The 72089-nt window shown below is 41.0% G+C and overlaps 2 protein-coding genes and 2 long non-coding RNA genes across 9 annotated transcripts in view; 2 read left to right on the top strand and 2 right to left on the bottom strand.

The window, feature by feature from the left end:
* Positions 1-741: 741 nt before the first annotated feature.
* LOC102115229 (glutathione S-transferase A1) lies at positions 742-12162 on the top strand. Of its 2 annotated transcripts, XM_045391027.3 has the most exons (8): positions 742-773; positions 4531-4664; positions 4761-4877; positions 6429-6480; positions 7687-7819; positions 9661-9802; positions 10950-11081; positions 11965-12162. In XM_045391027.3, the coding sequence occupies exons 3-8, from the start codon at positions 4791-4793 to the stop codon at positions 12085-12087; spliced, it is 669 nt and encodes a 222-aa protein (XP_045246962.2). In that variant the 5' UTR covers positions 742-773; positions 4531-4664; positions 4761-4790; the 3' UTR covers positions 12088-12162. The 2 variants fall into 2 exon arrangements, with proteins under 2 accessions (XP_045246962.2, XP_045246961.2); XM_045391026.3 differs by lacking the exon at positions 4531-4664.
* Positions 12163-52829: 40667 nt separating this feature from the next.
* Positions 52830-68556, bottom strand: TMEM14A (transmembrane protein 14A). Of its 3 annotated transcripts, XM_005552748.4 has the most exons (6): positions 68499-68556; positions 68254-68376; positions 62374-62459; positions 57533-57634; positions 55303-55390; positions 52830-53407 (listed from the first exon to the last, which is right to left on the bottom strand). In XM_005552748.4, exons 2-6 carry the CDS (start codon positions 68304-68306, stop codon positions 53368-53370), a joined length of 369 nt encoding a protein of 122 aa, XP_005552805.3. In that variant the 5' UTR covers positions 68307-68376; positions 68499-68556; the 3' UTR covers positions 52830-53367. The 3 variants fall into 3 exon arrangements, with proteins under 3 accessions (XP_005552805.3, XP_005552804.2, XP_005552806.1); XM_005552747.4 differs by lacking the exon at positions 68254-68376; XM_005552749.4 differs by lacking the exon at positions 68254-68376 and having other exon boundaries at positions 68429-68556.
* Positions 68557-68649: 93 nt separating this feature from the next.
* LOC135970610 (uncharacterized) lies at positions 68650-69738 on the top strand. The gene is made up of 3 exons (XR_010586382.1): positions 68650-69011; positions 69264-69388; positions 69601-69738. It is a non-coding gene; the product is annotated as an uncharacterized lncRNA (long non-coding RNA).
* Positions 69739-71540: 1802 nt separating this feature from the next.
* LOC141410223 (uncharacterized) overlaps positions 71541-72089 on the bottom strand; it is a 4841-nt gene continuing 4292 nt past the window's right edge. For all 3 annotated transcript variants that reach the window (XR_012434462.1, XR_012434463.1, XR_012434464.1), the window contains one exon: positions 71541-72089. This exon is cut by the window's right edge. This is a non-coding gene — a long non-coding RNA (uncharacterized lncRNA).

Here is a 72089-nt window from a genome sequence, read left to right on the forward strand (position 1 = left end):
GGGATTTCTATATGGGCCTATCTTTCTTGGGGGCCAACATAACGCCCTGCGTGTTACAGATGAAGAAAGATTATTTGCAATTGATGAATCCAGGTGATGGATACTTTCAGATTTGTTACGTTATGGGCAATTCGAGTGGCGTAAAGAGAAAAGCACATGCAAATAAGGTTCCCGGATTTGGCAGACAAAATACAGGACACTCACCTAAATGTGAATTTCAGATAAGCAAAAAAGAATATTTCAGTATAATCAGGTTTCATACCATGTTTGGAAATAGCTATAACTAAAAAATTATTGATTGTTTGCCTGAAATTCACATTGACATGGATGTCCTATATTTTATTTGTCAACCCAGTAAGTAAAGGGTGGCATCAGCTTGCCATTCACAGACAAACCCCCCAGCTATGCTCACAATAGAGGTTTTTCAGTTGCCATAGTCTTTCCATCCAACTCATGAAAACAAGTGTCTTTAAAAGCCAGTTTCTGCTGACTTGCAAAAAGAGCAAAATCTAGGTGGAATGTATTGTTTAAATTTTAATTGCCAACCTTGAAATGGAACATATTAACCAGTTTCTTCTGATAAGCAGATCACTTGCCTCACATCTTAGAATCCAGTAGGTGGCCCCTTGGCCATGAAATGTGTGGGAGTTGCTTTTCCATAACTTGACCCTTCTTTCAGTGGGAGGGAACTATTGAAAGGAACAACAAGCTTATAAATACATTAGGACCTGGAATTCAGTTGTTGAGCCACGACAGTAACAGCATTTAACAAAGTAAGTACTGATCTTATAAATCTCTCTACATTGCCTCAGACCCTCCTCTCTAGCCTCCTAGAAAAATATGCTCATGTGAGTCCTTAGCACAAGGAAAAGTCTGTTTTTACTCATATCGTGCCATCTTGGTGTGTTTGGGTGACAGTTCAAGAATTGTTTATTTCTTTTCTGTTGGATACATCTTTACAGAAGTATAAAAATGAAGAATTTAGAAAACCAGGGCCTCAGAATTTGATGGTATGGGAAACAATGACATGAGGAGAAAAAAAGAAATGGTAGCATTTTAAACAATCTGAGAATAATCAGTGCTGGAAGAAGTGGCAATGTATGCAAAAATTTCTTTCTCTGTATAAATAATCAACACACAATTGTAAATTGTGACACTGTAATACTATATTGGCTGTGAAAATTTAAAACTAAGGTTTATTATAATTAGAGGAAATTAGTTTGAATGTCAGGGGAACTAGATTCTAGTTGAGTCTTTGCCACTAATTAGCTCGACGACAAGTCATATTCTGTTTCTGGAGTCCTACCAACTTCTGGCCAATCTAGAGGATAGTTAAGAAAGAGGCTCTGACTGTTGCTGCCCTTTGAACGGTGTAATTCTTTGTATGGAGCTCTGACCTGCCCACTTTAGGATGTTTCTAGGTATCCCTGCCCTCTACCTATCTGATCTGTAGCCCTCTCTCCCTCCCTGCAGATGTGACAACCCAAAATGTCCCTAGACTTTGCTCAATGTCCTCTGGAGCAGAGGAGCAAAATCCCCCTGGTTGAGAACCATGGGACTACATGACCTCATGGGACTAAGCAAGGCTGTGTTACTGATGCGCCCCACTGCTTGGACGTTCACTGAAAACTTCCTGTTAATCCACATGGACTGATTAATGAATATCATTAACCTCTGTACAGGAGCTAAAAAGCAAAGAAAGAGACAGAGAAACAGAGAGCCATCATACGACAGATTTCATATAAGTCTGGATTCATATGAAATCTTATTCCTACTAGAGTTCTATGGACAAAATATAGAGAACCAGAGAAATGGATACAAGATAGATAATAGATGATGAAGGGACAGATTACAGATAGATAGATACATAGAACAAAACAATACATACAAGGATGGGTAGACAGAGATTATAAATAGATACATATACATAGATTGTTGATAGGTAAAATAATTGATGGATAGATAGATCAAAGAAAGAGGATCCATGGGCTACTCAATGTGTCCAGAGACTCACCCATCTTCCAAGCACTGGGACCAGAGCAAACACCCATTGCTGAGTTCCTACTATGAATTTTTGTACATTATCTCATTTAACTTTCTCAACAAGCCGCAAAAGTAGAAATAACTAACTCGATTCTAAGGAGAGAAAATTGAGGCTCAGAGATTAAACAACCTACTGCGTTTATGAATCTCATAATGGGAGGAGTGGTGATTTATCTCATTCTCCCTTCTATTTGATAAGAAACAGTATCATTGGGACCAACTCAGAGATGGAACTCCTTTAATTTACTCCTGGAATTATGAGATCTTATATTCCTTTCAAAACAAGCCCATTTTTAATTGATGTAAATACAGTTATACTAGTCCTCAACTCACTCTGGTTTTTAGGTTGTCAAAATAAGAGAAAGGCACACTTTTATTAATTTTTTCTTCCAAGCAAGCCCCTGAAAAGTTGCTCACAGGAGGAACTCAGGAATTAGATGTTCTCCTCTCGCCCTCTCCTTCCAACATTTAGTTGGCTAATATACATTGAATAGGAAAATATAAAACAACTTTTCAGAGAGGAGCTGAGAGCCAGGTTACAGGGTGGAGTGGAAAAGCTCTGGACCTGCAATCAGAAGTTCAGGCTGACCCAGCACTCACCAAGTGTGTAGCATGGGACAGGTGCTTTAGCTCTGAGACTCAGTGTGCCCATCTTTAATTCGGACAATAGGAGCCATTTCCCAGGGTTGTTGCAGAAGGTAGACACACTCCCTAAATAGTGACCGTGAATGAGCAGCATTGTGTGTGTGACCCGTGGCAAATCCTTGAGTTCTCTGGTTCTCATTTTCTGTTGACCCAACATAGCTCAATGGTAACCTATGTCCCAGTCTTAGCCTGACCCTTGGAAACCTCACATTGAGAAAGTGGTATGTTAGTTATCAGCAGGAGTGTTGTGATAAAATATTACGTAAGATAAAATTTCATTTCCTTTTGAAACATGATCCTCAATCAATGGCTAAGAGAGTTTAGTGTGGGGATTGAAATTACGACACTGTGAACTCTAGTCCATAACAGTTAAACAAGCACACCTCATGCTTTCCTGTGAACTTCACTCTCCCTTTCATTCTGCTGAATTATGCTATTTCCATTTCCCAAGTTACCTGAATTTACTCCTGGAGTTATCATAGAAAGTACAATGTCAAAATATCTAATTACAAAACAGGTGAGTTGATTCAGTATGATTTCAAAGAATTCATACAGGCATGAGCCACTGCCACCAGACTCAACTAATGTATTTCTAAAAAAGTAGGTATGACTAAAATTAGGCATCAAAATCTTTTAAATGTCTACATTTTAAAATATGGGAGTCAATAGTTTAACCTTTGCAAAGTAAGGAATTTGATGGATCCATCAAATATCGATTGAATATTTGATGACATGGAAGAATTATTGTTAATATTTCATGTGTGATAATATACTCTGGCAAGTCACTTTAAAAACCTTAGTATCCTCAAATGTAAAATGAGAGTAACAACAGCATTCACCTTAGGTGATTTTTGTAGGATAAAATGAAGAGAAGTTTGGAAGAATGACCAGTGTGTGACTGACATTGAACAAATGCTAGCTCCTTCCATATCCTAGAAAGTTAATGCAGCAACATCTCTTCTTCCAGGTTATAAAACAAAATGCCCCCCACAGAATTAGAATACAGAATTCCAAAAGAAACATGGGATTAGCATTCTTTGTCTGTTGAAATAATTTGGATCTTCTAGCTACAGTCAAACAAGTCTGAGGCCTAATTTCTGGTTTTGATCAAATGCAGTCTCATAGCCAAAGAGCTGAACAGTGACTTAGCTCCCTGACAGTCCTCTCTATCAGTGACATCCTCTGGTTTCACAGCCAGTTCATGGATTCCCAGAGCCTTCACCCAGCTGGCCTCCAGGCGTGCCTTCATTTTAGTCCTTGGTGTAGATATTCATGTCTATCACCAACTGGAGTGTGACTGTGAACATTGTATTTCTCATTGTGTTCCATTTCATTAACTAAAAAATGGAGATAACAACCATTTCATGGGACTATAAGGAGGGTTAAAGATTTAAAATATTGAAAGGGGCCGGGCGTGATAGCTCAAGTCTGTAATCCCAGCACTTTGGGAGGCTGAGGCAGGTGGATCACAAGGTCAGGAGTTCAAGACCAGCCTGACCAAAATGGTGAAATGCCATCTCTACTAAAAATACAAAAAAAAAAAAAATCAGCTGGGCATGGTGGCAGCTGCCTGTAATCCCAGTTCCTTGGGAGGCTGAGGCAGAGAATTGCTTGAACCCAGGAGGCAGAGGTTGCAGTGAGCTGAGATCACGCCACTGCACTCCAGGCTGGGTGACAGAGAGAGAATGTCTCAAAAAAAAAAAAAAAAAAAAAAAAAAATTGAAAGGTACTAGCATTGAGGAAGGATCATTAGGAAATTTTCAATAAATATTAGTCCTTTAATTCTTCTTCTTCCCATTAACTCCTATACATGTATTATTACCACATACTCTCACCTCTTAGGCTGCCAAGAAAAGTCACAGTTAGCCAATGAAGACTTGAGACTGGTTTGCTGGAATCTGAGGGTGGTCACTGCTGGGTAACCATCTGAACCAAGAAAACATTCCAGGAACTCCTCCAACCCAGTCTTGAAGAAGGCAGGTTCTACCTCAGTATTTTTGGTAGTTTTCAACCATATATGCTAAAGTACATTTTTTTATTCTATGGCTTCAATTATTCATTCATTCATTCAGACTTAGAGAAACCTCCAGAAGACTGCTATCATGGCAGAGAAACCCAAGCTCTACTACTACAATGCACGGGGCAGAATGGAGTCCACCCGGTGGCTCCTGGCTGCAGCTGGAGTAGAGGTAGGTTCTGAGTTAGGTCATCGTAAGTTGGATTTAAAATTGTGTTATCACATACTTTTCCCACAGAAACTATGAGATGATTACTAACTGAAGCATTGTGCCTTAAATAAAAATGGACTGTAATTAAGAAAAAGATGAACAGATTTGACCTAGTAATTCTTAAAATTTCTTCTCATCTAAAAGCATACATATTAAAATACATTTAAGAAACTAATCACAAAGTGTAGAACTTAAGTGGATTAGAATTTAAACAAAGTGTAAAAAATAATTTATGGCATTTACACAACAATTAGAAACATGAATATTGATTGAATATTTGATGACATGGAAGAATTATTGTTAATATTTCATGTGTGATGATGTACTATGGCTATCCTTAGAATACTTAATGTATTTTAGGAAAACACATTGAAGTATTTAAGGATTAATCATACGGATCTGGGATTTCTTTGGAATTATTACAAGAGGAGAAGTAGGTGGGCTTACAGATGAAACCATATTGGTTTTGATTGCTAATTATTGATTCTAGGTGATAAGTATAAGGAGAATCATTATGCTTTCCTGTTTATATTTATTCATGTTCATAATTTTGACAATAAAAAATAAAAATGTATAATATTTTTAAATGGTTGTAATTAGAGGTAAAACGCAAACTACAAATGAAGACGGAAGGGAGTGGATTGTAACAGACTACGTATTGAAGATTGACTAAATTCACAGCAATTATTTGGTTGAGCACTTACTAATTCCAGGTTCTGTACTAGGTCATGGAGACAGTGAAGAAGACAGACACAGTCCCTGCCCTGGGGCGGCCTACATGTCTGTGAGGATGCAGAGAAATAAACACGTGGTTAAAATCGGGGGCAGGCTTCTAGAATACACAAGCATTCCCCAGTGCCACAAAACCACATCAGAAACTAGAAGTTTTCATTAAAAATAATGTTAGTGTGGGACTCTCATTCCTTTGTTAAATTGAGAATTTTACCCTATTGTGTCTCACAAACTTCAGAAGAGAAAATTATAGTTGCAAGTGTTAAAGCTGTGTAACAGCGGTGACTTATTTCACCCTTAGCAGGGTTCCTGAGAAGTGGGGCGATACAAATTACAGCAGAGGCTCCTTGGTGGCAGAATATTTGATGGCCATTATCCCATGGCACGCCCCATGCTGGGGACACACAAGGTTGTGGTCTGATCTCGCTTGGAGACACAGGCTTTCCTAAGATATGACAACACCATAACTCGGAGAACTGCTCAGTGCCTTTTCTCCAGTGACATGCCCTCTCAAAACATGACCTAATCATAGACATCCATGAGATCACGGTGCAGGTGAAGTGACCTAGAAGATTGAGCAGCTACGTGCTGTGACCCATGCACTACTCTCAGCGAATTAGGTCTAAATTTCCAAATGGCCATGACCAGTCCCCTCTGGGTACCCTGCCAAACTCAGAAGTCTTATATTCTCCAAATTATGCACCAGATAGGGGCCATTCAAGGTCACAAGTCTATAATAGAATGAACTAACAAGAACCCATTTACTGTGTCTGCTTCCAGTTTGAAGAGAAATTTCTAGAATCTGCAGAAGATTTGGACAAGTTAAGAAATGGTAAGATCAATCTCTAAGTGCCTCTGATGAGTGTATCTAGTAGGAAGTACAGAGGGAGGCTTGAGCAGCCAGTAATGCCTATGTGTGTGAGGGGTGGTATTTGGACATGGTGCAGAGGGAGAAAGTGGTTAAGATGGAAGGGATGTGGCTCCTTGATCAAGTCTGGCAACTCTCTCCAGGCTAAAAGGACCAGACCTCTCAGAGTATTTGTTAGAGGAATGATCTCCTGCACCCTGAGAAAGCCCTTTTTTGTTTTCATACTTAGGGAACCGTGAATGAGCTGTGGTCATCAGCACAGGATCCCATACAGCCCGCCCCATCCAAGCACATGCAAGAACATGCATTAGACGAAAGGAAGAGAAATAGATGTGGCCAATGTCTTGAGTTTTTTCTCTCATGGGAGGGCATGACAAGATAACACTGCAGCACTATTGCAGACTTTGAAGACCAGAGAAAGGGACCGTTACATAAAAACCTCTCAGAACCTGCCTTAAATGTCACAAACACCATGAGACTTACTCTGGGAACTTCCTGTTTTAAATGACATCTTGTTGCCAGTCCTATTGTAACTTGTCCCAATCTCTTCCTAAAATATCCATGAAGGTAAATCAACACAAAAAATACAAGAGTCCCACTATGTATCTGGAGGGGCAATAAAAATACACAGGAAACAAATGGGTAAAAAGTAAAAGGAAGCTTCTTAAGAAAAAGAACTACACAAAGCTTTTTAAAAATGTTGTTTGGGCTGGGTGCAGTGGCTCACGCCTGTAATCCCCCATTTTGGGAGGCTGAGGCAGGTGGATCATTTCAGTTCAGGAATTTGAGACCAGTATGGCCAACATGGTGAGATCCCATCTCTTCTGAAAATACAAAAATTAGCCATGTGCAGTGGTGAATGCCTGTAATCCCAGCTATCAGGAGGCTGAGGTAGGAAAATCACTTGAACCTGGGAGGCAGAGGTTACAGTGAGCCAAGATCATGCCACTCCACTCCAGCCTGGGTGACAGAATGATACTCTGCCAAAAAATAAAAATAAAAATAAAAATAATAATAATAATAATAATAAGTTGTTTCAAGTGAAATCTTACCAGGCAATAATTTCTTCTTCATTTTACAAATTTAGTCACTTCCACAGCCGTTATTTTTCATCCGGAAAGGGTGGAGTTCATAGACATTTCACTTTCCTTTTTTTTCTTCCTTCTAAAGATGGATATTTGATGTTCCAGCAAGTGCCAATGGTTGAGATTGACGGGATGAAGCTGGTGCAGACCAGAGCCATTCTCAACTACATTGCCAGCAAATACAACCTCTACGGGAAAGACATAAAGGAGAGAGCCCTGTACGGTATATTTTCTGTTCTTCCATCCACAGAGAACACAGAGTGATTTAGGTCCTTCCTTGAGTGGGTGGGACCGTGGCAGGGCATCGAGACCAGCAGCAGGCTGGGCCTTGGATGTGTACACTGAGGTCCAGTATTGCAGAGTCCCATGGAGATGAGGGAACAGTGAACATGGGGAGGGTTCAGGCAAGTGTGATTGTAAAAGACAATGCAGCCTATGGATCCAGCACCCTGACAGAGGTTTCCAAACACTGATGAACCATGAACTCAGGAGGATGGGGAAGCATGATTCCAGGTGCTCAGGCCTTCAGAGTCTGGACTCTGGCCAATAGCTTTGGACAGGCATAGAATATTTGAGAGTCTGTAGATGAAGGACTGGGGAGGGAAAGCTGCAAAGAAGCCAAATCTTAGGTCCCAGTAATTCCGAGAATGATGACCAGGAACCTAAATTACCAACCAATTATAGCAACTGGAATACTTGAGCAGGGCTAGTAGAGGCTGGCACCAAGGATGCTGGGGTTACCTTGACACATGGATAGAAGGAAAAAACAGCCAGACTGATTCAATACCAGCAAAGCCAAGGGGTCTCCTTACTGCTGTGATCAGACTGCATGATTCCAAATAAATCCTGAATGAAACTGCTGGCAGCTCCTCAAAAACTCCAATGACCCTCTAACAGGTATACCCCCAAACAATCAAAAATACATCCACACTATATCTTTCACATAAATGAATAATGCAAATAACAATGTTCATAGTATTCAAAAAGTGAAAATAACCCAAATATCAACAATCAATAAATGGAGGAGAAAAATGAGCCTTAGCCATGCAATGGAAAGATATTTGGTCATGAAAAGGAATGAAGTACCAATGCATGCTACGAGATGATTAAACCATAAGACATGTTACATAAAAGAAACAAGACACAGAAGGCCACATATTATAGGATTCTTTTCATACTAAATGTCCAGATACTCAAATCCAAAGAGGTAGAAAGTAGATTAGTGGTTGCCTGGGGCTAAAGGAGTGGGACTTGGGGAAAAATGAAGAATACTGCTAATGGTACAGATGTCCTTATCAGTGTGATAAAAATACTTCTGGAATTAGACTGTGATTATTTTTGCAGAATTCTGTGAATGCACTAGAAGCCACTCAATAGTATAATATAACATGTGACAATTATAGTATGTGAATATGCATGAATAAAGCTCTTGTTTTAAAAAGTATAGAGAATTTCACCAAGGAAAGGGATTCTTAGGTGGGGTCTCAGGAAAGGCACACATGGCTAAAGTTGGGCAACAGCACATGGAGAGGGCTGTGGAAACATGTTTCATGAGTGTAATTGGAAGAACTGCAAATATGGGACATAGAATTAGCCCTGGGAGGTGTAAAATGATGAGAGAGAACGAGGAAATAAGGATTAGAGGGCTGTACCAGGGACTCTCTTAAGATTACTTACGAAGCAGATCTTTGACCATTTGCCACACACTAAGTCCGTGCACAGAACAAACTACAATTCAGATGACCAATCCTAGCACAGCACCAGTGGGTACTGGCAGTGATTCCACCAATTTCTCTCATGACTGTGACCGCCAATGATTTTTTTCCTGTATTAGGTCATGTGTGTAACAAAATTTAGAGATCTATCTACCTCGATAGGTTGTTTTAATAAATAAATGTTAATATACCTGTAAAATCAGAGCATAATGACTAGACTATAAAAGGCACTCACTGGAGGTGAATTATTTTGCCATCACCTGTTACTCTACTCTCTTAGATTTTTATAAACCTATAAAATCTAAGGAAAGGTATTTGACCATTTGGTTGTTTTTGTCTTTCAGGATTGATATGTATACAGAAGGTATAGCAGATTTGGGTGAAATGATCCTTCTTCTGCCCTTTTGTCAACCTGAGGATAAAGATGCCAACACTGCTTTGATCAAAGAGAAGACAAAAAATCGCTATTTCCCTGCCTTTGAAAAAGTAAGTGAAAGTGTTCAGTGTTTGGGGAACTGAGTTTAGAGGCCAGTAGAAAAATAGTGGCTGGGCATTCCTGGGACACTGACCTTCACTTTCAGTGCGACTTCCTGAACACCAATGCAGCGCTCTGACTCTCAAGGCATTTTATGAAAATAGGCTTGGAGAAACAATTGTATCACTTATACCCAAGCTATAATTTTCCAGTAAAATTTTAATTTACTGAACCGCAACATGGAATTATCTGTTCAACAAAATTTCGTGTTCATAAGTAGAATGTGGGCTGTGGAAGGCTCTTGACCACACTAGAGGTTGCTGTTGAGTCTATGGAACCCCATGGACTTTGATTGAAGACGAACATGATGAAAGTGATCCATCAGAAAACATTCTGGTACCATGTGCAGGAAAACAGGAGACCAATTGCCCAACCAGAGAATATTGTAGTGTTTCAGAGATGGGTATTTTTAAAGGAGAGTGATTGCGGGATGCAGAGGAAGATTTTGCGAAATGCATTTTATAGTAAGTTGTAGACATCAGTGCAGTTCACTTGTAAACGCTTCAGCTTGCAGATTATAACATAGTGCCAGTCAGGAGTGAGAGTCAATGCTGTAAGAAAGATGATGAATTCAGGTTCACCCAGGTTTACTACAGATCCCAGGGAGATATAGCGGGGAATGAGGAGAGCAGACAAGGAGAAATGAGGACTCTGAAATAGTCTCCTTCTGGGGGAAGAGTGTTGTCATGAAGGTGGAGTCTCTGCCCAAGGGAGATTGAAGAGGGAGAGAGCAGAATGTAGAGCCATGTCCTGAATGTGAGGGCTCCACATTGTAGGGCCTGGGGCAGACAGAACATGTGGTGGCGGGTGCTATGCCCCCAGCCCATGTGGAAGAAGCAAGCTGGGTGGGTGGTGTAGATGCCACAGCGATGTGGATGAGAAGAGAAAATGGGAGTCTGGGCTTCAACCAAGGAGTGAGCAGAGTTACACTTCTTACTCTCTCATTCATTCAGATAATGTGGAGAAAGCTCTGGATTTCTGCACCCATGCAGTAAGGCAACAGAGGTGGGGAAAGTCAGGCTGGAGAGGCTCTGAAAGAAGCAGAGGTCCCAGCCTGGGTGGGCATGTGTTCCTGATCTGATTCCTCCAATGCTTCAGGTCTTAAAGAGCCATGGACAAGACTACCTTGTTGGCAACAAGCTGAGCCGGGCTGACATTCACCTGGTGGAACTTCTCTACTACGTGGAAGAGCTTGACTCCAGCCTTATCTCCAACTTCCCTCTGCTGAAGGTGACCCATTTCACAGCCCAGAGAGGCAGCCCCACATCTCCCATCTTGGGATCTTGTATCTGGGCCCTGGGACTGTCCAAGTTTTGATGCCAGCCTTCTCCAGCCCTCAGTGCCCCAAGGTCTCCAAAATGAGCTTCAGGACTCTAGTTTTGAGGAATGAAAACACTTTTGTTATGGAAAGGAAATTTGTGGTGCATGCTACCCCACAAAGAGTATTTTGCCTTTTATCATGGGAAGGACCCAGGACCCAGCACCTCTCCCCATCCCTCTATTTCAATATGGTTTCTGTTTCTGAATTCTCTGTGACCTCTTTATCCCATATGTGCCCTTGTCTTCCCGCATTAAGTCAGTCTGAGCAGGGCCCTTTCCATCTGGTTTCCTCCCTGGGCTCCAGCTCCTGCTGTCAGACATTGTGTTCCTCTCTGCACAGCTCTCCAGCACTCTGCCCCCCACACTGTATCGCTCACTGAGAAAAGGTGGTCCCATGGTTTGTCTTTAATATTTTCTATAACTATTCTCTTTCCCAACTAATTTCCCCATATTTTTACTTCTGCTTAGAGACTGATCTGTGTTGATATCTCACAGGCACATTATTTTTTCTTGTCTTATATGAGAGTCACTAATCTACAGGATTAATATGTAAGGAGCAAGATAGGGATGACTGAACTGATTAAAACTTAACGACATCTTTGGGAAAAATAAAGTGAGCTACATGTTCTTGCTCTTATCTTCATATCAGGGGACATATCTTGCTCTTATCTTCATATCTTCTTATCAGGGGACTCGCTTGGTCTTTGGCAGGAGGGGCTCAGATTCCCTGGGTCGTGTTAATGGTGGTGGCAGGCCTTGGCTTCACTCTGAGGCTGTGCTTTATGAATTACAGGCCCTGAAAACCAGAATCAGCAACCTGCCCACGGTGAAGAAGTTTCTACAGCCTGGCAGCCCAAGGCAGCCTCCCATGAATGCAAAATCTTTAGAAGAATCAAGGAAGATTTTCAGGTTTTAGTAAAGCAGCCATGGAGTCCAAGAACATACAAAACCAATATTCTAAAGTTTTGCAACAATAAAGTGCTTTACCTAAGTGTTGACTGTGCCTGTTGTGAAGCTAATGAACTCGTTCCAATTATATGTTAATTAAATAATATAACTCCTATTCGCCGACTTAGTTAAAATTGATTTCTTTTCATTAGGATCTGATGTGAATTCAGATTTCCAATCTCCTCATAGCCAACCATTTTCTTGGAATTAAAAATTCAGTAAAAAAGGAAACTATAAATTATGTGGTTTGTTTGACTTTTCCAAGAATTGTCCTGTAACAAACAATTTCTCATACAATCTATTAAAATGTCAACGTAGAAATGCCCTTCCGACATTTTCAGGTATGCACAGGAGAAGAGTTACCATTCTGGGTAATGGCATAAAGACATTTTCTTCTTTTCCTGGACAGTCATTTTATTTCTGATGAAAGCATTCTTTCTTACGCATTTGTAAAATAACGATTCTGTCTGCTGTGGATTCCTCAGTTTTCTAGGAGGTGAGGAAATATTGAAGAGCAAACAGACCCACCCTCTGCTCTCAGGCCACCCTGTTGTCCCTTACAGTGTATGTGCTCCTGGCTCATCCTCACTCTGCTCCTTAAGGCTCCGTGGGGCCCCAGGCCTTCCCTCAGTTCCTTCAGTGCCACTCAGGCCTGGGCTGCCAAGATACAGATGGTATATGTGAATTACATACAAATAACTATATGCGAAATCATTTTTTCCTGGTGTGGCACTGTGCCAGAATGCTTCGATTAGGAGTGCTTTCTAGCTCCGCCCACATACTGGGCCTATAATGTGAATCTCTCTCAGGACACCTGGACTTCTGCAATTTGAGCTCTCCTCCTGTTAGAGTGAGCTTCCCCACAGTTGGCAGAGGTGGTTGATGGAGCAGACAGACACACAGGCTTTCTACCTGCAGCTTCACTTTGCTCTAGTCTCTTCACTTACAATCAGAGTAGTTGTTCTAAAATGCAAATTAGAAAAAAAAAATCACAGAATTCTTCAGTGAGTCCTGACTGCATACAGAATGCATCCTCACACCCATCCTCACTCCTTGATCTCCAGCCCAGTCAACCCTCTGAGCATGGTGGGGCCTCTTGCCTTCCTGCCTGGGTGCATGTGCTAGCCCTGTCTGGCGAGCTTCTTCCCAGTGGACACACTTAACACCACCTCATTGCTTCCCAGGAGTGCTGGGCTGTCCTCTGCCTTCCACATAGCCCCAGGGAGCCTCTAGTAACACCTGAGGGCCACTGTGTCTGCTCCCCTGTACTGTGAGCTCATGGTGTGGGGCTTGGCCTGCTGAGTCCCCAGTACTTCTTCACCAACATCTGCACAGACCCATGCACAACTCTATGGACCTCCAGAACCCAGGTATATGAGACTGGGCTTTGAGAACTCACAAACCCCCACATACTCTACCTGTCTCTATTCATTCATCAATTTCTGAAAAAAAAGACTAATATCCCTCAAACTCTTTGTAAGGACCTTGCTTGGATGCTGACCAAATTAAACAAACTGCTAAGAAATTTTTATGGGACACTTTCATGAACTAGAATGCTGAAGCTCTGGGGAAATTAGGGAATTATAGAATTTTAATATGATAAGAGATTATCATATTAAACATCATAGTGTCATTATGTTTAGAAGAGAAGTTCTTCCTTTCTAGAGATGAATACTAGTATTTACAGGTGAAATGATATGCTGTCTGGGATTCGCTTGAATAGAATCCCATGGTAGTGGAGGGAGTATGTGGGAGTTTGCATCATTTTCTTGTGGCTCCTGTCACAGATTCCTACAAACTGGGTGGTTTGAAACAACAGAAATGCATTTTCTTACAATTCTGAAGGCCAGAAGTCTGAAGTCAGGGTGTGAGGGCCACATTCCCCTGGAAGCTCTAGGGAACAATCCTTCCCTGCCTCCTACAGCTTCTGGGGGCTCTTGGCATTTCTGGACTTTCACGGATCGTGGCCACATCACTCTGCTTTCTGCCTGGGGCTTCCAGCACCTCACCCTCTGCGTGTCTGTGTCTTCCGTTCTCTATGTTGCAGGGACGCTTGTCATTGGATTCAGGGCCTATCTGGATATTCCAGGATGATCTCATCTCAAGTTCCTTAACTTCATCTGCAAAGAGGCTTTTTCCAACTAAGGTCACATTTACAGGACCCAAGGATTTGGACACGGACCTCTCTTTCTTGGGAGCCAACATAACGTAATCCACTACCTGGTAGAGATGAAGAAATGTTGCTGGAAACTGATGCATCCAGGTCATGGGTACCTTCAAGCTTGTTATATTATTCCCTCTACTTTTGGATTTGCTAGAATTTTTCCATGTACATTTTAAAACTATCTTATTTTAGGAGCTCCTACAATGTCCAGGCTTTGTCCCAGACAATGAGGACTGGACTCAAACAAGATGAAGGCTCTGCCCTCAGGAGCTCAAGGTCTAAGGGGAAATCGGATATTGAATACATCTTGTCAAATTAATGTAGGGAAAGACACAATAGAGAAAACACAGTGGGAGCTGAAAGTAGAGTATTCCAGTCAGGACAAATACCATGTGCAAAGGCCCAGAGGCCAGGAAGGGTGATTTGAGCAATGCAGAGAGGAAAGAACACAAAAATAGGGCGGCCAGATTTGGCGGATAAGATACAGAACAGCAAAATAAATGTGAATTTTAGATAAACAAGCAATACTTTTTTAGTATAAACACGTTTCCTACAGTGTTTGGGACACACTTATACTAAAAATGACTGATCCTTTGCCTGGAATTCACATTTACCTGGGTGCCCTGTATTTTATGTGGCAACCCAGTAAGAGAAGCCTTCCAGAGGGCCATCAGCCTGCCCTTCACAGACGTACCCTCCCAGCTATGCTCCCAGCAGAGATTTCTCATCTGCCTTAGTCCTTACATCCAAGTCACGAAAAGTGAGTGTCTTCAAAAACCAGTTTCCACTGACTTGTAAAGAGAGCAAAATCTGCTGAAATTTTTGGTTAAACTTTTATTGCCAAACTTGAAAAAGAACATATTAACCAGTTACCTTGTGATAAGAGGATGACTTGCCATTTTTCTTAGAATCTAGTAGGCAGTCCTCCGGCCCTGAAATGTGTGGGAGTGGCTGTTTTTAACTTAACTCTATTCCTTCAATGGGAGGGAGCCACTGAAATGACCATGTAGTATATAAGCCACATTAGGACCTCAAATTAAGCTGTTGAGTCACGAGGGTGAACCTTTAACAAAGTAAACACTGATCTTATAAATCCTTCTACACTGCCTCACACCATCTCATCTAGGTCACTAGAAAAAATACTTTTAAATGTGTCCTTAGTATAATAAAAAAATCAGTTTCATACTCACATCAATGCCCTCTTTGTGTGGTTGGATGACAGTTTGAGTCGTGCATTCAGTTGCTTTGGATATATTGTGTCAACTCGATAATCAGAAAGAGACTCTTTATATGGGAACAAAGTTTTGTAACGGGTACATTAGAACATTCCGCCCTGTGGAGATGTCACACTAACTGCTATTAGGGGGTTTTGAGCGATGACTCTTTCTGGCTACTTCCTGCTGAAAAGGGGCGTCGAATAAGGAACGGCAGCTAAGACTCCTCCTGGGGTCTATCTAAGGGTCCTCAGTAGAATGGCATGTTCATGTGTGGTTCAGTTTGCAGCATCATTTGGAATTTGATTACCTCTAGGTGAGAAGAAACAATTTGAGTTACAGTATTGACTATACAGGGTCCAAATATCAATACGAGACATATAAGCAAGAGAGGGCTTAATAAAGGGGTTAACCAATTCCATAAAGAAGACTGGAATTCATTAAAGAGGGATTATAGCCACCCAGGGCTGAAGCCTGCATTTTCCCTGAGCCTGTCAATGATTTTGATTTGATCTTTAGGTGCCTGTAGATTGTCCTCTACTTTACTAGAGGTGTTAGTCCAAGATATAGAACTTCCCTTTGGGGGTCTATGAAGTTCCTTGGTTTTATTTTCCCAAAGAAAGAAACCTCTGGGTTATGGGCACCCTCCTCTTTCATTACCTGGCAGAATTTGCAGGAGAATTGCCCAGAACTAGCATATTGATCAAGATTGTTTACATGACCCATCCCTTTTTCTTTCTTTCAAGCTGCAGGAGATCACCACTTGATTGACAGGAATAAGCAGGGTTAGTCTAAAATGCATGCAAAAAGCTTAAAAACAATTAATGAGACTAGGATTTAATGATAAAAGTATGATAAGCTTTGGAGCACAATTTTTCTCTCTAGTCCTCACTTTTGGTAAAAACAAATTATGATAAGACTGTATATGTTGTTCGTAGAATAAACTTTAGTCTTATACTTGGCCTAATGATTTGCATAAAGTGCAGCAAGAATGGTTATTTCTACATAGGCCTTTTGGATTGGCTTTGATGAAATTCTGTTCAACAAGGAATTTCAGATAAGACTTTTTTTTTTTGAGATGGAGTCTTGCTCTGTTACCCAGGCTGAAGTGCAGTGGTGGGATCTCTGCTCACTGCAACCTCCGCCTCCCAGGTTCACGCCATTCTCCTGCCTCAGCCTCCTGAGTAGCTGGGACTACAGGCGCCCGCCACCTCGCCCGGCTAATTTCTTGTATTTTTAGTAGAGATAGGGTTTTACCGTGTCAGCCAGGATGGTCTCGATCTCCTGACCTCATGATCCACCCACCTTTGCCTCCCAACAAATAAGACTTTTAAAGCCAAACCCAGCCATGGGTTTGTATCCTCAAATACCTGTGAGTTGGGTGATCCTCTCCACTTGAGGTTCCAAGATAAACTCGGAGCTTCCAGACCTGTTAGAACATGACATTCTTTACTGACCACAGAACCTGTGCCTTTTAAAAACTGAATGTTGTATATGCATCCTAAAGAAGCTGAAGTTAATAAATTCTTCTCTCATTTACAAAAGCAATTACAGCTAATTGGCCACAACGGGGATGACTCCTAGTGGTCTATAATAATATCATGGCTTGGGGGATGCGGTCCTTGGTGGAAAGCTCTCCTAGTAAACCTTTTGGGAATTCTGATTTTAGGTCTTGTCATGTGCATCTGTATTTACTATTGGTGTAGGTTTTGTTGGCAGTGTTTCATAAATTTATGGGAAAACGACCTTGCAGGAGATCCCACCCTTTTCTGCCTGCTTAGGAAACACCACGAAAAAGGTGGACCTGTGAAATTGTAAGAGCCAGTCAGAGAGGTGGATTGTAGGGTCCTCCAGTTTCCTCACTTTCTTTCTGTGTCCTGACTGCAAATCAGAGTGCCTTGGCCACTCCATGACCCATCCAGCCGCAGGTTTTTCCCAGCAGGCTTAAAGCTAAACCAGGGCCTTGAACATTTCCAGACACTGATAAAGATACCTAGGTTGTTGCTCCAAATACCAAAAGAAACTGGTCCTGGTTCTGAGCCAAACTCCTTGAACTTTCACACAGATTCCATACCCTGATCCCCTCACTGCAGACATATCTAGGTAGAACATGCCTTTTCTCTCATCTGTCATGAGGACTGCTGCAGTACTGTAAGTTCTCCTAATAAATGCTCTGGACTGATGACCTTAGCATTTAGTGCTTCTTTCTTTGGAATCCCAACTGGCCCACCTCAAAATGAAATTGTGGGAATTCTCCTCTGCCACTTTTGGGGTAGTCTAGCCTTCACTTTGGTGGGATGAAACAATAAGTAGTCATAAGAAATGATCTCCTTATAAGGACACCAGGAATTCGATTAAGAGCCACCCTTACCCAGTGTGACTTCATCTTAACTAGATTACACCACCAGAGACCTTTTTTGTATCTGGGATTAGGACTTGAACATACTCAACACACTCTTCTTGGGGAACAAAATTTAACCTACAACTCCATGCTAAGGGATGAGATAGTGCTGGGGGTGAACCTGGTCAGGCCACCTCTGCTGGAATCCATGGGTCAGAGGTGGATTCTCAGGGAGGGCAGCCATAGCTGACTTGAGATTTGCAGGCAAGACAAGTTGCAGTTATGAGGTAGAGCTATAGATGGGCAGCAAGGGTGGAATCCTGATGGAGGCTCAGCACGGTTAATAGTGTAAAAGAAAGAGACTGAGCACGGTGTATTCAAAGAAAGAGAAGACGCTCAGTCTGAGTGAAGCATTAAAGCGCAAGGTAGCAGGAGTGATGATGAGGTAGGATCCGGGAACAAGGCCTGCAGGCCTAGGGACTTTGAAGGCCATGACAAGAAGTTTGGATTTTGTCCTGAGAAAAGAGGGAGCTGTGGAAGTATATACCTTGCTTTGCCAAACTGGCATCCATAAAATAAAATCACAGCTTTTAAATATTCATTTTCAGTCACTTAAGCATCCATCTTAGAATAGCAAGAACATTCTTTCCCTCTGGGAGTCTCTTTCCTATGTTAAAAGATAAATTTAGGCACATTAAAATTTTAAAGAGTTTATTTTGAGCAGACAGACATTCATGAATCAGGCAGTGCCAAACCACAAGAAATTTGGGCTTCACTGAGGGGGGTGTGAGTGGAAAATTTTGGAAAGGTGTTTATGGAAGCAAAACAAAGAAAGTATTTGCTTGGTTAAGGTGAAAAGTCACTAGTTAGAATTTAGTTGGCAGTTTCTGATAGGTTAATTTTAAGTTTCTTGTTTTCCTAGGACATGACCTTCATGCCGAGTTGAGCTTTAGCTTGCTTACGTAAGACTCAAAGCACTGGGGAAATCTCAACCTACTGGCCTCCTAATTAATTAATACCCACATCAAATCCAACAATACAGGGGCTTATTCTATTCAAGGAGTCAAGTAGCCCTGAGATCAGTAGAAAATTCTATCAGTCTCTGCTGCTATCTGCCACATGGAGTTCCTGTTGTCCCATAGACTTCATGATCTGAGGCGGTTTGGTTGAAACACTGGCCACAATTTGTCCATGTGAGTCCCAGTATCTTCATTCTCTAGCCCTTCACAGGAAGAAAGAGGAGGTCTCCCTCCCTGCTATCCCTCAGGCCTGGGATCTCAAAATGTAGGTGGATATATAGTCATTTTTCTCTGGCATGCCACTGTCCAGGAGAGATGAGGATGGAACAATTTCTAGCTTCAGCCATGTACTAAGCCCATAACTTACGCTTCCCCAGAAAATCTAAGATCTAGGGGGTTAGACCCAGGGCACAGGTCCCGATTGTACATTTCCATAATGTCAGCTTTGCCACAACTGGGTGTGTTAGGGCAGACAGACACGTGGGACTCATGGCTCATGTCCTTTACATCTACTAAGGGTTAGGTCAATTCAACCCAACCAAGATATTCCAAGATATCTTCCTAAGAGGTTCCCAGTTCCCTTTACACATTTACCTGCTTCCTCTTCAGCAGGTAAACATCCCAGCGGTAGATTCTTGTACTCTCACTCTGCAATAGAGTTTTCAACCTGATCATACCCAGCCTTCCCCAGTTTACAACAGATATTTTATAATTTATTATTATTATTATCCTGAAGTGAACTTTATAAGATTTACCTCATAATGGTTGCTGCTGGGAATACAAGATGAATAAGGTATAATAATCCTAGCCTTTGAGGGGTGCATAATTAACCCCAAGGAAAAAGATTTGCATATAAAGTATTACGAGTCAATATGTAAATTTGTATTAAAGAAGGTTCCTGCAGGTGGCAAAATGACCTCTCAAAAAGAGTGGCTGAAGAGGCCGGGTGCAGTAGCTCATGCCTATAATCCCAGCAGCTTGGGAGGCCGAGACAGGTGGATAAGTTGAGGTTAGGAGTTTGAGATCAGCCTGGCCAACATGGCAAAACCCTGTCTCTACTAAAAATACAAAAATTACCCAGCATGGTGCCACACACCTCTAGTCCCAGTTATTCTGGAGGCCGAGGCAAGAGAATCGCTTGAGCCCAGGAGACAGAGGTTGCAATGAACCTAGATTGTGCCATTGCACTCCAGCATGGGTGACAGAGCCAGACTCCATCTCAAAAACACACACACACACACAAAAAAAAACACAAAAAACAACCAACCAAACAAAAAGAGTGGCTGAAGAGAGTTTAATGAAATAACTATTGTATTAGTCTGTCCTCATGCTGCTATAGAGAAATACCCAAGACTGGGTAATTTATAAAGGAAAGAGGTTTAATTGAGTCACAGTTTCACGTGGCTGGAGATACCTCAGGAAACTTACAATCATGGTGGAAGGCACCTCTTTACAGGGCGGCAGGGGAGAGAATGAATGCCCAGAGAATGGGGAAGCCCCTTATAAAACCATCAGGTCTTGCGAGAACTCACTCACTATCATGAGAACAGAATGGGGGAAACTGCCCCCATGATTCAATTATCTCCACATGGTCCCTCCCATGACACATGGGGATTATGAGAACTACAATTCAAGCTGAGATTTGGGTGGGGATACAGCCAAACCATATCACCTATTTACAAACTGGGGAAGGGTTAAGCCATCATAAGGGATGATGAAGCACTCTGGGGCTCTACTTCCCCTGGGAGACAAGAGCAGAAAGCAGCACAGGGATCTAGGAAAACACTGAGAGTCACGAGAGTCACAGCTGCAGGAAAAGTCTGCACCAACAGGAGCTGACAGCTTTCATAGAGAAAGACCCACTGTCAACTTAAGTAGCCCTGAAGACATGGACAGTTTATAAATGACTGGAAATTATGACGATAATTTATTACTGATTTGCTCTAAAGTGTTATCCATTTTATGCTATATATAGTTTAGTGTAGCTAGAAAATAAAGGGAAATTTATTTTTAATTTTGGGTATATATACAGATTTATATATTTACCATGCCAGATGTTAAATATTATGAATATCATTCCTGGGTAGTCTGTGACATAAAAGTATGAAGATTTTTGTTAAGAAGTAATTAACATTTGGTATTTAATATTTACACCATCCACCATTTTCATAGTGAGTTTATATATATGTCTGTGTGTGTGTATGTAATTGAAGTGGATCTTAATTTCTCTGCACTGGGGGAACTGGGTCAATATTTGAGCCATTAGGTATATCAACTTGCCAGTTTTCTGGGATATTCTTGAAGAACAAACATGTTTTAGCAACATTCTGCCAATTAGAGCTGCTTAAATGAGGCAGCTGTGAGTCAGCACAAATTTAGTCTGTGTTGACTTTGCTCTGCCTTGCCTCCTATATTTCTCCAATCTTTACTCACCTTCCCTCTGCACTCAGCAGCTTTGTTTCAATATATTTGTCCTTTGAACCTTTGAATACAGTTGCAACATTCTAAGTCAACAGGGCAGCTAAGCATACCTAGCAGAAAAAAAATTTCAACTTTAACCTCAGAAACCGACAAAATCTTCTCAAGGATTATGGTTCCAATAAATACTGTTTAAAGTATTTTATTCATAGTTCTATTCAGTAAACATTTATAGAGCACCTACTTTGTTCCCTGAATTGTTTTAGGGACAGAGAATGCCAGGAAAGACTAAGTCCTGAATGACAGGAACCAGAAGATCCAGTGTGAGAGGGTCTTAGTCAGAGGGAACAATGAGACAGGGTGTTAGTCAGGAACAAGTTGGGTGTGTTTTAGGTACACTGGTGTTTGGGAGCATGGTGAGGAAGTATTGAAAGATGAGGCCGGTATGGGTGTATTAGTTACCAATTGTTGTATACCAACTCACCCCGAAGTTTAGGGACTTAAAGCAACAAATATTTATTATCTCACACAGTTTCTGACGGTCAGGAATCTGGGAGCAGCTTAGCTGGGTGGTGAATCAGCATTTCTCAGGACGTTGCAATCAAGTCACTAACAAAGGCTGCGTCAGCGGAGGGCTTGAATGGGGCTAGTGGATCTCTTTCCAAGATGGCTCACTCACATGGCTGTTGGCAGAGGCCTCAGTTCCTCACTGAAAGTTGGCAATACATCTCACTTCTTTGGCATGTCTGCTTCTCTGTAGGACTGCTTGAATGTCCCCAGGACATGGCAGCTAACTTTCTCTGGAGTATGGAAGCAAGAGGGAAACTACAATGTCTTTTATGACCTAGTATTGGAAGTCACACCTCTGAAGATAGAGAAGGGCCAAGGAGATCGCCTCCGGGGAGAGAGCAGGTGGAGAAGAGAAGGCTGGGTGGAGCCAGCCAAGGCATCTGAGGAGGAGGGGTCAGTGAAGTAGAAGGAAGTCCAAGAAAGTGTGGCTTTCTTGTTGGCATCATGAGGCCAACAGATAGGCAAGAGGACAGAAGAGTGGCATTGAATTTGGTACCACGGAGGCTACTGCTGACCTGAGGAGAGAAGATGGGGACACAAGCCTGACTGGAGTGGGTTGAGGAGAAAATGGGACATGAGGCAGTGGAAATACCAGCTACCTACAGCCTTTTTGAGAAGTTTGCTCCGAAAAAGGGCATATGATTGGGACAGTAGACTTCCTCAGTGATCTAGAAGAGGAAGGGAAGGTTGAGTAGGCTGGGCTCAGTTTCATTTGCAATTGTGGAAAGTCGCCTAAGAGTGGCTGAGGCTGCGCACTGAACTCTTTACAGCCGCCAGGGAGGTCCCTTGGCTCTGGGCAGTGCGCCATCTGGTGCTCAGTCATGGAGTCAGAGTTAGACTAACACAGTAGGTTGGGCAATCCCTTTGCTGGAACAGAAAGGTTTTTTTTCTCGTACATTTTAAATTCAAGTTGGAGTAAACTGCCAAAAGAACAACTTAAAAAATGCTGACTGAATGGCGGAAGTGGAAAGTTCACCTCACTTCCTTTTAACCCCTTCCAACTTATTCCATTTCGTCTTTCTTTCTTACTCCCTCATCCTCTTCACCTTAATCCGTGAGTCTCTCTGTTTCCTTTTCTACTGTCCATTTCTATGATGCAGAATCTAATGATGCAGCTACAAGCCAAGAAACACCAAAGATTGCTGGCAGCCACCAGAAACCAGGAGAGAGGCCGGGAACAGATTATCCCTTAGAGCTTCCAGAAGAAGGAACCAGCTTTGCTGACATCTGGATTCTGGACTTTTAGCCACTAGACTTGTGCAAGAATAATTTCTGCTGTCTAAGCCACCCAGTTCGTGGTAATTTGTTACAGTGGCCACAGGAAAAGAATTCAACTACTTTGCAATAAAAAAAAGGAATGCGTACATACAAAAGCATAGATGAATTTCAAAATAGTTGTGCTGCGTGAAAGACACCAAACAAACAAAATACCTGCTGTATGCTTCTATTTATATAAACTTCTAGAAAATGCAAACTAACTCATTGTGACAAAAAGCAGATGAGTGGTACGGGACCAGGCAGGAGAAAGGGATTTCCAAAGGGCATGAGGATGTGAATAAGTTCATTATCATGATTATGATGATAGTTTCATAGGTGTATGTGTATGTTAAAACTTAGCCAGTTGAGGCTGGGCATGGTGGCTCACTCCTGTAATCCTAGCACTTTGGGAAGCCGAAGCAGACGTATCACCTGAGGCCAGGAGTTCAAGATCAGCCTGGCCAACATGGCAAAACCCCGTTTCTACTAAAAATACAAAAATTAGCTGGGCGTGGTGGCACACTCCTGTAGTCCCAGCTACTTGGGAGGCTGAGGCATGAGAATCACTTGAAATCAGGAAGTGGAGGTTGTAGTGAGCTGAGGTCACGCCACTGCATTCCAGCCTGGGGGTGACAGAGGGAGACTCATCTCAAAAACAAAAATGAAAACAAAACTGAAAAATGTATCCAGTTGTACACTTAACTCTGTACACTTTTTTTTTTTTTTGAGACAGTGTCTCGCTGTTGTCACCCAGGCTGTAGTGCAATGGTGCAATCTCAGCTCACTGCAACCTCCCTCTCCCAGGTTCAAGTGATTCTCCTGCCTCAGCCTCCCAAGTAGCTGGGATTACAGGTGCCCACCACCACACCCAGCTAATTTTTTGTATTTTTAGTAGAGATGGAGTTTTGCCATGTTGGCTAGGCTGGTCTCAATATTTCATATATATATATATATAAAATATATTGTATATAATACATTATATAAAATACACATATATTTTAAAGTGTGAATTATATCCCCTAATACAGTAATAAAACTAATAGATGGAAATAAACGATCACAAATTTATCATGTAGATAAGCATGCTGTACAATCCCTCTGCTCTCCAGCTGGTCTCCTCAGCTGCCTCTGTCCTTTGGAAGGCTTCCTTCTACTTAGAAACCGGCCCAGGTCTCCACTGTCCTAACCTTCTTAGCCATGCACCCACACTCAGAAGAAACCAACAAACACTCCACAGCAAATTTTTAAAATTCTTTATCCTTGGCTAGTTTTCCCTTTTGCTATTTCCTTCTTTCTTTTCACGTCCAAAACTTCAGTAGTCTACACTCTAGCTCTCCTTCCTCTCTCAAAGTCTTGAATTTTAATTTCTGAATTAATGAACTAATCATCTTAGTTCTATGAGTTTCAAGGTCTTTTCTCAGTCTATCTTTAACTTCTATGCTGCAAATACCAGCCCAACTTCCCTTTCCTTTCTGCCGCAGTCTCCCACTCTTCGCCAAGCACTACTGCTCAGATTTTCTTGTGGCTCATTTTTTCTTAGTTTCATGATTTATATCTCTTCTTTGCCAACATGTTGTCATGTGGATCCCACCCAGTCCTGCTTCATGTCAAAAGGCCAGGATTTTCTTGAAATAAATAACACGTAATTAAGGACAGCCCTCCTGCCTCCATAGCACAGCCCTGTGAAGAAAGCTATGAAAAGATTCCCGAGGCTGACGTTGGGCAGTGAACAAGTGAACAGAGCATTTAGCAGGGCAACTTGGATGCATCTCTGAAATGGCGTGGCCACTATTCCACTCACTGCACTCCACTCCTTATCTTGAAATGTTCTCCCCACTGCTCTCTGCCAGTCCGTATCAACATCTTCTGCATCATGACACCTTCACAAATACTGGACATTCCAACAAGGGGTCTTTCTAAATCTGTATTTCTTTCCATGCTGCCCCCACATCCTGAAGTGACAGTTTTGTCATTCTAATATTGGGGAAGATATGGAAGAGGATGGCAGTAGAGGTGGAGAAGCAGCTCTCACATAGTAGGAAGGTGGCTATTAGGTATTGTAGGTGAAAGCCAGGACTCATGCATCTGAGATGAGGATGCACTGAAGCTGATTAAAATTCTGTTATTATACATCCTCATCCTATTGTTCTACCTCAAGACCTGTGCATGCTTTCTTCTAAGGCTGCCCTCAATACTGGTTGTTCTGGTATTGTAAGGAAACCAAGAAGGAAGAATCAAGCATCAAAACTCAACACATCTAGTGCTCCCCTTTAGTTTACAGATGAAAGCACTGGGGTTCAGAGAGGTTGAAATTTATCTAACGTCACAAAGCTGATCAATGGTAGCATCAGCCTAGAACCCAGGTTTTCAGAATCACTGGCAACAGCCTTTTCCATTTATCCACTGATTCAGCAAATAATTTTTTTAGTTCTAATCTATAAAATGCTGCACTAGGACAGAGATACAGTGCTGAACAAGATGGGACAAAGGCCTTTGACCTCAAGGAATTCGCATTGTAGTGGGAGGAGACAGACTACAAACAAAAAAGAAAAAGTGATAAATATCTCAGTAATTGTAGCCTATGATTGGGATGTGAAGGAAATTAAGCAGGGACTATGAATTAGATTGTTCTCAGGTTGCTAATTAAAAGACATACCCAAGTCTGGATAGTTTATAGAGGAAAAAGTTTTAATAGACTCACAGTTCCACATGGCTGGGGAGGCCTCACAATCAGGGAGGAAGGCTAAAGGCACATCTTACACTACGGCAGGCAAGAGAGAATGAGAACCAAGTGAAAGGGGTTTCCATTTATAAAACCATCAGATCTCGTGAGACGTATTCACTACCATGAGAACAGTATGAGAAAAAACGCTCCCGTGATTCAGTTCTGTCCCCCCGGGTCCTTCCCACGACACATGGGAATTATGGGAACTACGATTCGAGATTTGGGTGGGGACACAGCTATTATCAGACTATAATAGAGAGTAGCTGGGGAGAGCTTTACTTTAGATGAATGGTAAGGGAAACATAAAAATTGAGAGAAAACTAGGCATGCAAAGAGATGGAAGGGAGGTTCTGGGGCAAAGGAACCAGCATTTTCATGGGTTTGAAGAGAGAAAGTGCTCAGTGTCTTTGTGTACCCCAAGCCGAAGGAGGCCCCTGGGGCTTGGCTGAAAAGTAGAGGACAGGGACATGGCTTGAGGAGGGGGGTGGCAGGTGGCAGATGACTCACTCCCGTTAAGTCCTGTTAAGGAGTTTGGATTTTATTCTAGGTGAAATGGGAATCCAATGGCTGGCCCTCTTCCATATAGATTTTGCCCAGAAGACACAGTATTTTGGGAGGTATGGTTCCACACTACAGCTATTTGAAAGCATAACTGGAACTTATGAGGAAAAATCCATCTGCTTCTGTACCAAAAAAGACTGAAGAAAAAAACTGAAAATCAGTCGTAGTGTGTGGATTTGCCAAAATACATTAAATTACTTTTCTGGAGTCTAGTGGATAAGTATCTTAGTCCATTCAGTGGCTGGAACAAAATGCCGTAAACTGAGGTGTTTATAAGCAACAGAAATTTATTTCTCACTGTTCTGGATGCTGAGAAGTCTGAGGTCAAGGCTCAGGCAGATTTGGTGTCTGGTGAGGGCCTGTTTCTTCATAGACGGTGTATTAGTCTGTTCTCACAGTGCTATAAAAATACTGCCCAAGCCTGGGTAATTTATAAAGGAAAGAGGTTTAATTGATTCACAGTCTCACACGGCTGGGGAGGCCTCAGGAAACTTACAATTACGGCAGAAGGCAAAAGGGTAGCAAGGACCTTCTTCACATGGTGGCAGGAGAGAGAAGTGCAAGCAGAGGAAATGCCAAACATTTGTAAAACCATCAGATATGGTGAGAACTCACTCACTATCATGAGAATAGCATGGGGGAAACTGTTTCCCATGATCAGATCACTTCCCTTCCTTGACACATGGGGATTACGATTCAAGATGAGATTTGGGTGGGAACATAGAGCCAAACCATATCAGTCCATGCCTTTTTGCTCAGTCCTCACATGGTAGAAGGGGCAAGCAAACTCCCTTGGGCCTCATTTATAATGGCCCTAAGGGCACTAATTCCATTCATGAGGTCTCTGTCCTCATAACCTAGGCACCTCCCAAAGGCCCTACTTCTTAATGGCATCACCTTGGAGATTAGGTTTCAACATATGAATTTTAGGGGGATGCAAACATTCAGACCATAGCAATAAGTAGGTTGGTAAAATTTCTAAAATAAATGAATTATGCTGACATAAACAGGGCAGCTACTAACTCATAACTATAACTGAGGTTGCTATTTGCCAGGTACAGCTCACAGAGAAAGTAAATGTCAATCAAAACATTTTAACAGAACAATTTAAATATACTCAAAGAGCATCCCCCTTAAACTTATCAAATCATTTCAAAACTAAAAGCAGACCTGTGAATGTGGATAATTGCCTCTAATATCATGTTTTATAAGTTAGTATTTTTATGTTAAGTTTTCATAAAATGAAGCTTCCAGTATAAGGATGCATGTTTGCACTTAAACGTATGGTCCACACACATACACATACATGAAGAAAACACGTACCAAACGCTTAAGGGCTGAATTGCACTGAATTACGAAGTTCCATGTTTTAAGGTTCACAATTTTTAAATGCTGGATTAATATGTAACATGTCACTGAGATTTCTTAAAGAAAGAATTGATTTTGCTTAATTTGTTTTCAATACAGTTTAAATAAGCTAACTTTTTTGCTTATCTAGCTATCTCTGATTATTTTACAAAGCTTTATTTTCCACTGTTGGTAACAATTTAGTTACTAGTGCCAAGCAATGTCCTGCAGGGATAGTGAAGTGCAGACCTTTCTAAGTGAGAACAGTATGTGCCAAGGCAACATCTTCGTGGGAGCAAAGAAATCTCACTTTATATCACAAGCAGGACATAAAGATTTTCTATAAACCAGAAAATATGTATTCAATATTCAAGGAACCATGAGCTTGTACTGTGTGCTAGCTTACTGAATTGATTTTTTCATAGAAAGGAAAATCTTTATTCTTCCTCTGAAATTGCCCAAGAATCCACATGACTAAAACCCAGTTTGAGTAGACCAAGCAGAATGGAGGCATAATGCCAAGATGGCTGAAGATACATTTCCAGAATCCTAGGCTGAGGATAAACATAATTTTAAAAGGCATATAGTTACTGGTGTATTTAATTCCTTTTGTTCTTACACACATTAAAGATGGAATTACTGCCTTTGATTTTTTACTTTAGAGGCACACTTGAAAGCTGTGAAATTACCTACTTAGCAGCTTTGCCTGCCTGCTAACGTTCTTCTGGCTAGAACAAGGTAAATGCACAGTAATTGCTTCTTATCTCACCTTTTCTGCAAATAGGTAGAGGGAAATGATTGGTGTTCATGGTCTATTGAGTCTTTTTTAAAATAATTTCCCTTAAATAAAAGATAGATTTGGAAGTAGTTACAAAAGGAAAGAAAGAGCTAGAGAAAGCTGGTGCAAGATGATATTCTATTAATATCCATTGCTTGGAGTTCTGTTTGGTGCCATTTGACTGAGGAAGTCACCACTTTATCTCAAGCAAATAAGTTCAGTTGTTAAAAATGCAGGGAATTTTCTAGAATGTGCTTACTATATGCTTAAAACTTAAGTCACAGATACTGAGAATTATTTCCAATTTATCCTAAGTTTAAAATAAAGCGAGAGTTTAAATGAAAGCCAAAATCACAACTAAAATGATTTAAAATGAATTAACCTTATTTATTCAGTTATAGCTAAATACTCTCATTATTCTCTTACCTGAAATCAATAATAGATATTAATTTGAATGAATAGATTAGAGATTTACCATTATATTCTAGATGTATAAATTATTTTTAGAATAATAGACATATGAACACACACTATGAAAAATATATTTCTAAATAAATCAGCAATCTGTTTCTCACGAATTTTCATTTTGAGTTTATTTGAATCTTTTTTTTTTGAGCTAGGGTCTCACTCTGACACTCAGGCTAGAGTACAGTGGTGTGATCATGGTTTACTGCAGCCTCTGCCGTAAGAGATGCTCTGGCACTCACCACCATACCTGGCTAATTTTTGCATTTTTTTGTAGAGACAGGGTTTCACTATGTTGGCCAGGCTGGTCTCAAAGTCCTGGGCTCAAGTGATTGGCTAGCGTTGGCCTCCCAAAGTGCTGGGATTACAGGCCTGAGCTACTGTACTTGGCTTATTTGAATTCTTTATAGGTCTCTTTTGGTTACATGGTTAATTGAAGTCGTTTCATATAAATTACTTAGTTTTTGATTTGTACTTTTATATAATTGTATGTTCTTCAAATTATCAGAATGATAATACATCTTTTTGAAGATGACCCACTCGTTACCTAGCTTCATTTTATTATAGGATATAAACACTCAATAAAAGCACCCAAAAGTCAGGACATTTTGACTTGAAATATTTAATCCAGACAATAAAGCTAGACACTTGGATTTAGAAGTTAAGATTTAGAAAAGCTTAAAACACTGCCAGTCTTGCTTTTTCAGAATAAATCTTATTCAGACCATCTTTCTGGGATTCTAAAACTCAGATCTATCAGAGCCTCAGAAATTGTTGTGAAGAACAGACTTTTGAATACAAAACAAGATAATATTCCCTCTGCTCCCTGTAATATAAATGCATTTGTTGTGTGGCATATTTTCTATTATAATTGATATTGTACAGATTGTTAAAATTGATTATAAGCAATGTCCACTCTCTCAAGGAAACATTGTGTTATATATGGAGAGAGAGATGAATCAGTTTGCAAATTCAAGTGTGAAAGACTGTATATTTCTAAAACTGAATTTTGTTGTGAAGAACAGACTTTTGAATGCAAAACAAGATTATATTCCCTCTGCTCCCTGTGATAAAAATGCATTTCTTGTGTGGTTTATTTTCTTTTGGTAATTGATATTTTACAGATTATTAAAATTGATTCTAAGCAATGTCCACTCTGAAAGCGAAATGTTGTGCTATATGTGAAGAGAGAGATGAATCAGTTCACAACTATATTTCTAAAACTGAGTTTCATTTCTATTTTGAGTCCCATTTCATTAGGGAACATAAACCAAATTTAACCCAACTAAATCTGTTGGGTCTCTTCCCCAACACACACCCTCAATTTTTTCTAAGGTTCCATCTAAGTTCCTATCCTGTCCTCAACAGACATCTGTCCACACAGGAGCCTGCCAAGACATTCTCATTCCCATCTAGTCTCGAGGTGATAGTCTTTGCAGATGACTGCAATACCCACTTCATTACCACCACCAGGTCTGTTTCATTTGGAACTGTGCATTGCTGGAACAAGGAGAGCTCTGAGGCTGTCTGAAGCCTATCGGCCTAGGCGCAGCATCTAGGCATTTCTACTTAACGCTAGTGAGTCATCTGGGTTTTCGAGAAGTAATGCAAGGTTTCCCATGGTCTCAGATACCCTAAACTATACTGGGAGTCTGGCATGTCTTATCTGCCTCCTCTAAAATTTGACGAGGCTGATGTGAGAAAAGAGAAGGTTTTCCTATCGACTTGAGTGTCTAAAGTCTCTTCCTTCCCGGTGTAACTCTATTCCTCTACCTCATTTCCAGAAGGTAGCTACACGGTTCACCAATTCTTCTAAATCATTTGTTTTTGGCACTTGCAGGATTGGAAATAGCAGTAAATTTTTTGGCCTTTCTCCTAAAGAGAGATGGGATATAATTCCCTCCCCTTGGGTCTGGGCTGGCCTTGGTGACTTACTTAAAACCAACAGCATATGATGACAATACCGCCTTGTGACTTTTGAAGCTAGATCAGAAGAAGCTTTGCAGCTTCTGCTTTGGTCTCCAAACACTCACTCTCCATGCGCTTCCTCCAGGAACCAGCCACCATGCTGTGAGAAGCCCAAGCAATGTCCAGAGGCCATAGATGAGTACTTTAGTCAAGAGCTCCAGCTGAACTCTTAGCCAAAAGGCAGCATCCATTGCCAGCCGATGAGGAAGCCTCTTGGATGCTCAGCCCACACGAGCCTTTGGCTTGTTCCTGTTCCAGTCAACATCTGAGTGACACTTCATGAAAGACCTGAGGCAAGAATCACTCAGCTGAGCCCCTTCTCAATTCCCAAACCACGAAATTGTGTGCAAATTTAAATGACTGTTTTAAGCTACTGAATTTTGGTGTAATGTTTCATGCCACAATAGATAATCAGAACATGGAATATATTTTGCACATTTTGAAGCTCAAAATCCAGGCTTTTGCAACTCCAAAGTCTCAGCATTTTCATTTCTCTGATATTCGATGAGTTGTGAATTTGCGAAGTGATTCATCTCTTTCTCCATATATAACATATTTCCTTTCCAGAGTGGACATTGCTTAGAATCAATTTTAACAATCTGTACAATGTCAATCATTAACTGGAAAATTAACCTGGAGAGACAATGGGTAGATGGAAATGTGATAAATAGCGTGGGGCTACAGTGGATGGAATCCTTGGTTGTCTCTAGACATTATCCCACTGCAAGGTTATGACATGTTATATGTGAGTGAAGTGTTTTTTGTGTTTCTTACAAAAAGGGATAGGTTTTTATCCTTTAAATAGAAAATGGCCGGGTGTGGTGGCTCACTCCTGTAATCCCAGCACTTCGGTAGGTCAACCTGGGCAGATCACTTGAGGTCAGGATTTCAAGACCAGCCTGGCCAAAATGGCGAAACCCCATCTCTACCAAAAAGACAAAAAATTAGCTAGGCATGGTGCTGGGCACCTGTAATCCCAGCTACTCAGGAGGCTGACACAGGAGAATCGCTGGAACCTGGGAGACAGAGGTTGTAGTGAGCCGAGATCGGAGCCTGGGTGACAGAGCAAAACTTTGTCTCAAAAAAAAAAAAAAAAGAAAAGAAAAGAAAAAAAGAAAAAGAAAAAGATTAAAAGATTCATATCAGAAGGCTGATATGAAAATCAATATAACTATCATACTATAGCTCTTCTCAGAGTTTGGAGCATGCTTGGACTATAAGAACTCTGCAGTGGCAGGTGGTGGGGAGGGAGTCAATTCAGATGGTATGCACACCCACTTTTGTCTAACACTGTTTAGGGAGTAAGTACTAGGCTTGTAGAGAAACCCTGGAGAAAGTAGCACAGCAATTCAACTGATGAATGAGCAGGTTCTACTCATTTCTCATATATAGGTGCTGGCAGATAATGAACAACATGCTTTCCAGATCCAAGGAAGAGTTGATTCATAAGGCTCTTCCCAGTTTCATGCAATGATGTACTGAAATTACATTTCTTGGTGCCCTCTTTCAATCTCCTCACCTTTCTTTATCCACTGGTTTTGTTTTACTCTGTTTATCAATTTTTCCTCTCTTCATGTGACACAATATGTCTGTCCCACAGTCCCTGAGTTATTGTGCTTCAGTTCCAGTCACACATGCAGCTTCTCGAAGTCTCAGTGCCAACTTCCTAGGATGAAGATGGACTTAGTTTCAATTGGTGACTCAATGGACCTGGAAAGCCCACCTTGGCTGGGGTATGGTTGATATATCACAATCATGACTGACAGGAGCCCACCACCCCTATGTAGGAGGTGGGGGGAGGCTGAGCAGTTCTCAGAGGAGGGGCATCACTGTGGACAGGGTGGAGGTTCCAAAGTTGTCTACTTGATCCAGTGTCTTCTACATAACAAATGCTCAGTAAACCATAGCTGTTGTGAGAAAAACATTAGATAACATGTACTATGGATCTTAGTTAATTTCCTGAAAAGTCTCCATTTGGCTGGGGGCACCTCAAAGACATTCATGTGGGCAAAAATGTAAGAATTTATTTCCTCAATGCCCAAACTAACTCACCACATGATCTTTCCAACCTAGGGTCTTTATCAAGAACATCATCATCAAGGTTGATCCACCTTCTAGAATGTTCATAAATGCAGTCATCTGGGCCAGCGTAATTATCAACAAGGAGAGGTAATCATTTTGGGATATAAACATCCCTGTAGAGATGACTTTGTCCCAAATCAGAGCAACAGCTGTCATATATTGGGTGCTTACTCTTTGCCTGTCACTTGATCAGTGCTTTGAGAATATTCTTCCTTTGAATGCTCACATTAATCCTGTGGGGGTAAGTATGACCATTCCTATTTCCCAGATGGAGAAAGTGAAGTTCAAAGGTGAAGCAACTTCTTAGCAAATAAAGAGCCAGGTAGGATTCAAACCCAGATCTGTCTGTTGAACTTCTCAACACACTTGCCTGGAAGCACCAGGCCCTGCCTGCCCATGGCCCTCGGGAAGCCTCAGGGCACAGTGCCTCTCAGCCTTTCTTCCCCAGCTGACACAGTGTGCCACTGTAGCCTACCCCACCACATCTTTCTCTCCATCTCTGCAGAGGGCACTTGTTATTTTGTCTGTCCAAGATTCCCCTTGTGTCCATACCTCCCTGAAAAAGAAATAACTGGTAACTATGCCTCTTCCTTTGCCATCCTAGAAGTTCCCACAGGAATTGCAATGTTCCACTGTAACACTATTCCTCTGTCTCTTCATAGGCAATGGGTATCTAAGGAGTAGGCTCTAGATCCCAGCTGAGGTGATCAGCTGCTAGTCCTGCATTTTTGGAATTGGGGTCAAGAGATGTAACCAGATCTCTCTCCAGTTACTGCAGCTCTAACATGTAAAACTTAGGGGCTTCCAATGTCCATTTGCCACGTGCAAGAAAATGAACAGAGAGGAGCAGAGACAAGGAACAGAGATAGGTAGAGTTCTGTGGGGGGCCAGCCCCTGGTCCTGGTTATTATGCAATTATGTGACTTCAGACTGACACACAGTAGGCCACCAGGCTGTCAACTTCATGAGAGCAAGGATCACTCTGGATTTGATTACCATTATTCCTCTAGTGCCTAGCATTGGTTCTTAGTGGCACAGAACAAATTGTTGTTGAATAAGTGAATGACACATTCTATTCATGTCTCCTTTTTTTCCTCCCTTCTTTCCTTACATAGGGAGACCCTTGGCTCAGGAGGTTTGGTGAACTCTATTATCCAAACAGTCCAAGTTATTAACAACATTGTTCATTATTCACCCATCCACTCATCCAACTGAAAACACACCATTCAACCATAGAGAACCTCCAATGAGTCAGGCATTTTTAGACACTGAAAAAACCCCAAAGAACATGATCATTGAGATGCTTCTATTCTAGGCAGCAGGGGCGGCGGAAGGGGTGGCGGGAGATGGGAGGGATAGGCCTCTAACATGTAATCAGTATTTTCCAGGCCATTCAGTATGGGCTACAATAGGTTGACACAAACCCAATACTATTTCTCTGGCTGTAGCACCACCTCACAGAGGTTCCATGCATTTGCCCCTCTTCCTGAGAGGCACACTAAAAGCTCCCATTTTTGTCCTGCTGTAGCTACCCACAGCACCATGAACTCCTCCCACAGAGGGGAAGAGCAGTTCCCAGCTCTGTATACCATCCAATGGCTTGTGTATTAGTCAGGGCTCTCCAGAGAAACAGAACAAATAGGATACATATACACATATAAGAGGAGATCTATTATAGGAATTGGCTCACGCAGTTATGGAGGCTGAGAAGTTCCAAGATCCACCATCTGCAGACTAGAGAACCAGGGAAGCTGGTGGTGTAATTCAGTCCAAGTACTAAGGCCCGATAATCAGGAGACTAAATGGTGTAAGTCCCAAAGCCTGAGAAACAGGAGCACTGATGTCTGAAGTCAGAAGAAGATGGATGTTTCAGCTCAGGCAAAAAGAGCGAATTCATCCTTCCTCCATCCTTTTGTTCTATCTGGGCCCTTGATTGATTGGATGATGCTGGCCCAAATTGGTGGGGGTGATTTTCCTCACTCAGTCTTCTGATTGAAATGCTAATATCTTCCAGAGACAACCTTATAGAAACACCCAGAAATATTATCTTACCAACTCTCTGAGCATCTCTTAGCCCAGTTGAGTGGACATGTACAATTAGCCATCATAGCTTTGCTGTTCTGCCTAGCCCCATCTGGTTGAGATAGGCCACAATCTCAGATGTCTAGACTTTCTCTGTCAGAGGCATATCTTCCTTGCTGCTCTGAGCCTGGCAGCCTCTCACCTACCTGTTCCTTAGATCTCAGGAGACCTCTGAGAATGCTCACCTCTTTGTTCACCCTCTATAGTCTAAAAACGGGAGGCATGAATAATCTACCCCTTGTTTAGCATATAATTAAGAAATAACCATAAAATGGGCAACCAGCAGCCCTTAGGGTTGTTCTGTCTATAGAGTAGTCATTCTTTTATTCCTTTACTTTCTTAATAAACTTGGCTTTCACTTTACTCTGTGGACTCGCCCCGAATGCTTTCTTGTGCAAGATCCAAGAACCCTCTCTTGGGGTCTGGATCCAGACCCCTTTCCAGTAACATAACCTCATTGTAAGTTGACGAGCATTTGTCTATATATTTTCATAGTCATCGTGTTGGAATCAGAATATAAAAAATGTCTGCCTTTTGCATTCGTTTGAAATATCTCTTAAATCTCTTTACAGGCTCCTCCTCCTTCTTTGTTTTCCATTCAATTTTTAAAAATTTATTATGGAAATATAAAAGTAGAAAGTCCTTTGAAACATATTCGTCACTAGGCCCAGAGAACAGTGCTGCTCAAACATGCATATAAAGTCCTTAACTACAGACTCAGATTCTGCAGGTCTGGGGTGGCAGCTAAGGTGCTGCATTTCTAACAGTCTCTCAGGTGATCCTTAGCTTGCTTACCTGGGGACCATTGTGAATAGTAAGCCAGCTGAGCTCCACCTACAAATTTTGCTGATTTTACTATGCATCCTTAAAGCGTGCCTTTGTTTCCTGTATTTTCTATAAACTGGTATCTAGAAGTTTGACTGAATTCCAAGTTAACTATGTTGACAAGAGTTCTTTTCAGGCAGCACTGCATACTTTCCATTGTGTCACATCAGAGGGACCCTCGTGTCTAGTTGTCCCCCTGTTAATGATGCTCAGTGTTTAGTGTTGTCAGCCTGATCTTTTCACTGTCAAGCTCCCTATTAGTAGTTTTAGCAGCTGTTGTTCATCATGGTCCAGATCCGTGGTTCTCAATCATGGCTGCATGTTAAAATCACCTGGGAAGATTTTAGAAGCCACTGATATCAGGGTCCTCTTCCAGATCAGTTTCTGGAACATGGAGCCGAGTGGTTAATTTCTGGAATAGGGCTGAGGTTGTGTGTATGGGAGGCCAAAGTTCTGTGTGTGCGTGTGTGTATGTCTGTGTTTTAAGCCCCTCGGATGATTCTAATAGGCAGCAGATAGGCCTAGGTCAAATTGTTTTCATTCTGTCTTCCAAAATAGTAATATTTTCAATCTCACTTTTTTCTTCATTAATTTTGCTGAGCTCTTAATGTGTAGAAGTGCTTGTTTCAAAAATCAGCCAGTTGCGTTGCTATGATGCAAAGAAAGGATTCCTTGAGGCCAAGAGTTGGAGAGCAGCATGGGAAACATAGCAAGACCCCGTCCCACAAAAAAGTTTTAAAAATTAGCTGGACATGGTGGCACATGCCTGTAGTCCTGGCTAATCAGGAGGCTGAGGCACGTGGATTGCTTGAGCCCAGAAGTTTGAGGTTGCAGTGGGCTATGATCGTGTCACTGCACTCAAGCCTGAGCAACAGAGCAAGACTCTGTCTCTAAAAAGAAAGAAAAGAAACTCCACAGTTAATATATTAATATAATCTTGTTTAAAATATACTATATTAACAAATAAGTCTAAAATTTAATTGAACCATCACCTCTATCTCCACTTAAGCAACCTCTATCCAGTCAGTCCAGTCTTTATATTTTTGCACTTACTATGTGTGCTCACCAGCCTCTGATTTGTGGGCCTTTGGAAATAATTTACATAAATGGCTCCTTTTGTGTACTATTCTGTATTTTCCTCTTTACAATCAATATTATGTTTTTGCAATTTGTCCTTTTTGAAATGGATAGATGAGGGATGGACAAATGATGGGGGGGGTGGAGGAAGACTGGTTCATTCCTTTATAATTGTTTTCAAAATTTCAATGTTTAGGTATTGTGGCATTAGCATTAGATCAGAATAAAATATGATAAAACATGCACAGAAGACAATGTGAATCCAAAGCCTACCTATCAAAAACACTCCGGTATCTTTGGAGGTCATTAAACAGTTTTTAGTATAGAATTTTTAAAAGCTGAATTTGTCATTGCTTCATCTGATGACAGAATTTTTACAAAACGATAAAAGGCCAATTCTCTTTTCTGAGCTGTATGAAGCTTTTTCTTGGATCTTCTGATTCCTCACCATTTTTTAGACTTAGGGTTGGTATTACTATGGTTTGTCAGAGTTAGATGGAAATTCTAGACAGTCATGCATTACTTAACAATGGGATACATTCTGAGAAATATATCATTAGGTAATTTTGTCATGTGAGCAACACAGAGTTTATTCTCCCTAACTCAGATGTAAAGACTGCTACACACCTAGCTTTATGGTATAGCCTATTATCTTACGCTACAAACTTGTACATCATGTTACTGTACTGAATACTGTAGGCAACTGTAATGCAATAATAAGTATTTGTGAGGCCGGGCGTGGTGGCTCACACCTGTAATTCCAGCACTTTGGGAGGCTGAGGTGGACAGATCACCTGGGGTCGGGAGTTCAAGACCAGCCTGACCAACATGGAGAAACCCCATCTCTACTAAAAATACAAAATTAGCTGGGCATGGTGGTGCATGCCTGTAATCCCAGCTACTTGGGAGACTGAGACAGGAGAATCGTTTGAACCCGGGAGGCAGAGGTTGCAGTGAGCTGAGATTGTGCCATTGCACTCCAGCCTGAGCAACAAGAGTGAAACTCTGTCTCAGAAAAAAAAAAAAAAAAAGTATTTGTGTATCTAAACATAGAAAAATTACACTAAAAATATAGTATTATAATCTCATTGTATAAGCAGTCCATGGTTGACTGAAATGTAGCACATGACTGTATCCAATAGCCACCTCCTGAGCCTGAAATTTCCTTGTGTTGTGAGTCAGAGTAAACTTTCAAAAGTTTAATAACTATGCTCTAGGATATACAATTTTGCTGAAATGGCTGTGCTTTGCTTATCTTTGGATAAAAAGTTCAGGAGGGAAACCTCTTTGGTGTGATCTGGCGAAACTCAATCAAAATGTAGCAGAAAATTCCTCAGGTAGCATCTAGTCTGAGAAATCTGGATGTACCCCATATAGTTTTATGTCCAGATCTAGAATTGTGAATGCCAGCAGGCTGGCCTACCTCCTATTCCCCACAAACCCACCACTCCCTCCAACCTGCCACCCTCCCGCGGTCCGCCCACCTCCTCTCAGGGCTTACCCTAGTAAAGCCCTTGTTGGAACTGGAGATTGAGCTCTGCCTCTCTGAGTTCTTGGGGCCTGGCCAGATCAGATAGCCTAAGTTACCTCGGAGTTCCTGACATGAAAAATTGTAGGAGAAACTGAAATCACAAACATATGCATTTTTCATCACACTTCATAAATATTGTTAAGTTGTAAGCAAATTGTGCTTAGGAAAAAATAAGTAAAGCAAAGCATGTTTAGGAAAACAATGCTTTTGGGAAAGCTTTGTTTTATACCTTGGTTATCCCTGTTCATATTCTCATATTTGTTATCAACTTTGGAATATGATGACTTCCTTTTATAATAATTATTTACATAAAATTACACATTTGCCAAGATGATAATATTGAAGATGTAGTAGGCTCGGTGAGAGGGCAGCCTAGCTCTGGTTCTCCTATCATTTAGCTGAAAGACTTTAGGCAAGTCACTTAACCTCTCTGGTCTTCCTAAGCATCAAGGGAAGCTTTGGTTAAGAAGAGCTCCAAGATTATTATGTCAGCCGCTGCCTTTCCTTTTTTTCTGGTGAAAATATGAGAGAGAGAAAGCCACCCACCAACTCTCTCTCTGAATGTTGGAAGTTTTTTGGAGCATCAAAGGTAGTAAAGAGAAAACATCTAGTATAGGGGATTATTAAGCAGACCCAGAGAGAACTTATTTTGCAAAACCAAAACAAACAGCAGAGGGGATAAAGAAGAACTCCCTCCCCATATTCACACTCTCACTCTACCCTTGCATACAAATTATTTTTAAATTTAGCAAGTATCCAATTTCTTTTTTTTTGAGACTGAGTCTCACTCTGTCGCCTAGGCTGGAGTGCAGTGATGCGATCTCGGCTCACTGCAAGCTCCACCTCCCAGGTTCACATCATTCTCCTGCCTCAGCCCTCCCGAGTAGCTGGGACTACAGTCACCTGCCACCACGCCTGGCTAATTTTTTTTTTTTTTAGTAGAGATGGGGTTTTACTGTGTTAGCCAGGATGGTCTCGATCTCCTGACCTCATGATCCGCCCGCCTCAGCCTCCCAAAGTGCTGGGATTACAGGCATGAGCCACCGTGCCCAGCCGTAAGCATCCAATTTCTATTTCTGAATGCCGCATTTCTGTTCATTAAGACATAGTCATAAGGAAAAGAACATGTCTACTAAATATCTGCTCATTTTTAGAGAAAGGCCAATATGGGTGGCTGAAAATTTTTATCCATATTTTCTCATTTTTCTACAATGAGTTTTAGCACTTGTGCAATAATATTGAAAATATTTTTAAATAAATAAGGGAAGAGAGTTTTACATCCATCTTCTTTGTCTTATAAAAATGGCAGAATTCCCTGAGACTGAAATGTCTCTTGCTCTTATATTTGAGAGTTGAAGTTAATGCTAGTCTTCAGGTATAGGAATGAGAGTGATAGGACATCAAGGTTTAACACTATTTAACATTAAGTATTTAGGAATTATGACCAGGAAGCTATGTATTGGCATCTTCTCTGAATATTTTTTATTACTCCAAATTGTAAAATTTAACATTTCAGATTATTTTTTATTGTAAAATGGATAGAATACCATCTGGGAAAAATAATATTTTCCAGTTTCTGTTGGGTTTTTACATGTCTATGCAAGAAAATATTAATAATACAGGAAAACTGATTGTATTTCAATTTTATGTTAAAATTATACTCTACAAAATATACACATTTAATTGGTAAATGTATTTTCAAGTGAAAGTATCCAGAAGTTAATTGGTGACAATCTAACAATAACACTGGTAAAAACTCTTGTGAGCAGTAAGAAAAGATAGCTTGATTTATGTTTCCTTAAATATGCAACAAAGGATCTTTTAAGTTAATTGTGTTTTATTGTTGGATTGTTACCAAATAACTTCCAAGATTAGCCACAACTTAATTCCTATGTCTAAGCCTGTTTGTTTTAAAGAGAAGGTATGTAATGAGACTATCAAACATTTGCCTGTTCTTTAGCACTGGAAATAAGAGGCAACAAACACCACCCAAGGGAAAGTTATGAGAAAAAAAGTAACAATGGTGAAATACTGAGCCAAGACGGGAGTTAGTCTTTGTTATACATTGTGTCATTTAACCATCATGACAGCACAACCAGTGGGTATTAACTTCATTTTCACATGTTAGGAAACTGAAATTAGAAGAGAGTAACTTATCTGAGCCAATTAAGGGGAGCAGCCTGCGTTCAATTTGTGGCTGAAAAGTTTACCAGGCAAGTTATATCTGCACAATAGTAGACTATAGGTATTTCTCAGTCAGCTGAGTTCAGTCAACCCTTTGCTTTGGTTTTATTTAAAAACTTCCTTGCTTTCATAAGATCCAGAAAACAACAGCATGGGTTCAATAACTTACTTGAAATATTGGTTTAATTGGTGGTTAGGCCTTTTACTTTCTATTCTTTTCTGTGATATCAACAGTAATAACAATAAAAATGTTAATAGCAACATATTCTTATATTCTTTCATTTTTCAATTTGAAGAAAACCTTTTTGAAACACGTGAAGAATTTGAGAAATTAATCCAAGGTGAGATAAACGCCTTGTTATTTGTGATGTTGCATTAGACCAAAGAGATGAGATGGTCTCTCCGTTAATATGAAAGTCTCTCTCTCTCTTTCTCCCTCATATTCTAAATAAGAGCAGTAAGAATTATGTAAACAGTATCTATCCATATCCTATCTCCATATAAGGAAGATAGTGCTTGGATCTTGCAACTAGGAGGAGCCCTGCCTCCAAGTTTTTAAGCTGTAATAATTCCAACCCCATTCCTTTGTTTTTGTTGCCCTGGGGATAATGTCTTCTTTAGCAGTTGCCAACTTCATGATACTGCACTGTTCCTTTGTTGCTTTCGGTTCCCCAAGATACAGTTCATTCCTTTATATTTAATGATCTGTGCTAAAGTACCTGATATGGTTCTGTCTTCCAGCTAGACCCTGAAACCAGTGTAAGGGAGAACTGCCTCAACTTCAGGTGTTAAATGGGAAAAGTGCAGAGCCAGCCTTACTGTTGCCATTCTGAGGCAGAGAGAGAGAAAGAGAGAAAGTACCTCCAGTCTTTTAAATTTAACGATTGTTCTCTCTAGTTACAGTTGCTTGGTTGGTTAGTTGGCTGGTCTGTTGGTTGGTTGGTTTTAATGCAAAGATTCCTTGGGAATATTGAAAAAATAAGCCCGAAGCAGAGAGAGCTGTCAGCCAGAAGGGAGATCACTGGGATTCCAAGAAGGGAGGGGTAGGACATGGAAGGTTGATGTGGGAGAATGTTGGGAAACCATGTGTAGAAGAAGGTGCAGGGAGGCACCTTCAAAGACATGCTTTGAATTCCAGGCAGTTTAAATCTTTATGCTTATTTTCCTATAAGAAAATGGGGAATAACAGAAAGGTTTTAGGCAGAGGCTTATGGCTTCAGAAAAACAACCAGAAAGAGCATGTTGGGTAGATAAAAGTTGTGGTAGTTCAGAGGTAAAAAGAGGGTGACCATAGGAAAGGAGAATAAGGAATGAGAAAGGACAATTCTTGGCCAGAGAGAAAACTTTGTACCTACCAGAGTACTCAACATCATTTTCTTGCACTCTACACATTTTTGTAGGAGTGAATGGGTAAATATTTCTCCTTTTACTTGGCCTCTAAAAATATTTGATTACATAGTTCCATTTTGTAGCACCTTTAAAGAAAACAGTTACTACTGTCACAGACAATAAATAACCCAACTTTCCTTTGTGTATTTTAAGGTGGAACCCTGATGTATGGACAACACTTGCCCATGGTCGAAACTCATGGAATGAATTTGGTAGAAACCAGAGCCATCCTAAGATAGATAGCTGCAAAGTATGACTTGTATGGAGGGAACCTGAAGGAGCAAGCCTGGTACAACAATCACTTCTTTCTTAGAATAAAACTTAAAAAAAGAAAAAAAGAAAAAAAAAAAGTTTTAAGCTTATTAGCAGTCATGTGTAGCGTAGTTCTGATAGATTAATGGAAAGTTCTTTTCTGGTTTCTTAACTTTGTATTATAGAAAAATCTAACATATCAAAGGAAAGAGACTAGTATAATAAACTCTATACACAAAATTTACCTTTGACAATCACTAATTCATGGCCAATTACACAGTTTCTTTAATTTTCTGGTTCTATATTTAGCTCTTTATTAGCTGTTTATTGTTTCTTTATTTACTAAAGCAGAGACGTTAGTAAAGTACATCTACCACTTTCTTGTGAATTTGTGTGTCCCTCCACAAGGTGGAAGTGGCACACAGAGTAAATCACCAGAACACAGATTCAAAATTTTCGCGGGAGGAGCATTCTAACCCCACGCAATTGATTCTGGAAGTGGTTGTTGGAAACTACCTCATTAATCTCTGGTCACACCAACCTCTGCCCCCTGGCCTCCCAGACATTAGTAAATTCCTTGGTGCAGGCACCAGTCCTTTTACAATAGGCAGACCCATCGACAAACTGACAAAATAGTCTTATTTTACCTGGGGTTTATAACAGCAACCCTAAACTGCAAATTATTGCACAGAATTAGAAAACCATTAATTGGTAAACAACAAATAATCCATCTTTACTAAATGAGATGTGTTTTAAATAAATTTCTGAAGCCATTGTTTTATTTCAAAAATGCATGTTTTCAGAAACTTAGCTTTAAACATTTCAATGTAGTAAAAATTTTAAAATTGATCTTGTATTTTTAAATCTCAACAAAAGCTTTCTCTTGCTTTCTAGTAGTTTCTCACTGACTTAGAAACCAAATTTCTGCTGAAGCCTCCCTGCAGTGTAGTTTAACATGTTCCGCTGTCTCTGTATTTTTATAAATTGGTAGTTGGGTTTAGAGGCTTTATCAGATTCAGGTTCTAGTGGTTTTTGCAAGGCTACTTTTGGTGTCGTTATGTTCCTCTGTTAGGAAACATAAAATATCTGCTTGTCTATTCTTTATGATATCAGTAGCCACTGGTGTTCAGTGCTAACATTCCTTCTGCATCTATTATCTGAAATATTTCTTTTTCTTTTCTTTTCTTTTTTTGAGACGGAGTCACTCTGTAACCCAGGCTGTAGTGCAGTGGCACAATCTTGGCTCACTGCAACTTCTGCCTCCCAGGTCCTGGTTCAAGCAATTCTCCTGCCTCAGCCTCCTGAGTAGCTGGGATTACAGGCACATGCCACCACGCCCAGCTAATTTTTGTATTTTTAGTAGAGACAGGGTTTTACCATGATGGCCAGGCTGGTCTTGAACTCCTGACCTCATGATCCACCTGCCTCAGCCTCCCAACATGCTGGGATTACAAGCATGAGCCACTGTGCTCGGCCTGAAATATTTCTATAAAGAAAAGCTTCTGCTAACACAAGAAAGGGGCTAACAAACAAAATAAAACACAAAAAGGAAAAACAAGGGCCAGGAACGGTGGTTCATGCCTGTTATCCTAGCACTTTGGGAGGCAGAGGCAGGTGGATCACATGAGGCCAGGAGTTTGAGACCAGTCTGGCCAATATGGCAAAACCCTGTCTCTAATAAAAATACAAAAATTAGCTGGGTGTGGTGGTGCTCGCCTGTAATACCAGTAATTGGGAGGCTGAGTCACTTGAACCCAGGAGGCAGAAGTTGCAGTGAGCTGAGACTGTGCCACTGCACTCCAGTCTGGTCAACAGAGTGAGACTCTGTCACAAATAAAAAAAAAAAGAAAAAGAAAAAGAAAAAACGTCCTTTCTTCTACTCTGTGGTTACTTGGACATACAGTTTCCAAGACTGATGCTTCTTTCCCTTTGTTTACTATTTCCAAATAATGAGTTGGTTCATTTGCAGTGACCTGTTAATTAGTGTTGTTTTCATATCATTATGAACTCATCAATTCAAAACATCTTTGATGTGTTTCAATTAACTTCAGGTATCATTCTTATTTGTGCTCAAATTGTCCTACCTTTGGCCAATGGGAGTCAATGGGAATTTTTGGTCTGACCCTAATGGTCTCTGATGACTTCCTTATTATCTGGTATAAGATGATAATCCCAATTAATTCTGAACATCTCCTGCTCCAGACATGGACTCAGTCATTTCTCTAAGAAGCTCTGGTTCCTTTTAATGAAAAACAGTTTTTAAATAGATCTTTCATATAAACTGAAAATGAATTACTTACTATTAGTGCTTTCATTGGTATATTATTATGATAAAACCTTGTACATGTTACAAACTTTGTATTTCAAAACTCTTTCAACCGTATAAACCCACAACAATCCTAATGCTCAGAATAGTACTCTCCTGGTTATCTGTTGCTATAGAATGTGATCTCTCACAGTGCTGAGTTGACAGGGCTCAGCCGAGTGGTTCTCTCCAAGTCTCTCATGGAGTGCCTTACTCATGTGTCTGGCACTTGGATTGGGAGAGCTGGTGTCATGCCAGATCCCTATTGACTTCAATAGGGATGGCACCATGTATGAGAGTCTAAAGAAGAGACCTAGAGCCAGCAAACAAGACTTGGGATTTATTGAGGGGACTTACATACAACGCGGTCCAGTGGTGGCAGGGTGGACAGGAGAACAACTACCATTGTAAAAAGCATGCTGGTTATATGGCATTTTCACTTAGCACCCTCTCCCTTGCAACCTCCACCTGGCAACCTTTATGTAACCCAGAACAAAGGGCCTCAATCCCTTGCATGGCCTGCATTCCACGGGATGCACCAGGGGTTCAGATGCTCCTCATAGATAAGGAATGAATCTCTAGGTGGGCCACTCCTGGATTCCTTAGCTTGGAACTCCAAACACAAATTCTTCTTAGACCACAGGACCATTCTCAGGGTATTGCTATCAAGTACATCTGCCATATAGCTGGACGATATGGGCCTAATGGGGCATCTGTCTCTCTCCACATGCCTTCTTCACAGGACTAGCTTGGGCTTCCACATGGCATGAGGTTCTCAGTGTAGTTGGACTTTGTACATAGTAGCTGGTTGGCCTCTGAGCAAATGTTCCAAGAGGACCCAGTGGAAGCTGTGAGACTTATGTCCTAGACATACAAGTCTAAGGACATTACTTCCTCACATTCTGTTGGCCAAGCAAGTCTCTGAGGCCCACTCAGATTCAAGGGGAGAATGAAACTTACTCTAAATAGGAGAAGTAGCAAAGAATCTGAGGCCATTTTAAGACATGCACTGCTATTGTAGGTTAAAGGAACTGTGGTTCAAAAAGATTAAGAGACTCATCTTGGACCCAGACCAAAGTTTCCCAAGGCCCACACCAGTAGTCTCACTATGTCATGGTATCTTGTCAAATATAACATCCATGTTTCCATACATTCTGCAACAGAGATGTGGGTGGTGGCAAGTGGGAACTTGTGTAAGTTTTGTGTTCTATGAAATTGCTCTACGATGTTTGAGAACCTTCAATCCAGATGGAGATGTGTCTGGCAGTGCAGAGGTCCTTATTACCTCTTCTTCCACATGCATCACCCGTAGCAGCATGGGTGATCTATTATTACAACAACTAAATAGCCATAAATGATATTTGCCCAATTTGCTGCTTTGGGATTATTTTAATACTTTGTGTGTATGTATTTTATTAACACTAGTCTTACATAATTGACAGTCACATACATATAATTGCTCACACACTTTGATACTACAACTTTTCTATCTCCCAGTTGGATCTAAAGGAACAGTATGCTGCTGAAAACGCTTGGCTTTAGCTCCTGGAACAATGCTCCATGAGAACACTTGATAGCTAAGCGGGTGAAACTGAGGCACTACTTAAAATGTTTCTTTGGCCCGTGAAATGAGAGTTCCCTTTATCTGTAACTTTTTTTTGAATTACCATCCTTTTTCTAGGATTCATATGTATGTAGAAGGCTTGAAGGACCTGAGTAACATGATTATGTTCTTGCCACTGTCTCTGCCTGAAGAGGAGATGAATCTTGCATACATCCTTGAAAAAGCCACTACAAGATTCTTCCCTGTTTGTGAGAAGGTAAGCAACCAACTCCTGCCCTGCTTTATGGCTTGGATCAAGGGGGAGAAAAACAAACGATAGTAAAAATAGACAAAGAATTTTATCAGTAAAGATCTCCAAACCCTTTGTGAAAGCCCAAAATTCTTCCCACACTTGCAGTTATACGACAAATCTGCTCTCCTTCCTCTCACCCTGGTCTTCTGGATTTTATTTTTTAAAGAATTGTATGCATAATTTCAGCACTATTTGTGGTTCTGGTGCTGATAGAATTTCAGTCACCTGTTTTAAAATAGGGCCTAATAAATAAGATTCTAAAGGAGGAAATCCCACACTAATGGGAGAGCTGGGGGAGAGGGGATGGATATTATTTCTAAAATACACTGGACAGTCCTGGGGCTCAGGGCTGTTTATAAGGTTAGAATTCTATGGAGTATTCTAAAAGTTTAAAAATTGTTTTAAACATAATGCTTCAGCATTCATGTCTCTGCATTTTTAACATCTGTAAAATGCTGTCTTAAAGCTTGCACTTAGTCAGGGTTGGATGGCTTCTTTAGTTATCAATGCGCTTCACCTCCAGGTGCATTGATTATAATATTGGTAAGTCTAGGAAAAGATGATGAAAAATGTTAGGGCTTGGTAAAAACAAAGAAAAAAGAACCAGATAAGTTTTTCAAACTCACCTGCCATGCTGGTTTAATCTATCCTTTTTGGGTTGAATAACAATAGTTCTCATTAAATGATTTAATACATATATTTGAATATATTTATCATGATCAACAATTTTAGAGCCTAATCATGTAACATAGATTATCTCGTTGATACTTATGTATTTGGCATAGATGACAGATATCCTAACTTCCTCAGTTAGACTTTTCCCTTAATTACACTTGGTGAGCTCCTAGCTCCAACTGGATCAAACTGTGAATATTCTACACCCCCAGGTTTTCCCCATATTGTTTCCTTCCAAAGTATTTCAAAGATAATATATTCCTTTGTAATCAGCATGTAATTTAAGATCTTTTATCATACAAATACTGACAACAGAGTGAATGTTTACCACCACCATGTGGTAAACTAATGCATGAAGTTTTTGTTGTAAGATACAATGAAGCACAGACTTCTCATAACTAACAATGGGACTGTAACTGCACTAAGAACAGTGCTAATAATAATAATCACTCACCTTTACTGAGTGTCAAGTGCCGTGCTATACAATTTGCATGCATTAATCCATTTAATCTTCATAATAACTCCACAAGATACCATGTGGTTGCTTCATCTGTAAATAAGAATAAATTATTTCCTCATTTACAGATGAAGCAACTATATCTTAAAGCAGCAACGTAACTTGCCCAATGTCATACAACTAATAAAGTTGGAACCTGTACTCAGGTCTCTGCTCAAGTATCAAAACATCATGAAGTCTACGGCCTGGAATGTACCTTAGTGACCACCTCCTCCAAACTTACATTTCATTTTGTATTTGATCAATTTTGACTCAAAGTCGTAATTTACAGCCCTATTTGAAGACAATTTGCTTATAAAAATGAGGGTTGGGTCCCTCTGAGAATGACACTCCCCCTGCAAACACAGTACCTTCCAAAGAGCAGCACACCAAAGAACACACCCTGAGATGGTGCAAGGAGAAAATACCATCAGCCCCGGAAGAGCCACCAATGGAGGGTGTGGTGCGAAAATCACTCTACAGAGGTTCACAGGATAGGTACAGGGAGAGAAGGTGAAAAGAAGACAAGCACATGAGATAAAGCTGTTTCCTATGTTCAGAATAAGTCCGGAGGATTTAAGCTATTCCATTCCTTTCTTTTTTTGTTGTTTGTTTTTCTTATCCATTCCTTTCACCTCATGAAGCCCAAGAGAAATGGGGTTTGCTTGAGCTTACACAGCTAGCCAGTGGCAAAGAACAAATTAGCAGCCAGGTCTCTTAACTTCTAGAAGACTTTCTGCCAAATCAAGCTGACTTTAAATTATATGTTAGGTGTGTCCTTCATCCTCTGCCTTTTCCTTATTAACCATCATGCAGGCACTGAGAGACCACTGACAAGATTTTCTTGTGTGCAATCGGCTGAGCTGGGCTGATACACAGCAACCTGAAGTTATCTTAATGACTGAAGAGTGCAAACCCAGTGTCCTCTTGGGCTTTCCTCTGCTACAGGTAACGGTACCCAAATAGCTCCCAAGAACTGCAGGGAGAATGAATTTTATTATCCACTTATTCTTTCATTCAGTCATTCACCATCATTTATGAACCTACTAACTTCTTTATGCTAAGGCCTGTGCTAGAAATACGAAGATGCCCTCAAGGCAGCTATCTCCTGGCGAAACCAAGCGCATAGACTGGTAACTTCAATATAATGTGGTAAACTAAAACGTAACATAAGAGAAAGCAGATGTCTTAAAGTCCTGGGCTCAAATGATCCTCCTGCCTCAGCCTCCCAAAGTGCTGGGATTACAGGCATGAGCCACTGCACCTGACCCATATTACATTATAAACATGTTTTGACATTGTTAGTCTGCCTCATTTCTTTACAATGGAGTCTATTTTTGAAACTTTTCTTGATTATATGTATATTCCATTTATTATGTTCAAAATAATCTTTTTAACAAAAAATAAATATTTTAATTGTTACAAAAACAAAGGAGGCAGCTATTAGAAACTCTGCATTTCATAAAACAATGAAACTTTGTTTAAATGTTTTCATGATCATCTTCCCGCAGACACCATTCATTTTAAAAGTCCTAGTCAAGACCATTAAGCAGTTTCATCTTCTATATTTTAAAAAACCCTAGAGATTTAAAAAACAGTACAGAATTTCACTATCTTTATATATCTTACAAAGCTATTAAATTTTTCAGTGTCAAGAGCAAAACATTACCCCATACCTAGCTTCATTACTGGAAGGTGGACACCTGATTCAGCAATACTCATTAACAGGTAGGTAGATTTTACCTGTGTTGACTGTAGTAAAGCCATTTTACAATCAACTTAGGAGGTAATAATACCAGCCAAACACACAAAGACACCAACACCAAAAATGATATGTTTAGTATGTACAAATAGCTATACTTGGGGCATGGCTATCAAGTAACAAGACTGATTTAATACTTTATAGTCATAGCACATTAAAAATATATTGCTAGAGGGATAACGGTACCACACATGAAAAATGTCTATATGGAAAAGGCTGCGATTTATTGCAAAGCATAATATATAGCAAATTCCAAGGAAGGGCAAATAATTTTTAAACAAATCTTTAAATTTAATGGCTTAAGCTAAAGCCTCAGTTACTTTTCGGAGGATTCATAACAAATAGGGGTTGAAGAATGATTTTCCTTTTTTCTTTTCCTTTTTTTTGGAAATGATATCTTGCTCTGTTCCCCAAGTTGAACATAGTGGCACAATCTCGGCTCACTGCAACCTCTGCCTCCTGGGTTCAAGAGATTCTCCTGCCTCAGCCTCCCAAGTAGCTGGGATTACAGGTGCCCGCCACCACCCCTGGCTAATTTTTGTATTTTTAGTAGAGATGGGTTTCACCATGTTGGCCAGGCTGGTCTTGAACTCCCAACCTCAGGTGATCTGCCTGCCTCTGCCTTCCAAAGTGCTGGGATTACAAGTGTGAGCCACCACACCCAGCTTTCTTTTTTTGATTTACTTTTTTTTTTCTTTTTTCTTTTATTTTTTTTGAGATGGAGTCTTGCTCTGTTGCCCAGGCTGGAGTGCAGTGGTGTGGTCTTGGCTCACTGCAACCTCTGCCTCCCAGGTTCAAGCGATTTTCCTGCCTCAGCCTCCTAAGTAGCTACTATGCCCAGATAATTTTTTTTTTTTTTTTGTACTTTTAGTAGAGATGGGATTTCACCATGTTGACTAGCTGGTCTTGAACTCCTGACCTCATGATCCACCCACCTCAGCCTCCCAAAGTGCTGGAATTACAGGCGTGAGCCACCACACCCGGCTTTTTTTTCTTTTTTTTCTTCTGATATTTTTGTTTCTTTTGCAATGTCCTCTTCAGTGGAACTGGATGAATAAGACCGCTTTGTTTTTTAAAAAAATTGATTTTCTCTTTGCTTTTTCTTCTCCTCTTCATTTATTTTTTTCCTGTAATACCTGCAATTTATTCAGTTCTTTATCTTATTCATCAATCTTCACTATGTCCCTTTGGGGTCTACTTGGAGAAAGTTGCAGCATTCAAAAGTCAGGTGGCCAGGAAGCCACATTTTTTACAGCCTGCTCTGACACTGTCCTTGTTGCAACCTGGGACTGCCATGATGTTGGTAAGAGGGGTCGCTGGAGTCTCCGGCTTTCTAGAACACGCTTGTTTCCCATTAGCTGCGAGGATGAGTCACTGCCAAAGTGGCCACTTTCACCTGTGCCACGGCCTAACCTGATTTTAAATAGTGAAAATCATAAACAACTTAAATGTCTCATACCTGAGAAATGTCTACATAAATGAGGATACATTCATTGGATAGAATTCTATGCAGCCACTTAAAGTTATGTTTTCAAAGATTACATAACATGAAAAATGCTTCTGGCATAAGAAAAATGAGGACTTCTCTTTATTGTATACCGGGATGCTTTAGAATGTTTGTTTTTATAAATAATGTTGCAACAACATCTTTGTAGGTGTAGATTTTTCCACATTTAAGATTACATCATTAGGATACAATTTTTAAAATGGAATCACTTGGTAATAGCCTATGAATATTTTTGTGGTTGAGAAATATGGCTAACTTGCAAAGTGGCAGTATCACTTTGCAATGCCACACAATGTATGAAAATCCCAATTATCCCCCACCTCCACCAGAATGTGGCTCATTTGCATTTTACTTTGTTTTGCTATATTCTTCTCTCATGGATAGGGTTCTTTTGCATTTTAGAAATTCAAGGCCAGAAACAGCCACATCCCCACAATTAATAAATTTCTCCAACCTGGAAGCCAAAGGAAGTCTCTACTGGATGAAGAATCTATTGAGACTGTGAAGAACACATTTAAATTGGAACGTGGTATGTTTCTTAAAAACATGAATAGTATAGTAGCTGAGTATTAACAAATGAAACAAATGAAGTCTAAGAAACATAGTAAATATTTCACTCTGCATTTGTAGCAGACCCATAAAAATATCATAAAGCCACGTTAATGTAATAAAGTAATGAAACATGAAGACATAAACTGCCTAATACCTGTAAGCTAGACAGCCTTTTCTATTTTTCATAAGACAAAGAAACACCAATTAATCAGAACCATCCAAATATGAATCCTTCTACGTATTGCAAAAGAGTAAAATCACAAATATGCAAATGAATGTCAAAGATTTCTTTAAAAACAAAACAAAACAAAAAGCACACACATCACCATCATACACTTCTACCACATTTTGGGAAAAGTCCAGGGAACAGCATAGCTTCAAACTAGTTTCTTAAACTTTCAATCACTAGAATATTCTGCAGACACGGCATGTATTTCTAGGATCAATTTCACAGTTAGTTTCTACTTCAGTATCATAATCGGTTTTGACTATTATAAGCTGCCGTCAGTCGGAATCTGAAGATTCTCCTCAATCATCTCTGACAGCTAGTGAGTGAGCAGAGCACCTCAATGATGACGGTTTTTTCCAGCCTTGCCTGTGGTAACAACCTCTTTGCCATCATTAGGATTCAAGGGATTTTTTTTCTTCTTCTTTAAATTGGGTTTTAAGTACGTCAAAGAATTTTATCTAGATTTCCTAGTCAGTTCAACTGGTAGAGCTTTTTTCTGCCCTTAATTGAATTACTTATCACTGAAAGTTTAACAACCTCCTTGAAAGTCAGTTGGGAAAGGTAACCGATGGAACAGAACCACATGAACTCTGCTGTTATCAGTTGAGGACCCTACACTTTCACTTCAAGAAAGGGTGTGAAATATGACACCACTGCACAGAGCCAACAGGATAGGAACTATAGATTTTTAGAGCTCTAAGGGGTCGAGCATTTAGTTCAATTCCTCCTTAAGGATGAGAAACTGAGTCAGAGGGAAAGGAAATGACCTTCCAAAGAGCATCAGATGGGTGGAAGAATTGGGCTGGGATTCGGGTTTCCTGATGTTCAGTTTGGACCCTAAAAGTGCCTTGGACGTTAAAAGTTATAACTATGCCTAAAAATAAAGTGGTAATTTGAAACAAAATTGGTTTTGTTTCAGAATTGTTACTCTTTAAGAGAGAAAAAATATCTACTCCTGAGGAAGTAGAGTGTTGGCTTAAATAAACCCTCCTTCTCAACCCTTTTCGTTAATAATTGAACATTTAAATGTCAAAGATGATTTAAGTATTCAGAGGAAAAACTAACATGAAAGAAACAGGTTTGAACCAAAATGTCTTTTATTTGAATACTGAATACATTCTGTTAGGACGTAAGAGTGTGCTAAGAATAAAATGTTTTAAAGAAAAAAATAGCACTGGCAGCAATACAATTAAAATGGAAAAAGTATAATTTCTAATAATATCAAATATAACACAAATGACAAATAGATACATTAGCATTCTGTGAACTCCACTTAAGAACTGCTTTATGTGACAAGTTGTAGTTTAAGCTTACTTGAGACATGAGTATTTGGAATTTTCAAAAAATGCCAAATATATAGAAAATAGACACAGCAAATGGAAGAGCGTATCATGATTCATTAGACACTTTTAATGAAAACAGCACTTGACAATTAGAAAACAGTTAAAACTTTTGCTTTAGGAAAAAACTACCTCAAACTAATGTTCATATTAGAGGTGACAGTGCTATTTGTGTTTCTAGCATTCCATATTGAAGTTTATCTTTTAAATACAAAAAAATATGCTCTGCCCATTACAGCAGGATGACATGAACTTAGTTTTCTGTTCCTCCAGATGCTCAGAGCAGCAACAAGACAAGTCTCAGGATCATCATGAGGCTGGATTTAAAATAAAACAAAGACAAAGGGAGAGTCACTTTTATCTGGCATAAGACAGAAAGGGCCATGCACTCGCCTATCCATTGGTGTTACTAATCTTGGCTTGGGGACTCTCCCAGTTCAACCCGTTGGAGGATTAAAATATCCCAGACATAACTGAATTAGCCACTTTAAAATGTTCGCTAAATGAATAAGGAAAAATCAGAACCTGTTGTCCTGAAAACCTTGGATGAGGGTTTATGAGAGAAAGGTTTGGGAAGAAACAAACTTTCAAAAGCTAGTAAAATAAAGCAACTTGAAAAAATAATCAAGGACCAACTTGGGGGAGTTACTAATTTAATCTCAGCTACTTTCTATTAACTGAGGCCACCTTATGGATGCATAAACCCTACTTCTTTTTTTTTTTTTTTTTTTTTTTTTTTTTTTTCCTGATGGGAGTCAGGAAAGTCTCACTGTGTCACCCAGGATGGAGTGTACTGATGCAATCTTGGCTCACTGAAACCTCCACCTCCTGAGCTCAAGCAATTCTGCCTCAGCCTCCCAAGTAGCTGGGATTACAGGTGCCTGCCACCACACTCGGCTAATTTTTGTAGAGATGGGGTTGTGCCATGTTGGCTAGGCTGGTCTTGAGGTCCTGACCTTGAGCTCCTGACCTTAAGTGATCCACCCGCCTCAGCCTCCCAAAGTGCTGGGATTACGGGTGTGAGCTACCACACCCAGCCCATAAACCCTACTTCTGATTCTTCCTACCACCAAGTATCACTTTTAGAACAGGGCTATAACTGGAAAGCTGTCTTTTGTAATCACACTCCTCCTCCCCTCCCTGAAAATTCTAGTCACACTAGAATTTTCTAGTGTGACTAGAGTAGAAAAAGTAGTAGTGTGACTAAAGTAGAAAGAGGAACATTAAAATTATTCATCATGCTACCACCCACAGAAAAACACTACTAATAGTTTGAAGTATTTCCTTCCTGTTTTTTTATACACAAACATTTTTTTAATCACACTGTATTTGGTTGTTTTTTATCCTGTTTTTATACCTTACTTATGTCACTAAGATTTTCCAATGCCACCAAATCATTTTTGAAAACATAAAAATGTAATGCTCACTCAATATTCCATTAAATGGACAAAACATTTATTCAAACATCTCCTTACTGGTGAACTGTTAGGTTGTTCCTAATTTTTCAGTCTATCGTGTTTCCATTGGAAATAAAGTTACAATGAACATCAGTCTTTGTGCATATCTCACTGCTTTGGAATAAATTCCAAAAAGTGAAAATGTCTATCGAAGGAAATAAACATGTTTATAGCTTTCAACATATAAAGCTAACTTTCCGGAGAAATTTGTAAAATGTTATCTCTAAATTTTTATTTGGTGATATGCTTAATCTCATGGATAGAATTACTGGATCAAATTAAGAGAAACTTGAGGCACTCTGTTTATCTTTTAAAAAATATTAAAACTTCTCTCTTAAAAACTCTTAAAAACATTAAATTTCTCTCCCTGAAAAACTTGAAATAACTGTATCACACTGTCACTCTGTCAAACTTTCTAAAAGGGACTGAGTATTAGATTTAAATGAACACATTTACTGTTGCAGATGGGTGAATCCTGAGGAAAAATGAGGCTGAGTTTAGCTCTTTCTTCTGAAAAAGGCAAGTATGGCTTTGTGACTCCGTACTACAGCAGCACTATGCATAGCCAGTAAGAATGTTCACGGGTACATCAATATCAAAGACCCACTGAATCCATGCTATCTTAAGGTTTTTACTGTCATGCTTATTGTAACAAAAAGGACTTTGATCTTTCAAATTAAAATTGATGTTTCCCAAAAATTCAGCACTTCAAAACAACAGCACAGGAAAGTATTGATCAAAATAGCTTTACTTACCTCAAACCTGCAACCAGACCAGCAGGCATTATTTTCTTGGACCTCTTAAATCTCACACCCATTATGGTAGCCAGGAAGAAAGCTGTAACTGAAAACCAAACTAATTCATAAACCAGAGTTTCAAACATGTTATCCATGCTTGTGGGAAAACAGTGGGTACCATTTAAAGCTTGCTAACATTACAACTATAATGGATAGGTACTGAGTTGCCATTGTCTGGAAAAGATAAAGTGCTCTATTAAAACACTTCGTGGGCCAGTGGCTCAAGCCTATAATCCCAGCACTTTGGGAGGCAGAGGTGGGCGGATCACCTGATGTTGGGAGTTCGAGGCCAGCCTGACCAACATGGAGAAACCTCGTCTCTACTAAAAATACAAAAAAATTTAGCAGGGCGTGGTGGCACATGTCTGTACTCCCAGCTACTTGGGAGGCTGAGGCAGGAGAATCGCTCGAACCGGGGAGGTGGAGGTTGCAGTGAACTGAGATTGTGCCATTGCACTCTAGACTGGGCAATAAGAATGAAACTCCGTCTCAAAATAACAAAAAACAAACAACAACAAAAAAAACACTTCATAATCTACCTCATCAGAAAGGTTTCTGGGTAAACAAACATGTTAAAATCAATTCCTGAAATATCTTCAAAAGAGAAAGACTTTTTTTCTTTTTTTTTTTTTTTTTGTTGTTGTTGTTGTTGAGACAGAGTCTTGCCTTGTCACCCAGGCTGGAATACAGTGGCGTGATCTCAGCTCACCTCCGCCTCCCGGGTTCAAGCAATTCTCCTGCCTCAGCCTCCTGAGTAGCTGAGATTACAGCCACGCACAACCACATCCAGCTAATTTTTGTATTTTTAGTAGAGACAGGGTCTTGCTATGTTGGCCAGGCTGGTCTTGAACTCCTGGTCTCAAGTGATCCACCAGCCTCGGCCTCCCAAAGTGCTGAGATTATAGGCATGAGCCACCATGCCTAGCTAAGAGTCTTTTTCTAACTAACCTAAATTTCTATTCAAAGAACACTCCTTGAAGGCTAGCACTGAGCTTTATTCAACTTCCCTCAGAAACACTAAGTAGTACACTTGGACCCACAGGACACACTCAATAATGTTCAGTTAACTGAATATGAAGAAAACAGTTAATGTATCTTTTACAAGTAAGATCTGATTAATAAAAAAATACTTAAAAGAAGGCAGACTGGTTTTGTTTTGTAGCATTCCATTTTGGAGAATTTGATGCCTGCAGACTAAATAGTCTAAGCAATAGTATTTTATTCAGAAGCATCATGTCAGCCTTTTTAGAGCTGTGCCTATGAAGGGAGAGGTAGTTTTATGTAAGAGATTAGGACATCAATGCCACAGTTTAAAAACAGCTTTCAAAGAAAAACTGTTTATTGATATAAAAAATAAAATGACTGACAACAAATACTTGTGAACTATTTAAATGCACATCAATAAAAATCCTAATATCACTATATCTGGCTGATACATCTAACATAACCTCATTACTAAAAATATCCCTACCCCCTTATAAAAATGACTAAAGAAAAAAAAAAACCCAAATCTCTCTCTCCTTCAAATATAGAACAATTTTGTCTTCATTTATATTTTTTTCCATACATGACCAAGGCACTTTGAATAATAAATCAACTAGAGAAAATGTCCTTGGCATAGTTTTCTAAACCTTCACTGTATATCTCTTTCAAGTGAGATGAAAGTCAAGTGTCCTGGTGACTTTAAACACACAGGTTTCCATTTTTTCTGTGGATATTCTCCCATTAAGCTTAACAAGGGAAGAAACTAAAAAAGTGTCAGCCTTACTTTTTTAGGTTAAGTCTTAAGGCAGTGCAGAATCTAAAAGCTGTTTGTGAATTAAATGAAACAATGCAAGGCTGTCTCTTTTTTAGTTATTCTCACAGCAATGTGAAAACTATGCTAAACATGCATTTAGGAGAGTTAGCAGAAAATCTGAAAATAATTCCTTGCTTTTCGTAATTCAATTTTTCAGGTAACAGGTTTTTATAGAAATATTCTTCTCAGTTGGAAGGCCTGGTAGCAGTAATATCATTTTTTATCAGGTCTTTCTAGAAAGGAGTAAGTGTTGTATTCAGCCTCAACACATGCATATGGCCATTTGCCATTTGACTAAATATGTTCAGGTATATCTAGCATAGGGTATCAAAAAAGATCACCACCTCCAATGTTTGAGTCTCTGTAACCAGGAAAAAATGCCTTACTTACACAGTGACACTTTTACATCTCGTTTGTCATTGGAGACACGGTAAGCTCCATAGCCAGCCAAACATCCAACAAAAAGACCAGCAATCAAAGATAGAACACCACCTGGGAGGGGAAAAAAACATGGGCTCACAAAGAGAATCCCAAAATGAAAGGAATTCATTCCATTACTTCTAGCATGATACAGGTACCTTCAAATGTATTCCTGCTTGGGCACAGTAACTGGACAAAGCCAAATTAAGAATAGGCGTCTTCATGGATACTTTCTAGGAGATGACTGTTTCCTGCTGAACCCAAATGCAAGGCAGAGGAGCCCTGTGGGTGCAGCAGCGCAGGGGGTCAGATGTCACTTGGGGGAATAAGAAAACCTGCCTTGTGCTGGTGGCTTGGACATTGATTGCATGATCTTGGGCAATTATTTAACTTCCTAAGCCCTTCTTTTTAAATTTTTTCTATTCTCCTTGCCTCCTTTTTATGATGAGGTTGTGATGATAAAAACTAAGATGCAAAGGTATTTTTAGTTTATAGAGGTAAAGACAGAAGTGCTATACAAACCAAGCAATGATTCCATACTGAATAATTAACAAACCTTCAAGCCTCAAGATGTCAGGACTCAAGGACTAATGGAGGCCCTACCAAGAAAGAGGAAGAACCAGAGTACTGACCCCAGCTACCCAGTCCCTATCCCATGCACTGACCCCACCAGTACACTCCCAGCCCCCAACCCATACACCCGCCCCAGAGCACTGTGACAAACACCAAGCACTTTCTGTGCACTGGACAGTGGGTTACATGCCAGTGACACTATGAATAACACACACACAATCCTTGCTTCATGGAACTCACCCTATTTAGAATCTATTGGGTTAAAATCCCTTGGGGGGGTAGGGTCAAAGTATCTCTATTTTTAAAATATCCATTGGAAATTCAAATGTGCAGCCAGGGTTAAAAAGCACTGCAGCACATGCATGCATACACATCCAACACACACGCACAACACATAAACACAACACACAAAACACACACAAAACACACACCCAACACACACACAACACACACATCCCACACACAACACACACATATCACACACACAACACACACCACACACACAACACAACACACACCACACAACACACACACACACGCACACACACACCAGAGCAGCATCCTGAATGAGAAGACAAACACGTTAGGTTCTAGTCCTAATTCTTTCACTTGCTGGCTAAAAGACTCTGGCTAAGTCACTTAGCCTCCCTAAGTTTTAGCAGTTGTAAAACAGGGTTAATCATCCATGCTATATATATATATATATATATATATATATATATATGTGTGTGTGTGTGTGTGTGTGTGTCAATCATCCATGACATATATATAAAATGGCTTAGAATGTTACAGTTGGAGATAATGTTAAATTACACATTGTTTCCCCCAAAAGCTATTCTTCAAACATGGTAAGATGATCTTTTAAAAAACATACATCTGGACAGGTCACTCTCCTAATTAAAAACCCTCAGTGCTTCCCAAAGCTCTTAGGAAAAATAATCCAGTTTGCTATATTGTGGGAACCCTGGCCTTCTTTCAGTTCTCTGAATATACCAAACTCTATTCCTCATGGCTTTTAGACATACTGTTCCTTGTGCAGACTGCTTGTCTCTGCACTTCACTTGGCCAAGTGCAGCTCACCTTCGGATGTCTGCTTAAGTGTTGACTTCTCTGACCCACCATTCTGAACGAGGACCCCCATCATAGTCTTCCACTATTCCTGATCATATGTTTATATGCTGTTCATGGATTGAATGTCAGTCTGCCCTTACCCACTTGTGAGCGCCATTCTTTTTTCTCATTGCTGTTTCCCCAGGGGGAGACACAGGGCCAGGTACATAGGAGCACTTGATATATACTGATTTAATGCATCCCTGTTATGGGTCATGTTCAAGCAGAAGATACCAGATAAGGATATTGTTAAAGAGATTAAAATATTTTCTGAAATGCACAACTAGGTGACCATTAAGGTGTTTTCCCACCTAGAGATTCTATGATGCTCTTTTCTGTATACCCTGAAGATTTCTGAACTGTTAGGATCACCCCATCCCACCCTCCCCACCACCACCATACACACACACTTAAGTATGCGGAGAAAGTGGCAGTGTCTACACTTCAGTCTTGATGAGATCAGACAGCAAACAGCAGAGGCAGGCTCACCGGCAGCAAGAACCAGGAAGGTTCTTGAGAAATTTCATCTTGCCTGAGGAAGGTGGCAGGACTATGAGCTGTTTTACAAGAAAGCCATGCTATTGGAAGGAAGCAAAGATCCTGAGAACAAGCTCAGTACCCCACAGTGGGGGCTACAAGAAAAGCAGCTCTAAACTCTTTCCTTCCCACTTCCTGGGAGGCCTGATCTGGGTGGGGCAGTCTTGGAAGAGGAGTTTTAAAAGGAGTTGAAAGATGCCTCTGGGAGCTTCCCTGCAGGTGCTCTTGTGGTACTCAGAACAGCGGCCTGCCCAGCAAGCACACCTGAGCCTCTCTGGAGGGATGGCTGTGTCAGTGCCCTTCCCTTCCACTGGAGTAGGAAGGTGTAAGGTCTGGTTCAGCCCTAGTGTGGGAGAAGGCAGGGAATGCCATCTGGCCCTCTTTCGCTCTGGGCACTCAGTGTTACCTGGCCTAAGAAGAGCCTCCATATCATAGTGTCTTCCTGGTCATCCACCTCTCTGGAGACCTACCTGGGAGGAGGGGTGAGCCCAGGCAAGCACAGTGGTCAGCATCCTGTGTCCCGCCACTGGCTCCCCTCTCTCCCCACTGTACCCCCACCAAAATAAAAATCTATCAGCTTCTCCCTTTAACCCCACTTGTGTCTCACAGCTGGTCTAGTTTAGGATTTAGATACATCCATGTCCTCCCACCAAATACCATTTCAACATCACATCTTTCACCCACCCAAGATTATTCTCAATAACTATCCTGTAGAAGGGTCTCCTGGCCCAGCTACATAGGACTTATACGTAGGGAAGCTCTAAGTCAAAGGAGAGTTAACTCACCTTACACACACATTCTAAGACATTTGGGCCACTGGCAGCTTAGAACATAATATAAAACTAGAGTACAAAACTAGAAAAAGGTATTATGCCTCATTGGTTCACAGACTACCCACTGGCAGGGCAGTAGCAGCAGAAAAAAAAAAAAGAATATTAAAACTTTATTCTATGCCAGGCACCATGTGAAATGTGTACCATGCATCATCTTATTTAATCCTAACAGATTAATTTACAGGTGAGGAACTGAGGCCCAGATGTTGAAACACCTCACCTGAGTATCAGTGCTAGTAAGTGGTAGTGTCAAGACTAGAATGCAGGAATGCTTGATTCTGTGGCCCGTGCTTTTAACTCACATTATACTACAAAGTGAGCTTCCTTGTGAACCCATAATACCCTTGGGGGCTTCCAGGATCACTTAGTGGGGGGCTCTTGCAGGAGGCCAAGGAACTATATTGTGCAGGTGGACAACAGCAAGCCCTTGAAATCAGAGACCTCACAGCTAATGTAATTTCATTTGTTCCCATCAGCTGGTAAACACTGAAGAGATGTGAGTTAGAGTAAAATGATTCCTTCCATTCCAACACACACACACACACACACACACACACACACACACACACACACACACACACTCTCTCTCTCTCTCTTTCTCTCTCCCCCATCCACCCACTGTCTTTCTACCTCTCATAAAGACAGGCAAAAATGCCCAGATGTTCTTTTCTATTCTGTAATAGAAGTTATTTAGACATTGTCTTTGACAATGAAATTCTTTTTTTCAAAAACAATCTTATCAGCATTTTAAACTGAGTCCTCTTTAAAGTAGATTATGAAACATCAACCTCTGAGTAGTTGGTTTATAGGTCTTACTTTGGTGCCATTATCTTTTTCTTCTTCAAATACATACCTCTAATACATACATTAAGATGGAAACAATGAACAAAAATCCAAGATGAATTATAGGCTTTAAGGAATCATAGATGATGGTCATTTCTACCCTGCCAGCCCCCCAGCTATAAGAGCTATACTGTGCTTCTGGTCTTTGACTTCTTAGCAGCCTTTAATGAAGGAAGCTAACTGGTAACCATGCAGACCTGGCTTTTTCACTCAAATTCAAGTCAACCACTGCCACAAATACAATACCCTTTGAAATAAAAAGCTTCATTTAAAAAATTTCATTAAAATGTAAGAGACGGTTTGTCAGAAAGACGATTAAAGGTTGTACATATATATATATATATATATGAAACATAACTAGGAGACATCATGACTATAAATGATTCTAAAATAAAAGTAAGATAAAAAATCTTGACCTTTCCTTTTTCTCCATAAAAACCCTTTAATTGATTACCTCAGTTTTTTTCCCCCTCTTTTGGACAAAGGTGAAAAGACAACTTTGGATATGATAATTGAATATTTAACAATGCTTTCATTGCAACACACAGGATCAACAGAACTCAGTTTTTTGGTATCACGATTATGTAAAGCAAAAAAAAAAAAAAAAAAATCCTTATTTAATAACAAGCAATGGTCCTGAGGGAAATTAAATCAATTAACTATGCAACTGATAATGAAGTGAAGTGAAAGTTTTGTGGTGGAAAAGAGGCCCAGAACCCCCAGGTTGGAACACTCTGTAATGCCCAACCCCACGGAAGCCTCTTCCTTTCATGAATCCCTTCCATGACACGCTGGTCTTCAGCCACCTCTAAGGCATCTTTAGCTTCTCATCCTACTTACAGACTCTCAGATGACCTAGCACAACCTCTAAACCCCCCACTAATTCCCTTTCATGAAAATTTGGGTTAGGCTTACCTCTCCGCTTATATCCAAAAATGCTTCCAAATGTCACGAGGGCTGCATAACCAAAACCGATCAGGTCCATTGGCAAGGTTGCAATTCTAAAGCAAGGGGAAAAGGACAGATTATACAAAATAAAAAGTTTTGGGGACGGAATGTATCTAAAAATGATATGCTTATATGGTTTGGCTGTGTGTCCCCACTCAAATCCCATGTTGAATTGTGATCCTGAGTGTTGGAGGTAGGGCCTGGTGGGAGGTGACTGGATCATGGGGGTGGTTTCTAATGGTTTAGCATCATCCCCCTAGTACTGTCTCATGATAAAGTTCTCATAAGATCTGGATGTTTGAAAGTGTGTAGCACTTCCCCCTTCATGCTCTCTCCCACTCCTGACGCCATGTGAAGATATGCTTGCTTCCCCTTTGCCTTCCACCATGACTGTAAGTTTCCTGAGGCATCCCCAGCCACACCTCCTATACAGCCTGGTTGAGTTGATTAAACCTCTTTTCTTCATGAATTACTGAGTCTGAGGTACTTCTTTAGAGCAGTGTGAGAATGACTAATACAAAGGCATTCCACAGAATTACAGAAATTAATTTCTCTAATCTACTAAAGAAAGGGAAGTTCAGCCAGGCATGGTGCTCACGCCTGTAATCCTAGTATTTTGGAAGACCAAGGCAGGCATTTGGCTTGAGCCCAGGAGTTTGAGACCAACCTGAGCAACATGGCAAAACCCCATCTCTAGTAAAAATACAAAAAATTAGCGGGGTGTAATGGCAAGCACCTGTGGTCCCAGCTACTTGGGATGCTGAGTTGGGAGGACTGCTTGGGCACGGGAGGTTGAGTTTGCAATGAGCCATGATTGTGCCGCTGCACTACAGCCTGGGTGACAGAGTGAGACCCTGTCTCAAGGGAAAAAAGAGGTTCAAACTTCACCTCTCCCAACCCTCTACTATCCCCTTCATCCTCATCACTGTTAAGCACACTCCGGGGGATACCTCAAGCTGATTCTCCTCTGCCTGTCTTCAAGATCTGCCATACTCTCAGCTGTTTAATTCTTTCTACTTCCCCAAATAAAACTTCTGCTCTGGTCAGCCAGGTCTCTTCACTGAACCGTGACACTACAATCTTCACTTTTCACTTTCCTGCCTGAAATGTCCTCCCTCCCTGTCCATCCCCAAAAGCCCGACTATCCCCTGTACCCCACCTCCCTTTGAATCTTCTTCCCTGACTTCTACCCTTATTAACTACCTCCTAATTTCCTTAACTCTAGCCTGTATATCAAAGTGATCTGGTGCAAATGGCTTCTTCCTCCTCTAAATTCCTTAACTTCCACAACTCCATCTTGTAATTCTTTTATGTTTGTACGGATAGTAGTCCTCTCATTCTTTACAGATGGATGTCTTCTTAGAGATTGAATAATTCAGTTTAAACAATGGCTTTGTCATTAGTTTCCTTGCAAGACAACTCTTCTGTGGTAGCAGAGACATCCACACTTAATCAATGGCAAATCACTAGAGAATACAATATAGCCCCAGCATGAAGTTAGATGGATGACAATGACATCCTACTGTGCATCATAGCAGCAGCTGAAACATACCCAGTAGTGAGAAGTCCCACTGAAACCCTGCCCACAATTCTCTCAGATGCAGTAGATAGTGTGTCAGCCACAGGCTAGAGATGTGGCTACCAGGCCTCAGACCATGCCCCTCCCTCACCCTGAACTCTCCCTGCAAGTTAAGAGAATAGATGAAAAGAGTTCTAGAGTTCCATACAGCTTTTTAAGGTCTAAGATTCCTAGTGGTGCCTTTATTTCTGAGCTTTCTCACATCTATATTTCCTTCACAGGGAAGGTAATTATCTTTGTAAATATAAGGAATGGTACATGAGATTCCTTGCATATTTTTACAATTTTCTCATTGCTTATCATTTAGGTTAATGGGCCTTTTATCCCCCACAGCAACTGGTAACAAATTAATGTAGAAGAACAGAAAAACGGGCCAGACGAGGTGGCTCACCCCTGTAATCCCAGCACTTTGGAAGGCAGAGGCTGGTGGATCACTTGAGGTCAGGAGTTCAAGACCAGTGTAGTCAACATGGTGAAACCCTGTCTCTACTAAATATACAAAAAATTAGCTGGGCATGGCATGATGGTGCATGTCTGTAATCCCAGCTACTCAGGAGGCTGAGACAGGAAAATCCCTTGAACCTGGGAGGCAGAGGTTGCAGTGAGCTGAGATTGTGCCATTGCACTCCAGCCTGGGCATCTCAAAAAAAAAAAAGAAAAAAAAGAGAAGAAGAAGAAAGAAGAAGAAGGAAGAAGGAAGAAGAAGGAGGAGGAGGAGAAGGAGGAGGAGGAGGAGGAGAAGGAGGAGGAGGAAGAAGAAGGAAGAAAGAAGAAGAAGACGATGATGACGACGACGACGACCACAAAGACGAAGATGAAGACGAAGACGAAGAAAAGAAGTTTTGAGCTGATCTCAAAGTCATCAACCAGAACTTACTATGAGGAAGGGTATGGGGGAGGGAATCTCAGGCACAGGAGATGACAGCACCAAAAAGGAGGCAACAGTAAAAAATGCTCAGCATCTATAGGAAGGACAACTAAAACAGGAGAGCTCATCTGTGCCCGAGAGGTGGTACAGTAGGATGTAACATGTAGGGAGAAGCTGGGTCCAAAAACCGTTTGCTGACTGAATGATGGCTAAACAAATAATAATAAGAGAGGTTATAATGTCTTTGATCAATTACTATGTGTTAGGTGCCATTCTAAGGCATTCTAGGTGCCTTGCATGTATCAACTCATGTAATCATGACCACACCCTATGGTATGTACTATCATGATTATCCTCATTTTCCAGATGAGGAAACTGGCGCACAGAGAATGCAAGCAATGCCCGAAGGTTATACAGCAAAACAAAGATTTCTGACTCGGGGAAGTCTCAGTCCTAACCACTATGCAACATCACCTCCGGTAACTGAGTTAGCTGCTGAAAAAAGTGAATATGTAAACCAAACATGTTCTTCAGAGTTTTCAATTCTGGATCAATCACATGCTCTTCACAGCTTAAAGTTGTGACCACGGGGCACTGTGTTCCATCTGGTAACTTACAATGTTCAGCCCCATGAACTTCTCACGTTTGGTCCTACTTACTACTTTCTAAAGGAGCTAACCATATACTCTAAAGTATGCTTACCTTCAAACCTGACACTGCCACTTACTAGCTGTGGAAACTCAATAACTCAGTTTCTCCAACTTTAAAATAAGGATAACAAAAATATCTACCTTATAGGATTGTTCTGATAATTAAATGAGTTAATACTATAAAGCACTTAGAACAGTGCCTTGCACATACTGAGCACTCAACAAATATTAGCTGCTCCAATAATAATGATTCTTCTTCTCATTCACCCTGACATCTATTTTGAGCTTGACATGTGTAAGGCTATTACTATTTCAGCACACTGAGAAAACTGAGGTAGAGTGAATTTATGATTTACTTAACGAATCATATCATAGTATCGTAACATATATTTGTACTCAATTCAACTTAACAGCTATTTATTGAGCATTTTCTTTGTGCAAGGCAGCAGGAAGCAATGGTAAGTGCTTAGACATGGCCTTGGTCCAGTACAACACAGCTGTAGGAGGCAGATGTGTGAATGAGCCCTAAGAGGAGAGGTGTGGGTACCATAACAAGGAATGGCACCCAGCAAGGACTGGGAGCCTAAGGAAGGATGCCCAGATAACACAGGGTTCCAGCTGGGACCTTGGAGAGATGTTGTGCCAAACCCCTATTAACCTCAATAAGGAAGGCAACAGGTTCAAGAGGCCAAAAGAGACCCAGAGCCAGCAAGTGAGACATGGGGTTTCATTAGGGGCTTTCATACAGAGGAGGGAGTCCAGCGGCGGTGAGCTGGGCAGGAAAACAGCCGCTTGCAAACATCATGCAATTTACGTAGCATTTTCACTTAACACCCTCCCCTCAATGACCTCCTCCTGGCAACCTTGATTTAACTCAAAATTCAAGGCCTCAATTCCCCATATGGCCCCTGTTCTATGGGACAGGTGGGGCAGGGCTCAGATGTTCTTCATAGACAAGAAACAAATCTCTGGGTTGGGCAGGCCTGGGTTCCCTAGTTCAGAAAACGCATTCAGGTTCATCTGCCACACAGGGTCATTCTAAGGGTATGCTTTAATTATTGCTGTCAGGTGCATTTACCCTACAGGGGAGCATAAGTCAAGTGAAGAGGGTGGCAGGGAAGGGTGTTCCTGGCAGAAGGGAGCGTGTGTGCAAGGCCCTCATGGCACAAGAAAGCATGTTCTCAAAATGAAAAGTACAAGGGGCTTGTGAAAAGAGAGGGAGCTGGTGAGAAAGACAGGGCTGTACACCCACATAAGCCCTGTAAAGGGAGTCTGGTTCTGTCCTAGGGGCAGAGAAGGATCACCAAAGGGAGCCTCACAATCAGATTTAAATTCCAGCAAGCACTTCCCAGTTGCAGTAGTGAAGATGGGTGGTGAAGTCAGGCAGGGAGATACATCGGGAAGCTGTTGCAGTAAAGTAAGCAAGAGCTTAGTTGATAAGGGTAGGCTTATCTAGAGAAATGGCAATGAGAATGGAGAGAAGGTGGACAGATTTCAGAGGTTCAGGAGGAAGAGTCAGCAGAATTGAATTCGAGGAGGGAAGGGAAAGTCAAGGGTGAATCAGAGATGACTCACCCCTAGGTATCTGGCTCAGACCATTAGGAGAAGCAGGGAGTCAGGGAGCCTCATGTTATTCTCTGAGACAGAGAACATGGGAACAGCAGCAGGTGTGCGGGGCGGGGAAGAGGGAGGTGGTTAGGAATGATGGGACGTGTTTGGAATGTATTCAGTCTGAGACGCCCAACACACAGGAAAACACCATTACATACAGATCTGAGGCTTATGAGAGCACTTTCATTATCAGGTGTAACCTTTAGACCTAATTGTCTCCTAAAGCCAAGTAGCTGTTGTGAAAATTAATTCCACTCCATCCTGAGCCTCCCAGCTCTTCCTGCGATCTTCTCTTGAGGATCCATACTCTTTTACTTGGTTGGGATTCTCTCGCCTCTCAGTCAGCCAAGCTCCTTGAGGGCAAACCGAGGGTGCACAAGGCAGGTACTTAAAATACTTGTTAAATGAATAAATGAGTGAGTGAACCAAAGGAACAGCTTCTGCCTGAAAACATTCTGTAACTGATCTACCCAATACAGCTTTATTGCCAGGAAACAGGCAGCTCCTTAATCTCCTTAGTGAAGTGACTGTTGTTCTAAGGAGGCAAAATAAATCTACTCCCAATGCTTGTAAGAAGGTTCTGTTCTCAGAGAGGATATTCAGACAAAAGAATCACCTTTTCCATGACGGAGCCATGTGGCCAGGCCAGAAGCACACATTAAAGCCAGAGGCTGTGTTAACATGAAAGGGATAAGGTGGGAGAGGATGTGCACAGCACATCACACGCTCTCATCACAAATGCGATGCTCAAGCCTTGGAAGGGCTAGAAAGCATCTTGGATGCAATGCAGCAAAACGATTTACTATACTAGGTACAAAACAAGGCCGACCGCCCCAAATCCTCCAAAATTTGGAGAACTAAGAGATTTTCAGTCAACTGTTATATAAAAAGCATTTTCACATGCTAAAGATATAACAGTTACCTACCCGTGAGCTCTTGGAGGGCACAAAAGGCACATTTTCGAGTGGGGTCTGGGTAGTGCTGGGAAAGTTAAAATCCTGCCAAGCATTTTGCAATGGTCCATGAGCCCACCCCACCACCCCAGCTCCAGGAAGGGAGGAGGCAGCATAGGTGGGATATTTAGGGATACCAGAAGGCAAAAACTCGGGAAATTCCCAGGAGGAGGAGAAAAATGATACCGGAGAGGTAAGACCGATGGCCTGCAAAATCCCCTCAAGGTCCTCTGCATCATCGTTTGCTGTACAGGTTTGGCGCGGGGGAGGGGATGCCCGGTAAGCAACGCCCCTTATATTTCTGCGGTTCTGTAAGAAAATTCAGAGCAGGAAGGTCTCCATTGCGGGATGCACAGCTCACCTGCAGCCCCGAGCCCTCACTGCGGCTGAAAAGACAGAAGTCTGGGGCTAGCTGCCGCCACTCGAGGTACCTGGAATCCGGAAGCAGTCTCCGCGCCAGCGCTGTCCCACCCAGCGCCCAGCAGTCTCGCGCTGAGCAGAGGCCGCTCCCTGCCGGAGACGCCCTCCCTGCCGCGCGCATGCGCTATGTCCCTTCTAGCCTTGCAGGGCTCTGCCCTGTCCATTCCCTTCGGCTGAATCGGGTCGGCCTATAGGTCAGGCAAACAGGAGGCCCTGCGCTGCGACATCCCGGCGGTAGCCGGACCCGTTGCTCCGTCTATCCTACCTTCGGCCCTGTCCTGGAGCCAGGGCTGGGGTTTCCTGCCTCCCGCCTGACGGAGCGGGACTGGCAGGCAGCGTATCTGCATGTAGCCAAGATTATAGAAGGCGAAGATTTTTAAGTTAACTCCATTCATCATTCAAGGGACATTTCCAGAACCTCTAAAAGGCAACGCGAGGTCTCCTACACACCCTCCAGCAGATTGTCCCCATTGTCAGTGGAGGGAGCTAAAGTTCAGTGAGGTCCAGTGACTTAGTTGTCCCAGGTCAGAATCCAAGTTTGCCTGGTTTCAAAGCCCAAGCACCCTTCATTACACTATAGGATCATCTAAATGTGGTTGGGAGATCAGGATCCTAGTTTTAAACTTCAGGCCCAGGATTTGCTGGGCTTAGATATCTACAGGGAAAGGTATAAATTTCAGAGTTGGAAAGCACTTAAAATCTTGCCTCATCCAAGGCGATCTGCTCAATCCTAGGAATGAACCTTAAATTGACTCTTTTTTTTTTTTTTGATACAGGATCTCAGTTGATTGCCCAGGCTGGAGTGCAGTGGCGCCATCCCAGTTCACTGCAACCTCTGCCTCTTGCCTCCTGGGTTCAAGCGATTCTCCAGCCTCAACCTCCGGAGTAGCTGGGATTACAGGTGTGTGCCACCTCACCCAGCTAATTCTTTATTTTGTTTGTAGAGACGGGGTTTCACTATGTTGCCCAGGATGGTCTCGAACTCCTGAGCTCAAAGCAATCCTCCCACCTCTGTCTTGCAAAGTGCTGGGATTACAGTTTAAATTGACTTTAAATTATGCCTCTCTGTAGCAACTTATCATCTTATTCTTCTGCCTTCTTGATTGAATACAGAACTCCAACCCTCTTCCTTATGTAACAGCCCTTCGGAGATTTGAAGAAGGCTGTCACAGTGAAGTAGCTCTAGAGGTTCTGTGTCACTGAGAATTACAGCAGAATTCCTCAGAATAAAAGAGGAAACTCAAAATTAAATCTTGTGACGTTTGTTTGTTACATCTATTCTTTGTGCGTAAAAGTGCTTCAGGGAAGTAATATAACTACATCTAAGTTATGAAAGTCTGAGTTGGTCCTGGGGAATTAATAGAATTCCTGAAGAGTCACAGAAGAGTTGATGGCAACGCACTGGAATGTGGCGTGGAGAAAGTGATAGCCTGAAATTTGGTTCTGAGTTCTCTCAGCACTCTTTTCCATCCCCTTCTATGTCCATCCTTACCCCAGCCTCCTCCCCTTCTCTCCTCACACTCTCAGAACACTTATCCTATTTGGAATAAAACTAAAACCCTCTTGGAATACTTCAGCATCTTCATCTGATGTGACCTGGGTAAATAACTCCCCTCTGGACCTCAGTGCCTGGATTTAAGATAGGCCAAGACTAGATGCTCTCAGATCCCTTCCACCCTGCCACTAGCACACTCAAAGCTGGAAACAGCCTCATGATATTCCTACTCAAGGCGTGTCACCTAAACCTAAAGAAAAACTTTGTATATTATGGGAATTGCATACCCTTGAATATGTGGAAACAGGATAGTTCTTACGCAAAGGGATCACTGCCCTCTCAACTCATAGGCACTAGCTGTTGCCTTCTCCAGCTGATGGAAAGGCTGCAGCCCAGGTAAGGATGCAGGAAAGCCTATTCCCCTTATCCATTTTGTAAAGCTTTCTATGCATGATCCGCAGCAGAGACTCTTAACTTTCTTTTTTTTTTTTTTTTAATTTATTTATTATTATTATACTTTAAGTTCTAGGGTACATGTGCATAACGTGCAGGTTTGTTACATATGTATACTTGTGCCATGTTGGTGTGCTGCACCCATCAACTCGTCAGCACCCATCAACTCGTCATTTACATCAGGTATAACTCCCAATGCAATCCCTCCCCCCTCCCCCCTCCCCATGATAGGCCCCGGTGTGTGATGTTCCCCTTCCTGAGTCCAGGTGATCTCATTGTTCAGTTCCCACCTATGAGTGAGAACATGCGGTGTTTGGTTTTCTGTTCTTGTGATAGTTTGCTAAGAATGATGGTTTCCAGCTGCATCCATGTCCCTACAAAGGACACAAACTCATCCTTTTTTATGGCTGCATAGTATTCCATGGTGTATATGTGCCACATTTTCTTGATCCAATCTGTCACTGATGGACATTTGGGTTGATTCCAAGTCTTTGCTATTGTGAATAGTGCCGCAATAAACATACGTGTGCATGTGTCTTTATAGCAGCATAATTTATAATCCTTTGGGTATATACCCAGTAATGGGATGGCTGGGTCATATGGTACATCTAGTTCTAGATCCTTGAGGAATCGCCATACTGTTTTCCATAATGGTTGAACTAGTTTACAATCCCACCAACAGTGTAAAAGTGTTCCTATTTCTCCACATCCTCTCCAGCACCTGTTGTTTCCTGACTTTTTAATGATTGCCATTCTAACTGGTGTGAGATGGTATCTCATTGTGGTTTTGATTTGCATTTCTCTGATGGCCAGTGATGATGAGCATTTTTTCATGTGTCTGTTGGCTGTATGAATGTCTTCTTTTGAGAAATGTCTGTTCATATCCTTTGCCCACTTAGCTTCTGCACAGCAAAAGAAACTACCATCAGAGTGAACAGGCAACCTACAGAATGGGAGAAAATTTTTGCAATCTACTCATCTGACAAAGGGCTAATATCCAGAACCTACAAAGAACTCAAACAAATTTACAAGAGACCCTTAACTTTCAATGTGTCACCAACCCCTTTGGCAGTCTGGAGAAACGCACAAAATACAATACACAGGATTGCAAAGGAAGCCAATTTTATTGAAATGCAAATTTCAATTTTATTGAAATGCGATTTTATTGAAATCAAATTGTTAGACATTTAAATCTGTCATATAATAGATGTGTTTCTTTATTAACATATTAAAGATTACAAGACCTAGGGGGTGGATCTAATTATTACCATAATTTCAAAGTGGTGCTGTACGTAAATATTTTAAGATATCTGTAACATGGATATCTGTGATTCCTAGTGACGACAGAGACACAGGTACTAACACTGCTGTGGTTTGTTGCCTATTTTCCTGACGGAAAGAAATGAAAACTTCTTTTCTCCATCGAAGTTTTCAGATTTCCTGATTTCTATCCTCTGGCCCCTTTAGATTCACAGATTCCAATTTAAGAACTCCCAGTCTATAGTAATGCAAGTTTTCGTAAGTTGTACATAGGTGGAATCAGAGAAAGGGAAAGAAGGTGAAGAGCCTCACTGACTGGCTGCTAAGGCAGGGCCTCACGGGATGGTTACACCCTGTGGATCTTGAGCCTGCTCCTCATTTTCAAATGTTCAGA

This window comes from Macaca fascicularis, chromosome 4, assembly GCF_037993035.2.
Source record: "Macaca fascicularis isolate 582-1 chromosome 4, T2T-MFA8v1.1".
Lineage (NCBI taxonomy): Eukaryota > Metazoa > Chordata > Mammalia > Primates > Cercopithecidae > Macaca > Macaca fascicularis.

Coding starts and splice junctions, on each gene's coding strand:
- TMEM14A (XM_005552748.4), bottom strand. CDS start 68,306: ATGATGCAGAGGACCTTGAGGGGATTTTGCAGGCCATCGGTCTTACCT. Junction 57,635..62,373: donor TTTTGGATATAAGCGGAGAG/GTAAGCCTAACC, acceptor TTCCCCTCCCAG/GTGGTGTTCTATCTTTGATT. Junction 53,408..55,302: donor GGTCTGGTTGCAGGTTTGAG/GTAAGTAAAGCT, acceptor TTTTAAATCCAG/CCTCATGATGATCCTGAGAC.
- LOC102115229 (XM_045391027.3), top strand. CDS start 4,791: ATGGCAGAGAAACCCAAGCTCTACTACTACAATGCACGGGGCAGAATG. Junction 4,878..6,428: donor TGGCTGCAGCTGGAGTAGAG/GTAGGTTCTGAG, acceptor GTCTGCTTCCAG/TTTGAAGAGAAATTTCTAGA. Junction 6,481..7,686: donor TTTGGACAAGTTAAGAAATG/GTAAGATCAATC, acceptor TTCCTTCTAAAG/ATGGATATTTGATGTTCCAG.